A 72,089-nucleotide genomic window follows, 5' to 3' on the forward strand; every position below is an offset into this window, starting at 1 on the left:
TTATAAAAGGGTAGGTCACGAAGAAATCTTAAATATCAAATGATATTGCAAAAACAATACACTCAGCTCTAAAAATTCCAATTAAAGATATGCAACCACTACAGGGACAATCACTTGCAGTATTCCAAGAAGAAATGTGACATGTTAGATATATATTGATTGATGAAATAAGCTTTCTAGGATCAAGGTTGTTTATGCAAATAGATGCTCGATTATGAGAAGCATTTCCAGAGAAAAAGAATTGTCCTTTTGGTGGTAGATCCATCATCCTTGTGGGTGACCTTGGCCAACTACCTCCTGTCAGAGATAAGCCTTTGTATGCAGGTAATATAGCAGGGAAAGTCTTGTGGAACAAATTCAACATTGTTGTCACTCTTGACACAATCTTTTGCCAACAAGGGAATAATGAGAAACAATCTTGTTTTCGTAGAGTCCTCAATAACATAAGAAACGTAGAACCTGTTCTTGAAGATTGGGAGTTTCTTATGTCACGGGTTGATATGAGGTTGCATCCTGGAGAAAAAGATTTATTTAATGCAGCAGTTCACATGTTTCCAACAAATAATTTCGTCTCCTTCCATAATAGGCAGATGCTAAAATCATTAAATTCTCTAATTGCACGATGTGTTGCTAAGCATTCAAGGTGTTCAAAAATCAGTGGTGTTGATGATGATCAATTGGACCGTGAAGTTTTGTTGTGTCGTGGTCAGCATGTTATGTTGACATGTAATTTATGGGTTGAAGCTGGCTTGGTGAATGGTGCACTTGGTTTTGTTAAGGATATATTCTATCCGCCTACCTCTAAGCCACCTCAACTTCCAATGTTCACAACTGTTGTTTTTGATAAGTATGTTGGTGTTCCATTTGATGCAAGCAATCCAAACATTGTCCCTAACCCCAAAAATAAGAGGAAATCGAAAACAAATTCCTTTAAAGATGGCATGGGCTCCTACAATCCACAAGTCACAGGGATTGACTTTAGAATGAGCATAAGTTGATATCGGGAATAAAGAGCAGCAAGGCCTTACCTTCACAGCCATATCAAGAGTGAAATCAATAGATGGTTTACGCATTGCACTGCCTTAATCTTTCCCACATTATGCCAAGATGAAATATAGCGCATATGTTACAATTAGGAAGAAGGAAGAGGAGCGATTGAAGTCCATATCACTATGAAATACAACTAATAACATTTTGACCTTCTTTATAGTATGTTTTTTGAATTGCTTTTATTATTCTCTTGATTTACTTTTAATATAATAATCATTTTCATATATTTATTAGATTAATACATTCATAATATTCATAGTAATATTTGAGAAAGTTGTTTACATCATTTTTCATGTTGTTCATTTTACTTATTTATTTTTTTAAATGCCTATTTCTGTTTTCTTTGCAACAGACCATTCAAACATAAACAACCAGTTATATGAACCAATCATTCCAAATCATTTCTATAACTGGTTCGTATTGATATTAATATTGTGGATTCATATTACATCATGAAATGAAAAAATGGAGGTCTTGAATATTGGCCATGGTTTTATTCTTTTTCTACAGTTTTTTCTATTGCATTTTGAAATGAGGCTTGTATTTGTAGGAATTTTTATATTGTTTGGTTCATGTAACACTATAACATTAATTTTTTTGACATAAATAAAAATGGGGTGTTATGTTTTATGTATATATATATATATATATATGCTTATTTATTTGTGCATGTCTTTATTGATTTTTCTTTTGTTTTTGTGTCTTTCAAATGCAGATATGGACAATAATGATGTCATATATTATTCCAAAACAATACAGGATATTGCTGGAGCTATAAACTTTCTTTCCTACATTCGTAACAAGTTTGATAGAAAACATGGGTTCCACCCTACATTTCTTGATGATCATATTCATGAGCTAGATCAAACAAAAACACACATAAAATACTTGAAACATGTGCACCAGAGGGAGTCTGGGAGGAGAACAAGAAGGAATTCGCTGGAAAGTGTTAAGTATGATGGTCATTATCTTGTTGATTTGAATTAGTGTTCCTTTTGTCATCGGTCTGGTTGTGTTTTGAAGAGGCCACTCCATAGATGACTTTTGAAACATTGTTTGAACTTCAATTTTGTAGTGGAATTATTTGATGTAAAGAAAACAAAAAATATATGTTAAGACTCAATGTTCGTTATGTGGTTGCAGTGTTGGTTAAATTGATTATTTTAAACACTAATGTTGTTTTTATGTACAAAATTGTATATCTTTGGTCTTAAAATGTCCTATTATGTTGTTCTTCCTTAAATCCAATGTGTGTAATTTATATGTGTTTTTTTCATTTATGTTGCTTTGCTCCAATTGCAGTATTACTATTTTATATCTTTCTCTTGCATTTCTGATTGTTGTGGTCTTTTGTGTGGATCCCTTCACTTTATTCACGTCTTTCATAAATGAAAATATTGTTTACAATTATAATATTATTGTTTGGATTTCATGTTCTAGTTGTTTATATCAATATTCTTGAGATTTATAATATTAATACATTCATGTATTGATATCAATGTATTTATGGCTTAAATTCTATTTATTGTTTATAATGTAGTGATGTAAATGTGTTATTATTAATATAATGATGATTTATCATGTTTTAATGCTTTATGACTTGCAATGTGGTTCTTATATTGGTTTTGGTTTATGTTTTTTATTATTCTTTTGTGTTATAGCATTATTTATGTTTATATATTGATGCCATGGATTTAGGGCTTAGGTTCAATTTACTATTTTCTTGGGCTTATAATATTAAATGATTAGGTTTATTTGTTCTTTAAGTTTGTAATATTAATAATTCCTTCGATTTATCATTTATTCCCTTTGTTTTATTAATCGCCAATATTAAGGTTTAAATAATAGTCCTACGGTTTAATATTAATCCTTACATTTACAATGTTTATTCCTTCAATTTATTAATGTGCTACTCTCATAATATTAACAATCCCTAGGGTTTATTGATCCATTAGGTTTATAATATTCATAGTCACGTGGGTTGATCAATACGTTGGGTTTAAAAAATTAATTCCTATTAATCCCTTGCCATTTTTGATCCCTTTGGTTTCTAATATCTTTCCCTTGGGTTTATTAATTCCCAATGGTTTATAATATCAAATTATTGTGTTTCTTCGTTCTTCAACATTTTAATATTAATAATTCCTTGGGTTCATGATCCCTTGAGGTTTTGCTGTTAATCCCTTAGGTTTATTATATCAATCCCTTGGGTTCATTATTCCATTGGGTTTATATTATTAGTCCCTTTTGTTTAATAATATTGCCTTAGGTTCATAATCCCTTGGGGTTTTAGTATTAATCCCTTGGGTTTATAATATCAATCCCTTGGGTTTATTATTCCCAAGTCAAACATGGTTTATTATAATGTAAACCATGGTCCAACATGGAATTGTGATAGGAATTGTCTCAATATGTAAATCAATGATGGTCGATCATGTTTATTTTAATGCTTAAAATATTGGTCTTAGGGTTTATATATGTTGGGTTTATAATGTTAGTTCCTTGGATTTAATATTATTCCCTTGGGTTCATAATCCCTTGGGGTCTTAGTATTAATCCCTTCATTTTATTATTCCTTTGGGTTTCTCATATTAATCCCTAGGGTTAATTATTCCCTTAGGTTTATAATATCGATCATGGTAAACCATTGTCAGTCATAGCCAACCATGTTTGAATGTCACAATGTGACAAGGATTGTCTCACCATGAAAATAAATAACAATCCCTTGGGTTTATTATATCAATCCCTTCGGTTTATTATTCCCTTAGGTTTATATTATTAGTCCCTTTTGTTTATTAATATTCCCTTTAGTTCATTATCCCTTGGGGTTTTAGTATTAATTCCTTGGGTTTATAATATCAATCGTTTCGGTTCATTATTCCTCAGTCAAACATGGTTTATTATGATGTCGACCATTGTCCAACATGAAATTGTGATAAGGATTGTCTCAATATGAAAATCAATGATGGTCCATCATGTTTATTTCAATGTTTATAATATTTGTCTTAGGGTTTACAATATTAGTCCCTTGGGTTTAATATTATTCCCTCGGGTCCATAATCCCTTGGCATTTTAGTATTAATCCCTTGGGTTTATTATTCATTTGGGTTTATAATATCAATCCCTTTCTCTTATTATTACCTCATGTTTATAATATCATTCATGTTCAACCATGGTTGAATGTCATATTGTCACAAGGATTGTCTCACAATGAATAAATCATGTTTATTTTAGTCTTTGTAATATTTATATTTGGGTTTACAAATGTTGGGTTTATAATATTAGTCCCTTGGGCTTAATATTATTCTCTTAGGTTCATAATCCCTTGGAGTTTTAGTATTAATCCCCTGGCCTTAATATTATTCCCTTGGTTTCATAATACCTTGGGGTTTTAGTATTAATCCCTTGGGTTTATTATTCATTTGGGTTTATAATGTAAATAAGTTGGGTTTACTATTTCCTTAAGTTTATAATATCAATCATGGTCAACCATTGTCAATCATAGCCAACCATGGTCAACCATGTTCGAATGTTTCATTCTGACAAGGATTGTCTCACCATCAAAATAAACCATGTTTATTTTAGTGTTTGTAGTATTTGTATTTGGGTTTATCAATATTGGGTTTATAATATTAGTCCCTTGGGCTTAATATTATTCCCTTGGGTTCATAATCCCTTGGGATTTTAGTATTAGTGTAAATAAGTTGGGTTTACTTTTCCCTTAGGTTTATAATATGAAAATCAATGATGGTTGATCATGTTTATTTTAATGTTTATAATATTTTTCTTAGGGTTTATAATATTAGTCCCTTGGATTTAATATTATTCCCTTGGTTTCATAATCCCTTGGGATCTTAGTATTAATCCCTTTGTTTTATTATTCCTTTGGGTTTCTCATATTAATCGCTTGGGTTTATTATTCTTTTGGGTTTATTATATCAATCCCTTTGGTTTATTATTCCATTGGTTTTATATTATTAGTCCCTTTTGTTTAATAGTATTTCGTTTGGTTCATAATCCCTTGGGGTTTAGTATTAATCCCTTGGGTTTATAATATCAATCGCTTGGGTTTATTATTCCTGAGTCAAACATGGTTTGTTATGATGTCAACCATGGTCCAACATGGAATTGTGATGAGGATTGTCTGAATATGAAAATCGATGATGGTCCATCATGTTTATTTCAATGTTTATAATATTTTTGTTAGGGTTTATAATATTACTCCCTTGGGTTTATTATTATCCCCTTGGGTTCATAATCCCTTGATGTTTTAGTACTAATCCCTTCGTTGTGTTATTCTTTTGGGTTTCTCATATTAATCCTTTGGGTTTATTATTCCATTAGGTTTATAATATCGATCATGGTAAACCATTGTCGATCATAACCAACCATGGTCAACCATGCTTGAATGTCACATTGTCACAAGGATTGTCTCACCATGAAAATAAATGATGTTTATTTTAGTGTTTGTAATATTTATATTTGGGTTTACGAATGTTGGGTTTATAATATTAGTCCCTTGGGTTTAATATTATTCCCTTGGGTTCATAATCCCTTGGGGTTTTCGTATTAATCCCTTGGGTTTATTATTCATTTGGATTTATAATATCAATCCCTTGGGTTTATTATTACCTGATGTTTATAATATCAATCATGGTCAACCATGGTTGAATGTCACATTGTCAAAAGGATTGTCTCACCATTATTAAATCATGTTTATTTTAGTCTTTGTAATATTTATATTTGGGTTTACAAATGTTGGGTTTATAATATTAGTCCCTTGGGCTTAATATTATTCCCTTGGGTTCATAATCCCTTGGGGCTTTAGTATTAATCCCTTGGGTTTATAATGTAAATAAGTTGGGTTTTCTATTCCCTTAGGTTTATAATATCAATCATGGTCAAACATTGTCAATCATAGCCAACCATGGTCAATCATGTTTGAATGTTGCATTGTGACAACGATTGTATCACCATCAAAATAAGCCATGTTTATTTTAATGTTTGTAGTATTTATATTTGGGTTTGTTAATATTGGGTTTATAATATTAGTCCCATGGGTTTAATATTATTCCCTTCGGTTCATAATCCCTTGGGGTTTTAATATTAATCCCTTAGTTTTATTATTCCTTTGGGTTTATAATGTCAATCCCTTGGGTTTATTATTCCCTTAGGTTTATAACATCAATCATGGCCAACCATGGTTGAATCTCGCATTGTGACAAGGATTGTCTCACCATCAAAATAAATCATGTTTATTTTAGTGTTTGTAGTATTTATATTTGGTTTTACCAAATTTGGGTTTATAATATTAGTCCCATGGTTGAATGTCACATTTTGACAAAGATTGTCTCACCATGAAAATAAACCATGTTTATTTTAGTGTTTGTAATATTTATATTTGGGTTCACCATATTAGTCCCATGGTTGAATGTCCCATTTTGACAAATATTGTCTCACCATGAAAATAAATCATGTTTATTTTGGTTTTTGTAATATTTACATTTGGGTTTATGATTTTTGGGTCTATAATATTAGGCCCTTGGGTTTAATATTATTCCATTGGGTTCATAATTCCTTGATGTTTTAGTATTAATCCTTTCGGTTTATTGTTCATTTGGGTTTTAATATCAATCCCTTGGGTTTATTATTCCAACAAGGTTTATAATATCAAACATGGTCAACTGTGGTTGAATTTCACATTGTGACAAGGATTGTCTCACCATGAAAATAAATCATGTTTATTTTAGACATTGTAATATTTATATTTATTTTAATGAATGTTGGGTTTATAATATTAGTCCCTTGGGTTTAATATTATTCCCTTGGGTTCATAATCATTGGGTTTTAGTATTAATCCCTTGGGTTTATTATTCATTTGGGTTTATAATATCAATCACTTGGGTTTATTATTCTGTTTGGTTTATAATATCAATCATTGTAAACCTTTGTCAATCATAACCAAACATGGTCAACCATGGTTGAATGTCGCATTGTGACAAGAATTGTCTCACCATCAAAATAAACCATGTTTATTTTAGTGTTTGTAGTATTTATATTTGTGTTTACCAATGTTGGCTTTATAATGTTAGTCTCATGCTTGAATGTCACATTTTGACAAAGATTGTCTCACCATGAAAATAAAACAGTTTATTTTAGTGTTTGTAATATTTATATTTGGGTTTACGAATATTGGATTTATAATATTAGTCCTTTGGGCTTAATATTGTTACCTTGGGGTCATAATTCCTTTGGGTTTTAGTACTACTCCCTTCGGTTTATTATTCATTTGGGTTTAAAATATCAAAATTTGGGTTATTTTGTTCCCTTAGGTTTATAATATAAATCATAGCCAAACATGGTGAACCATTTGTTGAATTGAGGCTTTCATTTAATAACCAAATAAAATTTATAAATAAAATGAAATAGAATAAGATTCAAATATTGTTGAATTGAGGCTTTCATTTAATAACCAAATAAAATTTATAAATAAAATGAAATAGAATAAGATTCAAATATATAATATATTATATGGCAACAATTACAAAAAATTCCAACAATCACATTTGTGATATTCTATCACTTCCTAATCAATATAATGAAAATGCAATCTAAGTTCTTCCTCTAAACTCTTGTAATATTTGAGTCCCTTCCTACATTAATACAACTTCTTTAGATAGATGATAAACATTTGAGTAGTAATCCTGAGGGGGATCGGGATGGAGGCTCTGACGGCGTTTCGCAAAGGACTGGGTTAAGCCGCAGACCGCAGCACAGGACCACAGTTTAGGTATCGGATCGGGAGCTGGACAAGCGAATAGCTGACAGATCGACTGCGGCTTGCGACAGGGAAGAAGACACTAACCGTCATGGAGGGTCAACAGGTAACGGGCCTCGTGGATTTCACCGAGGATCCGTTCGAGGGACAGACAGTTTTCCAAAACCCTAGCCTAGCTACGCCGGGTTTCGCTCCACCGTTTTCTGAGGGGTCACGCGCACAGGATGTTTTCCCGGTGGTTTCTCTGCCGGAACCCGCAATCTCAGCTATCGGCTTGGAGGCACCGCCCCTCTCCCCAGGTACTGCCCTCCTTCTCACCTCGCTCTCGCCCGATGCTCTGAATTTCGACCCTATCTCCTCCCCGCTTCCGGGCACTCCAGAGGTACAAGCGAATCAAACGGGGATCGCGCCAAACCCTAGCCCGGATACAGGGGTAAAATCTTCTGGTTTCTTCGGCACCCCCACGGTAAATGTAAATCCCCCGAAACCCTCAACACAGACTAGGGTTTCAGATCCGCTGGCTGAACATCCATCGGCCCCTAGATCGAAGAAACGGAAAACAAAGTGTGTAAGAGCAACCTCGAAGGACATCACTGTAGAGTTCGGCAACCCTGCGGATTTTGAAGAAACCATGGTTATAGCACGTACAGTGCTGGTTGGACATGTGCGGGGGCGCACTTACACGACGGAAAGGCTGAAGCGATGGGTTAAGGAAATATGGGGAGGCATGTTCACACAGATGCCAGCAGTCCGGGTTCTCCCACGAGGGTGGTTCTCCCTTCGCTTCGCTCATGAGGAACACACGGACACCGTACTCGAAAAATTTTGGCACATAGAAACAGCACCAGTCCTATTGAAGCGATGGAGTCCGCTCTTCGATCCCGAGCGAGAACAAATTGCAGCGGGGCCACTATGGGTCCGATTGCCAGGATTACCTATGCAATTCTGGAGAGACGAAGCATTTATCAGAATCGGTAATGCTTTAGGTACATATTTGGACCATGACCGATCCTATATTGACTCGGGGAAGCAAACGGTGGCTCGAATTCTGGTGCACCTGGACACTAGAGAAGGTTTGGAAGAGAAAATCACCCTGAAATCGGGAAAGCACAGGCGTTCACAGATTCTAGACTATGAAGGAGTCCCCTTCCGCTGCAATCGGTGCCATCAAGTGGGTCACCTCTACAGGGACTGCCCACTGGTCAATAGTCCTGTCAGCTCTCCAAAGATCTCGCCCATTGCATCCAGAGGGAACTCTCCACTCACTCCACAAGCGGTCCAGAAGCAAGCTGAACAAAAGGGCGACACGGGAAACACTGAGCAGATCAAGAAGGACGTGCCCTCCCCTCCCATGACTCGGGCGCGGGCAGCAGCAGCAGCCGCACAGGCATCGGGTACTTATCATATCTCTTCCCCTATCTCTAATGAGCAATCAATTGAATTTTTAAATTCAGTGACATGTTCCATGGTGCATTGCATTATCCCTCCACCTCCCTTAGTATCCTCCACTGCCCCCCCCACTTTGACTCGATCTCCATCGCCCCCATCCGAATCATCCCCCAGGAAACCTCCTCCCCATTCATATTCCCTTCGCCCTCGGACTTCTCATGCGGATCATTCTGATCCTCTGATCGGGCTGGGTATTGTTTCCCCGGGGATGGGAACAATCTCCACAAGGGGTAGGAAATCTGATCTTAACAAAGCTATCAAACGCGCCGGTGTTGAAGTCGCATCAGGGCGACAGTCCACCATTGACGGGGTCCTTAGAGCATCAAAACCCCCAAAGCAGGGACCCTCATGAAGTGTCTCTCTTTCAACTGCAGGGGTCTGGCTAGTCCCCCCAAAAAACTAGCCATCAAGCGACTTTTTGAGGTCGAAAACCCTGATATTATCCTCCTTCAAGAAACCCTAGGACCTGCTGAGACCATCTCCCTCACTCTCAGCCACATCTCGTCTCGATGGAACTACATTGCCCTGGATGCCAATGGTAGATCAGGGGGTTTGGCAATTGGCTTCAACCCAAAAACCATCAGACTGGACTCTTCCTGGGGTGGTCCTGGGTTTATGGGGATTGATATCTTCTCAGCTGAACTAGGGATTAATCTGCGCATTGTCAATACATATGGGCCATGCCATCAGAGGGAAATATTTTGGAGACAGCTCCTCAGCAGCAGACTGATGTCCCTGGACCGCATCATCTTGGGAGGTGACCTAAATTTTTCATTGGGTTTCCGAGAATCATGGGGCTCTATGGCGCAGATAGATTCCATTACTGACTTCATGAGAAGCCTCTTGGAGCAATATGACTATATTGACATCCCTATGCAAAAGCCCCTACCTACGTGGAGAAATAGAAGGGTAGGTCGAGCGGCACTCGCTCGCAGACTTGATCGATTTCTGCTAAAAGGACCTTTGATCCACAATCTCCACCGGTACAAACAATGGGTAGGGTCCGGAGGCATTTCAGATCACTCCCCAATCTTAATGGAGATCATGGGCCCCCTCCCAAAGCCGAAAGCTCCATTCAAATTCAATCATCACTGGCTCAAGGATCAAAGCTTCACTAATCTTGTATCAGATTTCTGGAAATCCCATCCTATTGACCGGGAATCATCGATGGCAAGGGGGTTTGTCAAAAATTTGACAGAACTCAAGCACATGGTGATAGAATGGGCTAAAGCAAAGAAGATAAGGGAGGATGAACATCTCACCAGAGTGGAAGAAGAGCTCAAAGCCCTCCAGGATGACAGAAATCTGGCATTTGGATCTATGGAGGACAAGACACGCCTGATTGAATTAGAGAACCAAAAGCAGAACATTCTAAAGCTCAGGGAGGAATCTCTTAGACTTCGGAGCAGGGCTGTCTGGCTCAAAGCAGGGGATGAGAACTCTAGATTTTTTCACAATTTTGCAAAAGGAAGGAGACTGGCAAACACCATATGGAATCTTCCCCTGCCTGATGGAGGAGTGGCGGACACCTTTAACAAGCTCTCTCAGCTAGGCACATCTCATTTCAGAAATATTTATAAAAGTCCTGCTGGCACAAATCTGGCTGAAATCATCAGGGTGGCCTCGCATTTTCCCAGATTTGTGAATGAGGAGGACATAGATCCGCTCACTGACCCGGTCACTATGGAAGAACTGGAGAGCACCATCAAGTGGTTTCAGAAGGAAAAGAGCCCTGGACCAGATGGATGGACTATTGAGTTTTACTCAGCCTTTTTTGAAATACTTGGCGAAGATATCCTGAGGGTGGTTGAGGAGAGTAGAATGTCGGGACAAATCTACCATGCTATAAACTCCACCTTCATTGCCCTCATCCCCAAATCAGACTCCCCCTCATCCTTCGATGACTTCCGACCTATTTCTTTGTGCAATGTCCTCTACAAAATCATCTCGAAAATCATCGCCAACCGGATCCGGCCCATTCTGTCCAAGCATATTGCTCCCCAACAGTTTGCTTTCCTGGAAGACAGACAAATCCATGAAGCCATTGGATCTGCCCAGGAAGCAATCCACTCCATCTGGACCAAGAGACTTAAATGCATTCTCCTCAAGATTGACCTCTCAAAGGCTTTTGATCGAGTAAGCTGGCTCTTTATCAAAATGATCCTCATCCATCTGGGGTTTCCCCTCCACTTCATCAACTGGATTATGGCTTGCATCACATCCCCTACTTTTAGCATCCTTATCAATGGCGCTGCTTCCCACTTCTTCCACTCCGAAAGAGGTCTTCGCCAGGGCTGTCCTCTGTCACCCCTACTTTTCCTCCTGGTGATGGAAGCCCTGAGTCGATTAATTATCTCAGCAAAAAGGGATGGATCCATCAGGGGCCTAAAAATCTCAGATGAGTGTTTTCTTACTCATCTTCTGTTCGTCGATGATGTGCTTATCATGCTAGATGGCAGCATACAGGATACCTCCACCTTCAACAGAATTCTAAAGCTCTTCGCTCAAGCAACAGGGATGGAGGTAAACCGGACAAAATCTTCTATCACTCTGGTTGGCACTTCAGTAAATGAATCATATGCTGCAAGCCAAGCTTTCCCTTTCTCCACCCATCCTCTGGACAGGGGGCTAAAATACCTGGGATACTGGCTTAAACCTACCTCTCAAAAGATCGCGGACTGGGTGTGGCTGGTAGCAAAAGTGGAGAAAAGGATCTCTTGCTGGAGCTTTAGATATCTATCCAGGGCCGGTAGATTAACCTTGATCAAATCCGTGCTGGAAGCAACACCGGTTTTTTGGATGGCGCTCGCTTGGATACCCCGAAACATTTTATCCAAGCTTCAGAGACTTTGTAACAGATATCTATGGGCTGGCAACAAAGAAAAGCGCACTTTCGCTTGGGTTAGATGGAATTCGATTGCCCTCCCCAAGAAATGGGGTGGTTGGGGTTTAAAGGATCTTCCCACTTTCGCCTGTGCTCTGGCAGCCAAGATGGGCTGGGCCCTGATGACAACACACAGCTTATGGACCTCCATTGTTTACCACAAATACATTTGGCCCCTAAATGTGTTGGACTGGCTCAGACTGCCAACTTGGAACAAAGTTGGAATATCATCCATCTGGAAGGTCGTGCTTCATGCTCTGCCGCTCATCAGGAACAACATTGTTTGGAGAATAAAAAGCGGGGACAGAGCACGAGTTGGTCTTGACCCTTGGAATGGTAGTGGTGGGAGACACTTGCTGCCGCTAGCCCTGGTCGATTTCCTTTCTGCACATGGCATCAAGGTGATTGCTCAGATTGCGGATCAGGACCACTCAGACATATTTCACCAGGCTTGGAAGACTGCCTTCCATCTTAACCTTCCAGAGAGATGGCACACGACCTGGCAAGATTATTGTGCTGCCTTGATGGAATCCCATATCAGAATAACTGAGGGCCCAGATGAACTGATATGGTATCAGGCTGATAGTGGATTGTACACTCCAAAGGAGGGATACACACAACTTATCATTCAGAAAAAACCCGAGGTTCTTGACAGTTGGTGGCGGAAAATTTGGAAGCTCGCAGCCTCTCCCCGGTCAAAGCTATTTTCCTGGTGTGTCCTGCGAAACAAGGTGCCCACGGGTGACTATCTAATGCGACGAGCATTTCATGGTCCGACGAGATGTGCACTCTGTAAATCGGACACGGAATCCACTGCTCATCTATTTCTGCACTGCACTTCTGTACAACAAATTTGGACCAACATAAAGCCTTTCATTCCTTTCAATGGGGACTGGGGAGGTCCCGACCCAATCAGTGCTTGGATTGATTGGGATAAGAGGCACAAAGGAACGAAGGCAGCAAACCTCCCTATTATTGTAAACTGGATTGTATGGAAAGTCAGGAACAGCCTGATCTTTGATGATAAGGTCCCTCGATGGCCGCTCATTGAAGCGGGCATTATCACAGCATACAAGGAGCTACCTGACCCGCCCCCCTCAAAAGCCCGTCGACCAAACCCTCCACCAAACATTGATCTAAGCACTCCATGGGCATATTTCGATGGAGCTGCAAATGCTCAAAGCTGTGGGGGTGGTTTCATTCTGCACCTAAACTCAAATCACTCCTACCATATCAAAGCGGGCTTGGGCGCTGGAACAAATAATTATGCTGAGCTAATCACTTTGCGTCACCTCCTGCATTTTGCTCTTAGTCATCATTGCACTAGCATCAACATATATGGGGACTCACAGATCATTACAAATTGGTTCAATGAGATTTCTACATGTCACATGCACACACTCAGAGTTATAATGGATGAAGTTCGGCAGCTCAAAGAGGCTTTTACTCATATCACTGTTGCACACATTTACAGGGAACATAATATGGAGGCTGACAAATTGTCCAAGGAGGCCGCGCTGATGGATCGTGGCTTATGGGAGATCACTGAAATTTTGGATCAGCAAGAACGAAAATTCTACCATCGGCCCTATATAGACCCGGGATATCCTACAGCGGGTCTACCCCATACATAACATATCAAAATGGCAGCAGCTTTACAGATCACTGGTTTTGCATAGTCTCTTTTTTGAACAAACTGAAGGTTGCTGAAAGGCAACAAATCTTTTTTTACAGACAAAACAGGATTGCACAAGTGTTTATATCAGACAAATGATCAATGTAATTTTTTGTAAAAATGTACAGATCCACAGCGATCATGGCATATGCGAAAAAGCATCTACATATGTAATCTTTTCATATTAATGAAAACTTTACGGATTTTTCCAGGGGAAAAAAATATATATATATATATATAATATATTATAATATATAAATTATTGAATTATTTATTAAGAAGAAAATTAGTTACTATGATTATGATATTATATTACTAAGAGTTATTACCCTTTGACTTATTAACCCATAATTAACATTATTATATTATTATATAATATAGTTGTTTTTATATAGCAGTTAATGGTCACACCTAACCGTTTGGATGATCTACTCTCTCTATTTAATATGCAGCCATGATCTGACTCTTCAACTTGTCTTGACGATGAACCACACTGGTTGGTTCGAACCTCATCAACAAAGGTTTTCTACATGCAATTTATGCCGAAACTCTTCTTAAAAATGGTGAACCATATTTGAATGTCTCATTGTGACAAGGATTGTCTCACCATCAAAATAAACTATGTTTATTTTAGTGTTTGTAGTATTGATATTTTCCTTTACTCGATGTGAAGTTTATAATATTAGTCCCATGGGTTTAATATTATTCCCTTGGGTTCATAATCCCTTGGGTTTATTATTCATTTGGGTTTATAATATCAATCCCTTGGGTTTATTATTCCATTTGGTTGATAATATAAATCATGGTAAACCATTGTCAATCATAGCCAAACATCGTCAACCATGGTTGAATGTCGCATTGTGACAAGAATTGTCTCACCGTCAAAATAAACCATGTTTATTTTAGTATTTGTAGTATTTATATTTGGGTTTACCAATGTTGGTTTTATAATATTAGTCCCTTGGTTGAATGTTGCATTTTGACAAAGATTGACTCACCATGAAAATAAACCATGTTTATTTTGGTGTTTGTAGTGTTTATATTTGGGTTTAACAATTTTGGGTTTATAATATTAGTCCCATGGGTTTAATATTATTCCCTTGGGTTCATAATCCCTTGGGGTTTTCGTATTAATCACTTAGTTTTATTATTCCTTGGGGTTTATAATATCAATGCATTGTGTTTATTATTCCCTTAGGTTTATAATATCGATCATAGTCAACCATTCTCAATCATAGACAATCACTACCAACCATGGTTAAATGTCACATTGTGACAAGGATTCTCTCACCATGAAAATAAACCATGTTTATTTTAGTCTTTGTAATATCTATAGTAGGGTTTACCAATGTTGGGTTTATAATGTTAGTCCCTTGGGTTTAACATTATTTCTTTTGGTTCATAATCCCTTGGGGTTTTAGTATTAATCCTTTGGGTTTATTATTAAATTGGGTTTATAATATCAATCATGGTCATCTTTATGTTTCTCTTGTGTTTGTAATATCAATTCCTTGTGCTTTTTGATCCCTTAGGTTTTTAATATTTATCCGTTGGGTTCACTAATTCCTTAGGCTTATAATATTAAAGAGTTGGGTTTATTAGCTCCTTGGGTTTATAATATTAGTCCTTTTTGTTTAGTATTATTCCTACTAGTTCATTATCCCTTGGGATTTAAGTATTATACCCTTAAGTAATAATAAACAAAAGGGACTAATATTATAATATTATAAACCCAATGTATACAAACCCATAGATAAATATTAAAAATACTAAAGCCTAAGAATAATAATAATAATAATAATAATAATAATATGAATTTATATTATTATAATAATATTCATATAATAATCATAAATATACAAATATATAAGAATATAGTTGCTATTGTATAGTTATTAATGATCATAAATAATTAGTTTTTATTGTTATTATTATAATAATCTATTATAATAACATTGTTTATATTATTATTATAATAATAACTATATGTGTATATTACTATAATATAATAATAATAATAATAATATAATATTATTATAATATTATAATCAGATATTATTATTATAATAATAATAATACAATATAATTGTTGTTTTTTTTATAATTTTATATTATTATATTATTTTAATAACATAATGATAATCTAATATTATTATGAGCTATTCTTATTATTAATTATTATAAATTAGGAGTTTATATTATTATTATAATATTAATATAATAATATATATAAATAATCTGGTTGTTAATATTTATATAGTTGATTGAATTTAAGCTTCTGTGATCTATAATAGAGTTTTTAGAAATATTTTCGAAAAAATCACATTAGAAAATTTTTTATACAAACCCTAAGATAAATATTAAAAATACTAAAGCCTAATAATAATAATAATAATAATAATAATAAGAGTTTATTTTATTATAATAATATAAATATAATAATGATAAATATATAAATAGATAAGAATATAGTTGCTATTATTTATATAGTTATTAATTATCATAAATAATAAATAATTGGTCTTTGTTGTTATTATAATAATATATATTATAATAATATTGATCACATTATTATTATTATTATTATAATTATTATATTAATATAATATTATAATATTATAATGAGATATTATTATTATTATTTAATATATATTAGGACGTTATATTATTATTATAATATTAATATAATATTTATGTAATAATATATATAAAATTTGGTTGTTAATATTTATATAGTTATTAATAATACTAAATCTGGTTGATAATATTTATATAGTTATTAATAATCCTAAATACCGATAATAATTATTAATGTGATTGATATAAGCTTATGCGCGTATATCAATCACATTGGAAAATGTGGTTGTATATATGTTTGATATATGCTTATCCATGTTTATCAATCATATTAGTAAATGTAGTTGTGCTAGTATATTTATGTTATTGAAGAAAATGGAAACAATAAAATGTTATAAAAATCATTAATAGAAATTTGTGAAAATTCAAAATAGCTTGCAAAAATTAAATATTTTAATAGTAATTCAAAATACTAAATTTACTTATTAATTTAAACAACAACACATAACCGTCTAAATTATCATTATAAAAAGCAAAACTTCCTATGAAAAATCTTTAGCCTCATCGGAAAGAAAATTGGAAAACAAAGAAATGTTGTAAAAGGTAGGTCATGAAGAAATCTTAAATATGAAATGATATTGCAGTAGTATAAATTGTAAATAACATAATATGCAGTAAGAAAATTGGCAAACAAGAAATATTATAAAAGGGTAGGTCATGAGGAGATCTTAAATATCAAATGATATTGCAGTAGTATAAATTGGAAATAACATAATATGCAGTAAGAACGGGAAGCCGGCAATTTTCTGGAACTGACCATTTAAAACTTCTATGTAACGTTGACTTACAAGAAAGAAATCAGCATAACAACAATACATTTACGCATGTCCTACCGTCATGTTTTCTTCCTGTACTCTTCTGCAATTTGTTCCAAGGATTGAACAAACTCATCTATGTGAGTCTCTTGGCATCTAGTATTGGCTACTAAAACTTCACGGAAATTTGCTGCTTTTGATCTCAATAACTTTCCCTCCTCTCCCTTCATTACCATTGTAATTGTTAAACATACGTTGTCTGCCAGAAAAGACCCATCATCTCCCGTCTCTATCCAATCCCCGCTGCAATATTTGTTACCGAGACCAAATAATATTGCAAGGAATGCATGGTGTTGATGTCAGTTGTTCTAAATTTAGCTAGGGAATTTGTTACCCAGTCCCTTTTTATGCCATTTCCATGGTTGTTTTATCATTTTTTCATCTGTTCTTATGGACTCAAACAACCTACTAAGCTGTCAAAATCCTCCTTTCTGCCTTCAACCACCATTTACTCATACAATGGGCTTCATGCAAGTCTTCTTTCCTCATTGGTATCCACCTATCTCTTCCCCAAAGTTCCATTATCTTACTTCCGCACTTAACAAAGCTTCTAAGGACCAAAAACATAGAACGAAAAAAAGAAGAAAGTGAAAAATTCACAAGAATTCATGACAATAATACAAAACCATAAACAAGATAGCATGGCCATGCACAAATCAACGGTTAAATAATGAACCAAGCATGAAATCAACTGTGAAACACAAAATACATAAAATTCCATAATCACGAGAAATCAATCCCCGTAAGATCTAATATTTTTCAATGTTTCATGAGTGAAGGCTTAATTGGAGCCCTCTACTGATTTCATTACCGAAAATGATCATAGTGATTAAATTCAACCTTTTGACAATTCATTTACAATTTAATTAAATTTCTTCAAATAGCCAAAATGGATATGCCGCCCACATCTAAACAGGCATCACGACAAATAATTCTTTGTGACCAGCTTATCTCGTTTCCATGATCAAATAGGTTCTAGGGGCATTCTCGGCCACGTGCCTAATTGTCTCGGCTTCCTCGATGTTGTACAACTTTCAGACATTGTTCTTACATTGTGGGAAATCATTTCGTAAGTGTTTCACCACACAGGTCCAACACCTGTAAGGTCATCTTCCGTAGCCTCTAGCCTCCTCTCCTTCAGCCTCAGTAGTTCGGCCTTCATTTTTGTGTTGAAATTCTATTAAATCTTGCCTTTAATGGTGGTGATACTTTTTTCCTTTTCCCCGGGCTGCATCTCCAAATTTCCTACTTTTTTCCTTTTCCCCGGGCTGCATCTCCAAATTTCCTTGCTTTCTTGCTCTAAATTTCATGCTTCCCTTTGACTTTAGAATCATCCTTAAGCTCTGGCCTATTCCTAGATTCCTCGTAGCAGTGCATTAGCTTTTTTCCTACGTCCTCTACGTTCGGTGGCTCATCAAATTCAATTGTCTATGAAATATTGTGTCAGCCCACTCGTAAGTATTTGAACTTTTTGTTTTTCCTCCTTGAGGTAAGGTACATACTGAAGAAGCTCCATGAATTTATCAACAAACTCTTCATCAAACATCTGAGCCATTTTGAGCTCAAGGAAATTCTTGGCCTTGTTGTCAAAATACCTTTCATATAGGTATTTTTCCTTGAAGTATTCTTCAAGTTCTTTTCATAACAACTCCTCTTCTCTTGTGCCTCGTACATTCTTTAATTCCTCCCTTTATATATCAACGTTTTCTTTCAAGCTGAAGGTAGTCACCCTTGCTTTCATATTCTCATAGTAGTTATGAACTATGAAGAAATTTTTCATCCCTAGTAGCCATGCTTCAACATCTTCGGCTTGCGTTACCTCACCGTCAAATTTAGGAGGCTTAACTTTCTTAAATTCCTCTTTTACATATTCTCTTTCCCTCCTCATCTCATGGTGATAATGATGGCAATGATGTGGTGGCCTTCTATGAGTGTCTCTAACTTGTTTCTCATGGGTACCTGCCTTCTTTTCTAGAGTATTCAACCGAGTACTTGCTTTCATAGTGTCTTCTCTTGACAACATGCACCTCCTTCTAGATCTGCTCTCATCTACTCCATTTGTTATTTCTTCTTGTTTCTTGGGATCTTGTTTGTCACTCTGACTAGCTCCCAACTCATGTTGTTTTTGTCATTGCAAGTCCGAAAGTCTCTATAATATGACAACATGCACTTCTACTTATATTTCATATGCCTTGGAAAGCCTTTCTTATGCCTCCAAAAGCCTCATATTATCAACCTTACAGCTCATTATTTCATCTCTCAAGCTTCTCAACATATCCATCTAATAAGGAAAGCATGCCTCTCCTCTCTACTCAACTAATATATCTGATTCATATACATGTTTTGAATTCTGAGTGCTATATTGTACCCTTCTTGCCCTCATTTCCTTTTGGCCTTTAGTTTCTTCTTACATCTTAAAAATGAAAACAGATAACTAATAAACTAATCAAATAAATATAAATAATAGAAAAATATAAATAATAATATATTACATGTCATGTTAGCACATTAATATTAATGAAATCAAGTCGAATTATTAGTGCAGTAATATAATAGAATCAGATCAAGAATTCATACTATGATACATGCATACATTACAGTGTAAGCATGCCGAATGGTACCTACAATCAATCCACAAAACAAATAGGTTCTAACACCTATCATCTACTCTAAGGCCTTATTTATTCGCCAAAAGTCTAGTGTTCAACCTTTTCTCTAATACAACTTTGTAACATACCCCCTACTATCCTTAGCCCTCACTAAGGATGTATAAGGAGGCAGTTCTTATGGTGACCCAACCTCCAAATTTTAGTCATGGAAATGAGGTAACAAAATTTTGATATTCTTCAAACTTATCAAAACCTAGAATAAACAATTCCATTGCCTTTTCCTAGTCGAGACCTTTCCAACGATAGAATATTGGTCTTAATTCGATATACGGATCAAGAGACATGACCATTTAATATTAGGCCACTTAACAACCCTTGCCTCGTCATAAGCGGTTCCCTCATGGCACCCTCGTGGTACATCACATGGCACCCACATGGTCACCATTATATCATGGATGATTCCATGTCGAAGGTAGTCCTCTCTTGGTCATGGGGTCACATAGCTAGTTTTGATGGCAAACCAAAAAGGTGTGGTACCTTCTTGAGCATAACGTCTAACACTATTGAATCATCCTAGTCGACTTATTTCAACAACTGACCCTATCCAGTCGTCCTGGTAGAATTCACTTAATGACTGACCCTACCAACTCATACTAGTCAAATTCACTTGACGATCAACCCTACCGACTCATCCTGGTCGACTTCACTTGTATGTTGACCCTACAAACTCATCCTAGTCCACTTATCTCAATAAATAACCTTTCCAACTCATCATGGTCGATGCTTCTTATCTACAAGACTGGGAGAATAACCCAAACCATCAATCATACCTCGACTAACCAGTTGAATGACCCAAACCAATTGAATTACCTTAGCTAATAAGACTAGTTGAATGACCCAAAAGAGTTGAATTTCGCCAACTAGCAATAGTAGTTGAATGACCCAAACAATTGACATACCTTGACCTACTAGTTGGACGACCCAAACTAGTCAACTTACGTTGACTATCAAGATCAGTCAAATGACTAAAACCATGTGGCATACCTCAATTAACAAGACCTATCAAATGAATCAAACGAATTGAATTACCTTGACGATCAAGACAAGTCAACTTACCTAGAATAACAATATTAGTCAAATGAATAGAATTAGTCAACTTAACTCGACTATCAAGTCTAGTCAAATGACCTAAACTAGTCAACATACCTTTACTATCAAGACCAGTTGAATGACTCTAAAACCAATCGACATACCTTGACTACACAATGCATGATAACTAATTCATTTCAATATATAAAATCGATTAAATCAACATACAAGGTTTATCTGTCCATTCTCATGCATTTTAAACCATTATTCATGTTCAAGATGATTTAGAAGCATTGTCCCATCCCTTAAAAAGAATTCAGGGAACCATCAGCACATATTTATACAAAGAATCATACCCATTTTGGTTTTATGGGCAATCTGGTAGCAAAGTAAAAGACACACATTAATCAATTCAAGGATTCCTATGCAAACAAAAATATATCATCTCTTATAGTAATAACCATTCCTCAACAATTGCACAACCTTTAACATCATTCATTCATATGGGATTCAACATTCCTCATAAATAACATGGGCAATTAACCAACAAATTTGTCACATTCATGACAATCAAAAGTATAGGGGTTTAAGTAAACACTTATCTCATGAAATAAGTTAGGCAACTAAGGTTTGGACTCTAACTCTCCACCCAACCATAGACAAGCTACAACCAAGTCTTTCTTGCAACTATCACACACGAGACAGATTCCAAAGCTTGAGTAGGAGTTCTCAAAGAGGTAAAAGCAATGCTTCCAATTGAAACAAGCCCTCCCCAAGTAACCCACCTTGCCCACTACTTAATCAGTTAATCAAATGCACAGGGGCACACTTATGTAACAACACTGGATTAAAAGTTCTTGTAATAAAAGTTAATAAAGAAAAAATAATACCATGGTCAAGGGATACTTATTCCATGTGGAATGTTGGAAAACATATCTTAGTGGGAATCACTTTATATGTTTATGCCTAAGGGGAAATTGGTAAAGGAAATGGCAAAGGATTTGAAAAGGAAAAAAAAAACATTTGTTCTAGATTTTATTTATGAAAATAAAGGAAATTAGAAGAAAAGGGAGGTTAAAGGTCACAGGTTTCATGTGAGGAGGGAAATGAAGGAAAATAATGGAAATTTGATGAAATTAGAGGCATGGATAATAAAAAGACATCAAAGCATCATTTGGTAGCCTTTTGTCAATTCAATTTTGGAATTTGTTTTCAGAGAGGAGAAGGAAAGAAACAAAGCAAAGGAAGGAAAAGGAAAGAAAAATAAGGACAAAGAAAGTCAAGGAAGGATAAGGAAAGCAAAGGAAAGAAATGAGAAATCAAGGAAAATATAGATCAAGTAGCTTCAACAAGAATATTTGCAGGTAATAGGTGGCATGTATGATTTCCTAGCTAGTTTTGACATGCATGGTATGTGCACATTAGTATTTGGTTCTCTTGCTGTCACTGACATGGGTTTTGTCGGGGTTGACAATGGATTTTAAACTAGCCTTTTCATTTCCAGATAGTCATCATGTGATGGGGCTTTTCTTTGTTTGAGCTTTGGATTGTCGCAAGATTTTGGATCTAGGGGAGGTAGTCTCAAGAAAAATCCCAAAGGCATAGGAATCCCTTGAACGGTAATGGAAGGATACACAGTAAAGCTTGAGGGTGGAGACGAGAAAATTGCTCAAGGTATTGGAGTAGGAATTTTGAGGCATCCAAGCTTGGTTTGGTTTTGTGATCTCGGCATCGGTTTAGGTGAGGTCATGTTATGGTGAGGGTGGAGGTGGTTTAATCTTTGTCTTCCCTTGGTTGTTTATGGTTTAGTTTATCCCATGAGATTCCACATTCATGCTTGGAATATGGTATGAGGGTGATTGGATGAAAGAAAGATTTGGTTCACCCAATATGTCATCGGATGGTACATTGAAGTCCCGAACCTGGTTGGCTTTTGCCTATGTTTAGTAAGAGATAAGTTTCCCTTGCTTTTGATGAGTAAATATACTTTTTATTATGTGGCTTTAATGGTTGTTCTCTCATTGTTATTTATCTGGTCAGTTATATTCTCATTATATGCATGGTTATTTGATAGTTATTAGTCATCGATATTTTCATGTTTTTACTTGTAATTGAATGAATAATGATTGAAAGACCTAATTAATGTTATGACAGCTAATGTGAGAAGGTAGTGAGCCTTCTTGTTAAACCTCAGATATGTTTTCAGTTGCTTATGTTCATACTTGCATTCATGACCTATAGGTTGCAGGTTTAACAAGTGTTTGACGAAATGTCAGTCCTGGTTGGGGAAGGTCAGGTCAAGTAGGGTTTCAGCTTTGGTTTACAAGCATTGTTTCTATGTCTTCTATGTGTTCTCAAAAGTTTCATGGAGTTCTGGAAAGAAACTGGGTCCTAGCCCTGGAGAATAGCCTTAAATCTCGCAGTCATTGGCATAGAACTAGCAGAAAAAGGTTATATTCGCTCTCAAAGAGGCTCATGAGAGAGACTGGAGGCTCTCATTTGCTTGGAGGGATTATCAAGGGAGAAACTAGGGCTCTAACTTAGTTTAAAGGAGGGTCATCTCGAGGGGCTGGACACCTGGAGGGGTTGGGTTGTTCTTGAAGGTCTTGTAGGACTCGAGGGAAGTCAGTAAGGTTTCAAGTTGTCGACTCCATTTACTTAAGGTCATACACGAGGTTGACTCTTATCATAGTGACCCTTAGCTCATGTTTACCTAGGCAAGCTGACGAAAGTGAGTAAATGTGGGAGGAGGCAGTTACAACTTAGCTCAATCATTGTCAATAGTCTTTCCCCACTATCATATAACTAGGCCTTTACTCGGCTAGTTTGAATGCAGGAGTCTTTTGTAAACACATAGAAATCACATCTCTATTCCAGGAGGATAGTTTTATCATAACATGGGAAGGTTCAACAACTCGACAAACTATTGTTAAGTCAGTAGGTTATTCATTCCACAAGCTTCTTAGTGGTTTCTTTAGTCCAGAAGAAAATCCACTCTTAGTGACACGGGGGGAGGTTGTATGTAACTATGGGAAGGTTCTTCAGCTCAAAAAACTACTGATAAGTCAGTAGGTTCTTTAGTCCACAATTTCTCAATCGTTTCCTAGAGAAAACAACACTTAGTGTTTTCCTTAGACCTTAAGAAAAATACAGGAGGAGAGCTCAATATGGGAAGGTTTCTCAGCTAGATAAACTACCATGGAAGTGTAGAGATCAATTTTTTTTTGCAGTTTTTCAGAGAATGAAAGCACTAGTTCTCTTGTCCAAGGGCCATACCTATTGTTTACTCAACGCCCAAGTACCTAAGTGCCTCTGTCTCCTAGCCAATAGCTTCATCAATCCACAAACTTTCTAGTGGGTTTTGAAGTCCCAAGGAAAACCACTCTTGGTTGTTTCATTAGTCCTTGGAAAGCCATTGCTCTCTATACTCCACTGGCAAACCCCGTTTAGATTCTTGAGCTGGTTTATTTTCTCCTCTGAATTCTCTCTCTCTCTGTCAAATTTATTTTCCCCTATTTCCTTCTTGGTTCCCCCTTACTAAATCTTTCCCTTCATAAATGAATGACTTTCACTAGGAGCCTCTTCTCCTCCACTTCCTTCTATTGGAACCCACGAACTATCTACTTCACCTTCTGGTTTATGGAGTCCAATCCATGGACAACACAACCACCCTGTCTATCCACACTCCTTCCCCAACATCATCCTTCTACCTACATGTGAAAAACTTTCTTGGCCTATGTGGTTGTGCCACATCTTCCCCATGACCTCTCTCTTTTTTCTTTTTAATTGTAAAATAACTACTTACTCTTCACTTATGTGCTCTAGGCTTAACTACTCAACAATGTTGCCATCCCCATCTAATTGTATTTGATATCTTTCTTGTGTCTCTCATCGAGGAGGCATGACCCTTGTCCTCTTTTCCAACTCCCCATTAATAGCATAATCCAACCCATTAAAATGCATACCTTCTAGATTGCTTACCTATCATAGAAATGTAAAATAAATTCCAAGAAATTACCCTCCTTAACTCTGGAATTTGTTTCAAAATACATTAACCCATTTTAATTTATAGCTACATAATTACAAGGAATTATTTACAATGTTTACAATGGAAAGTTAAACCACAGGGGATGTCACACTCACAGTCTATATAGGAGTTGAATTGATGATTTGTAGGGCTAATATGTCCCCAACTTATAGAATTTCAAATAGTTTTTCTAGTAAAAAAATACCATTAGCAACTTTGCAGTCTTTATTGGTTCTAAGTCCTTTAGGCTTGCACACACAATACCAACACTCGTCGGCAATGTCAAATCCTTTTGAGAACCTATTAGTGTTACATCCACTCCACCCATTCATCCATATGGAAGTCAATGACACAAATAGAAGGGACACCACCCACTAGAAAAAAAGTAAGACGCATGCAATCATCTGCAACCACCCATTCCAAATTTTCATTAGAAGCAAGTGAAGTTATTATTAATAAAAATAAAGTCATTTTGGGTATTATTATTGGTATGAGTGTAATTGATTGTAAATTCTAGAAAATTAGTGGACATGAACGAAGTCAAATAGTTGACTTCACTCTTGACCATGTTGCTTGTGGAATCTATCATCGAGATAAGGATGGTCTGATTATAACTAGATTCTCTTGTCTTTTAAATTTATGAAATATTCCAAAATATGCAAGAAAGATAAAGAGGACCTGATTGTAGCCAGTTTTTTAACCCTCAACTAACTTTTCTTCTTTGTAGGCAATGGATTTAGTAACTAGCATTGTAAAATTCCAAATAAATACTTTGAAGCAATGCAATCAAATCAATACCATTGGTCATACCCACCAACAACCTTCCTTATATTTGCCAAATTGTTTGTGACCCCAGTTGTAGTCTCATTGTGAAGACAACAAATAGCCTTTACTTTGTGTTCCTTATCTTCTTCAAGCTTTTCCTTTAGTAACCCAAGATTCACCCCTATCCTCCATTCGAACTATATAAAACCAGCATTAAAATTGAGGTGCTTCATTCAACCAACCATAGAAGACTAATTTGGACCATCTCAAAGAGAGATGATTGAATCTCATGGTGATAGTGTGTTTGTAAGAGCACTTTCCCAAGCACCAATACTTGGATACTTCCAGCAACATATGTTAGATTATTGATACACCATGCATGTGGACTGAGCTACCACTAACATGCAAATCAAACTTATGCAATATAGATTACCACATTGGTTTAAATTGAAAGTACCAAGTAATACCCCACATGAATTATTTCATAAATTACTAGTTAGTTTGACTAATTATAACCATATGAGGGATCCCACTTAAGTGAAAAGTCATGAAGCTAAAGAAAAACACACAAGTTTATTAAAAACAAAGCACAATTTGTGAAAGTGGGTTTAAATTTTCAATTTAACGAGCCAAGAGAATCCTATATAGCAGTAAAATGTACAGATAAATCTACCCACCAGAACACATGTAGTGAAGCTAAAGACAAATACACAACTTTATTAAAAATAAATCACAATATGTGACAGTGGGTTAAATTTTCAATTTAATGAGCTGAGAAAATCCAATATAGTAGTAAAATGTGCTGACAAATCTACGCACCAAAAATCTTGTAGTGGTAGTAAACAAATGTATAAACAACAAGCCAAAAGTATACCAAAACTCTTGTAGTGGTAGTAAACAAATGTATAAACGACAAGCCCAAAGTATGGGTTCTATCGCAAGGAACTTTGTTTCTCCCTATGCTCTCATAAATTAAGAGATTCAAATTTTTTGTGGTGTATAATAGGTAATTATGAGCTAGCACCAAAAACATCTTTTTCTCTACTCACAAGCCTCTAGCAAGGGAAATTTCAAATGGCATGCTAACATTGAGAAATAGCCAAGATAGAACGAGACCCTTAAGGATATTATGTTTTTTTTAACTATTATTATTATTTGATATAACCCCTTACAACAATATCTCATCTAATGATCCATTACAATATCTTCCACATACCAAATTGTAGAGTGCTTATTTAAATAAATAAAAAAATTAAACGTACACAACAAATAAAACTATATGTAAAAAGAAAACACACACATATATTCTTTCTAATGAAATAATCCAAGTGAGCATTCTTACTACCACTTATCAAACAAAGCTAACTACAGTGTTTGTAACACATCTACCTACTTTCTAAGAACCTAGAACTTTATGAATAACAATGTAAAGAATCCGTTAATAATTATATTTCATATGATATGTACCATATCTCTACTTATTACAAACCTTTGTCTCTCTAAAAATCTTAGTGAATACATTAGTAGATTCTCAGGTGTTATCATACATGAAATCAATTTCTTTTGATTGAATATTTTCTCTTAGAAAATGATATTGAGTTTTTTTTTGCATGATAAGTTATATTATTTGCTAATTTACCTGAACTTTGATTGTTGCATTTGATAGTTGTAGGTAACTCTTAAGTATTTCTCCATTTTATCTAAACCAAAGCAACCATATAATAATCCATGATAAACATCAAAACACTTCTTTCATTCTACATCTCATGTTGTTAAAATTTGAAAAAACATAATAAAATAATTAAATTATTTATTTATATATATATATATATATAAAGAGAGAGAGAGAGAGAGAGAGAGATTCACTTCTACTTTACCATGGAAATTTTTAATATGTAAAGAGGTTTTTACATAAATCAATCTCATGGTTATAATACTTGTTCATATGACATTTTTTTGTCATTAATCAATTTAATTAATAAAAGTAACAATTTTGGGGATAAATTTCAACTTTTAATTGAAAAATAGTAAGAATATCTTAGAATATTTTGTTGAGACTAAATCTCTATCATCCACTAAATAATTATTGATAAATCAGAATTCTAAAACTCATATTATAAAATAAATTCCAAATTAGAATTCTAAAATTCATATTTTAAAATAAATTCCAAATTAGAATTCTAAAATTCACATTTTAAAATAAATTCCAAATTAAAATGGTAGAATTCATATTTTAAAATAAATTCCAAATTAAAATTCTAAAACTCATATTTTAAAATAAATATATCTATCATCATAATTACTTAATATGAAATAATATAAAATACTTCTTAATCGATTTCAACATACAATTAAATCCTTTAATAAATATATATCCAAAAAATAAAATAACTTATCAAGTGAACATTTAAATATTTAATATATTCCATATCATCGTATACTACATAACATGAAGCAATACAAAATACTACATAACCATTTCCAACATATAATTAAATCCTTTAATAAATGTATATCCAAAAAATGAAGTAACTTGTCAAATTAACATTTAAATATTTAGTATATTCCTTATCATAGTGTACTAAATAAAGCGAAGCAATACAAAATACCTCATAATCAACTTCAACATACAATTAAATCTTTTAATAAATGTAAATCCAAAAAATAAAAAAATGTATATAGCCAATTAATTAAATAATTTCTCGAATTTTCAATACCCAAATCAATAATTATTTTAAAGCCAAACGCTTACCTGCCTGGTTTCTATGTGACCACAAGATATATATGAAATGTACCAGATGTGACCAATATTAGTATATAAAATGAAAACATCATGACTTGGAAAAAGGAGATATGTATTATTGAATACTTTATGTGTTGGGAAAGAGGGGTTGGCAAGTTTAGACGACCGTCAGGTCGCCACCTATCTACCAATTTTTGTCTTTATTATCCGATTTTATTCTACGACATCTGAATTGGGCTGGCCAGTTTCTTTGTTTCAGACTACCGATGCGATGAAGATGAAAACGGATAAGACTATTGCAAAAAGATCCTAAACAACAAAATTTTATAAGCCGGAGTTGGGCATGGGATTTGTTTTCATGTAAATTTCTTATATTACAAATTTGGAGACCCCTCCAGAAATTTGAACACGGAAGCAATATATATTGTGTGTGAAAGCAATTCTTCGCCGCCTTCGTCCCAGCTTTGCCCTCGGTTTCTTGGCCGCCTTCGTCCCAGCTTTGCCCTCGGTTTCTGCGTTTCACGTGAAGCTCGTTTTGCGTTCGTTTTAATTTGTGGGATATGCCAAATCCATTGATGCTGAGTATTACAAGCCATTGAGGCGGTGCAGTACTGCACATGGGAGACAACATGCGGCAATCGGATCAACGCAACGATCAGCACCACCACATTATTCATCTGCCTCATTTGAAAATTCCCCATTCGCTGCACTTTTCTCCTCGTCATCACCACGACGGTCATGGCACCTCAAAGGAGAAGGCGCACGATTCTCACAAGGACGTTCCCAGGGGCTGCGTTGCCGTTTACGTGGGCAGCGAAGGAGAACAACGGCAACGATTTGTAATACCGGCCGTGCATGTAAACCATCCTCTCTTCCAGAAACTCCTCAAGGAAGCCGAAGAGGAATATGGGTTTGAGCAGAAGGGCACCATAACAATTCCTTGTCATGTCTCCGATTTCCAGTGCGTGGAGGATGTTATTAACGAAGAGCACCACCAGTCTCACAGTAGCAGCAGCTTCTGCTTGCGGTAACAATGTTGACGTTCGGCTCGGCGTTCAGACCATTCTTGTAAGCGCCTTGCAGGAATTTCCTGGAATCAAGCCCGTTTCAGGAGCCCGGTTCTGGTCTAAACTTTTTTTTAGTTGCTTGTATTTTTAGTTACTTGTCATAAACGCAACCTAAATAATTAATTAATTTGGCATAAAAATATTTGCGTGCACTAGTGGTTAGATGCCTATTATACATATCTATCAATATCGGCACAGCTGCACTTTGCTATTATTTTAATAGAAGCGTGTTGTATAAGAAAACATCTTCTGATGTTTCGGGTCGAAAAGTGTACAGATTTTTATATGTGAGTTATCCTTCGAACTGTGTGAAATATTAATAATAACTAAGTCAGAGGGAAACTAATTTACTTTATTGTATTGGCATTTGAAATATTTTCTTTAGCCATCATGTTACTACGTTTGAGCTACTAGTTACACGCCACTGAGTGTGAATGGTGGGTGTACTTGTGTTCCTCGCAAACCTAACAAAGTAATCACTCAAAAATGACATCATTAGCTTTGAACCATACATGTTACTATTATTTCAGGATTTCGTTGTAAACAAGTTACAATATTGGGATTGAGTTGAACCTTTTTTATTCTATCTCATATAATTTTCTCCATTTAGGTAATAAATCAAGATTTGGTCAAAATATTTTGACTTTTAATTAAAAATATTTTTAATTTTAATTAATTTTTAAATTTTTAGAAATTATTTCTAAAAGCTATTAAAGATTTAGTAAAAGTTTTTGAATTCTTAAAAATTGAATTTCTCAATTTTTATGAGTGGATTATTAATTTTTATGAGTGGATTATTAATTTTATTTGGTTTAAAATCAAATTTTGAAATAAAAATTGTTTTAAAAAAAAATTTAATGGCAAAATGTCTTCATAAATTAATTATTATTTTTTTTTTCATTTTTTTTTTTTCCATATTTAATATTTTATTTTCCAAAACAACAGTTGCCATTATGTTTAGCTTTTAATAACCATAGAAATTAGCGGATTTGAAAATTTCAACAACACTGTTGATTTTTTCCTTGCTTATTTTCTTCATATTTTTTATTTGCCATTTCTTATTATTGAATTTACTTGGTCCAATCATTTTCCTCAATAACCTTTACATATATTATATATTTTCCCCATGCAATATAAAAAAAAATCAACACTACAATATCTTTACAATTTTAATCATAAGGTAAAAATATAAAATATAAAAATAAATTTTAGGAATCTTTTGCACTACTTAAACCTTTGTATGACTAAATTTTTTATTTTAATATATTAGACATTATAATTTTCTATATTAGATATCTTATTACATAGAAATTCTACTATAGATTATAGATTATTTATAGATGGTTGAATTAAGATGAGTATAGATATAATGTTGAATAAAGAGTTTGCTACAATAATTAGCTTTTAAAAACATTATTTATTTTAGGATGAATATAGATTTAATGTTTAATAAATAGTTTGTTACAATAATTAGCTTTAAAAATTATATATATTTTATCTATATTGTATATATATTATTTAATATAAAGATACTAGACATTGTAATTTCTTTTCATTATTTGGCCTCACAAGTTAAAGATAGAATAAAATGTGTAGAAACTCATTTCAATAAAACATTTTGTAACAAATGAAGATGTTGTGGCTAATGTTTCATCCAAAATTATGTATGGGCCTATCTCTATTTTGCTCCAAGGTTATCTAGCCCATTAATTACTTTAGTCATATTAAAATATGTTTTATTATCTAGGTTTATGAATTTGTTCAAACATTCAATAATTGTTATTTCATAAATATTACACTAGTTTAATTTCATGTTTTTGAACGGATGATGTTATTGTGGAATATTTTTTTTTTAAAATATAATTATAACTATATTATTTTTATAGATATTTTTAATAATTTTCATAAAGTGAGATTATGATGTTACATTATGTATTTATTTAATATTTAAGAGAATTGCATAAATGATCTTTTATCAAATTTAATATATTATTTTAAAGAATTTGAATCCAAATGGAAAAGATAAATATATTATACACAATTACTTAAACCAAATTAAATTAACTAAAAATATTTTCAGTGAGATAACTTGTATCTAAATAATTTTCATAAACTTGGTAACTTATAAGGATAATCAAAATGTATTAATAATATGGTTTAGATAACTTTTATCTCAATAAATTTCATAAACTTTGTAGCTTAAGATAATCATGTGTAGTAATATGTAGTAATAATGGGATTGAACTAATTATTAATTCATATTTAATAATTTTTTTATTTTTAAAAAAATTATATTTTCTCTCTGTTTAAAGGAGCGTCCATATAATAATATAACAATATTTAGATGCATGTATCATTACAACAATATTCTTTATTATCCTAACAATAAATAAACTTACGTCATTAAAGTAACAACCAAGATCAATAAAATAATACAACAATATTCATATGCATGTATAACAATATTTCTCATTATAATAAAAATAAATTAACTGAAGTCAATAAAATAACAACCAAGATAATTAAAATAATACAACAATATTCATATACACATATCATTACAATAATATGTGTGGTCATCCTAAATTACTGACAATAAATTCAATTTAGATCAATAAAATAATAACCATTTACCCGACGACAAAATATAATTCTAATAAACAATTAATTTTTAATTATCTTTAATAAAATTTAATATTTAAATTTCGCTTTTGATATCTCATCAATCTTAAGTCAAAATATGTTAAAGGAAAAGCTCGACTCAGAATTAATGCACTATAGACTATAAATAGATCATGGCAATTATAAGATGAAAAACATAAATATGTGGATTCGGATGATTTAGAGCATTTATAAAATGATTTTAAATATTTTATAATAAAATAAATAAGAAATAAAAATAGTTTTAAAATTAATAATATTATTTGGGATAATTTTATAAAAATGTGAAAATTGATTTTTTTTTTTTAATTTTAATAATTGATTTTTTTATATGAATAAAATATATATTTTTAATTTGGTAAAATATTATAAAAATAAAATAGTCAATTTCAAAAAAATGATATTTAATAAGGAATCCTATTTGAATGGTTTATGAGTCACAATTTTTGTTAAGGTTTTGCAAATGAGGTAGCAAGCTAAGTGGGCTTGATTGTTGGGAAAACTCTATAATTAAGAGTGCTTGAGCCAGAGGCGATTTCGGATGGGTGACCTCCGAGGAAGTCGTGATGATTCATTTCACTAGTTCCAATCCCACTTCTTCACCCTATGAGGATCACGAGATGCAATTAGTGCTAAGTAAACTATTAAAAAATCATAAGAAATAATATCTAGTAATATATATCATTATTTTTTCAAAATTATTTATGATATTTTTATAAGTTTATTTTATTTTATTAAATATAAATATATAAGAATTAATTTAGTTTAAAAAAATAATAAATAATTAATTTAATTGTTACTATCAGTGTTTCAAAAATGTAAAATTACATTTTAAAAACCAAATTATTGATTTTTTAAAATGTGAATTTCAATTTTAAAATTATAAATTTGAAATAATTTCAAATCAAGAAATATTATCTTTTATTCTTAAATTAGGATCTTTCATTCCAAAAGTGTATTTCTCATCCCAAAGTGTGAATTTTGAAATGAAAAACCCTTTTAATTTCAATTTCAAAGGTGTAAATTTTGATTCCAAAATGCAGTAATATCTCATTTCCTTAACTTGTTTATATTTTATTTTTATTTTTATTTTTTATTATGTATATAATATCTAAATTTAAGACTAATGTACAATTATTAGCATATTATTTTTATATATATACATAATATTAATATGATACCGATTAAAATATATATATAAATATTGAGGATATGAAATTTAAAACAAGCTATAAGAATTATTGTATTCTAAAGTTGTATGATTTATGGTAAAGATGTTGTACTGTAAACATTTTAACTTGGAGAGATGTTGTAACGTAAACATTTTAACTTGGAAAAAAAAAGACAAAACTACAATTATTATTTTTATAAATTATTACACAAAAGAGGGATCAAATCTCTTTAGATGAAAACTTCTTTTAGAGTGAAAAAAGATCCCTCACACTTGTTTTAATACAACATCACTCAAATAAAGTTTTATTAATCATATCACTCTCACTCTCAACATCATTCTGAAAGAGTATTAAGATACCCAAGGATCAGATTGCAAAGCTAAACAATCCTTCTACCAAGAGATCACAAGATGAAGAATGAAGAGAAATCACATTTCATTACTTGGGAAAATGTGTTGTACATGAACTTAGTTTATAGGAAGAATAGAGACTTCTAGCGATAGCTAGAAGATAAGACTAATGACTGAGCAGATAAGGATAAGACTTACAATGCAGATGATAAGATTGCTATGTAAGCTTATGAGTTTCAAGACTTTTTTATTGGAACTATAACGCCCCCTAGAAGCAAAATGTAAGGAGGGATATAAAGAGAAAAGAACACAAAGAATGGGTCTCAAAAACTAGGCCTTTTTAGGTATCCATGTACAACTATTCATAAGAGAGTCAAAGAAATAAAAGAAAATAAAAGAAAAGAGAATGACAAAGAGATGAAGGAAGGAGGACTCAGGATGCCCCCTAAGGACAACTTCCTTCACTTCAAGCAAATGTTATAACTGAAGAAACCTTGGTGATGCCAAGGTCTTTGTAAAAATATATGTTATATGTTCTTCAGTAGGTACATATTCCAGGTTGAGAACAACATCTTGAATAAGTTGGTAAAGTGCATATGGATCTCAATGTGTTTGGTCTATTGATGCTCCATCATATTTCTATAAATTTGTATTTCACTTTGATTATCACACCATAAAAGAGTACATTGATCATGTTGAATGGCAATCTCAAGAAATAATTGTTGCAACCAAATAATTTCTTGAATTGCGAGAATTGTAGCTTCAAACCTAGCTTTCGTTACAGATAATGCAATTGATAATTGTTTCTTACAAGGCCAAGAAATAGGATCATATCCAAGACAAAAAAAAAAATCCAAAGGTGGATTTTTTATCATCCATTGATCTAGCCCAATTAGAATCAATGAAACCTACAAGATTAGGAGAACCAACAGTGTAATCAATGTAAAAATTGGAATTTCCTTGAATATATATGAGAATATTCTTCACTACTTTCCAGTCACTCTAATGAGGATCCTGAGAATATATAGAAACTAGCCCAAGTGCATAGGCAACGTCAGGTTGAGTGTGTGTCAAATAGAGTAGACTACCAATGCGTTAGTGATACAATGTAGGATCCACCTGGGGAGTGGTGCAACTGGAAGTAAGAGTAACATCAGAATGAAAAGTAGTAGGTGCAGGCTTACAATTATCCATGCCAAAACACTGAAGTAAATAAAGAGCATAATTTTGTTGGAATATGGTGATTCCTTTTGAGGATTGGTGAACCTGCAAGCCAAGAAATTATTGTAGCAAACTAAGATTCATCATAGAAAATTGTCCCATGAGTGCTTCCTTAATATTCTGAATCATAGATGAAGAATTTCCTACGAGGATTAGATCATCCACATATAGAACTAGAATCAATAAATCAAAGCCTTATCTCTTAGTGTAGACTATTAGATATGAGTGACAATGATTGAATCTTGAAGAAAGCAGAAATTGTCCATCTTCTCATACCAAGCTCTAGGAGCTCATTTGAGAACATACAAGGATCGCCTAAGCATACAGACAACTGAACAATCTTATACTAAACCAAGGGGTTACTCTATGTAAATCTCTTCATGTAGATCACCATGCAAAAGGGAACTCTTTACATCCATCTGGTATATTCATCAGCCTTATGAGGCTACAAGAGAAAGAAAAAGATCAATAGAATCCATCTTGGTGATAAGGTAGAAAGTCTCAGAATAGTAAATTCCTTCAACCTGTGAAAATCCCTTAGCCACAAGACATTATTTATGTTTTTCTATAGATCCACTTATTGCATATTTGGTTCTATAGAACGACTTGCAACAGACAAACTTACGTCCCTTTAAAAGAGGAACAAGATCCCAAGTATGATTCTTCATAAATGAAGAATACTATTCTATCATGGTAGCTTCCACTCAGGCTTTCCAACAACATTAGAAAATTGTTGTGGATCTTCTAAAATGTCATTCCTCAAAAGAGAGATTCCTCCACATTATTGTTGATTTGAGGCTAGATAATTGAAATCAGTTGTGTCATAGCCAGACATATCAAGATGCTTTCTCTTGTGAAGGCTCCTCCTCAAGGAATTATCTAGTACGAGTTGCTCATGTACAGGTTTTGTTGTTACTGATGGTAGATTTTCCTCTGGCAAAGGAAATTTAGTAGAAATTTCTTCTTCTGCTAGATATACAAAAACATCATAATGATTAGAACCATAATCAATAATTGAAGATGAGGTAGAAGAGGAAGAGGATGATCCTAGATTTCTATTTCCATCAAAGTCAACATCTCTTTGGAATCAAATTCCTTATAGGTAGGATAAAAGAGTCAATAAACTTTGATGTCCTCACAGTAACCAACAAATATCAATTTTTGACTTTTCTTTTCCATGGCTTTGTGTTTTTCATTTGGAATTAATGCTTGAGCAATATTGTTGAACACCCTAAAAGAAGGGACATGAGGCTTCTCATGTGTCTAGGCTTCCATTAGAGTCATATTTTGAACTACCTTATTAGGCATATTGTTCTAGATGTAATTAACACAATTAACTGCTTCAACCTAGAAGGTAGGTGCGATGTTCTTGGACTGAATCATGCAATTAGCCATACAATTACGTGTTCTATTATTCCTTTCAACTACACCATTTTCTTTAGGGGTGTAAGGAACATAATGTTGATGAAGAATGCCATGTTCTCTACAAAAATTTTGAAATTCCTTGTTGACATATTCCCCCCATTATCTGTGCATAGCTTTTTAAGGAAGTAAGAAGATTGTTCCTAAAAAAGAGCCTTAAATGTCTTGAAGGTTGCAAAGACTTCACTCTTTTACTTGAGAAAATACACCCAAGAGTACCATGAAAAATGATCAATAAAAGTTAATGCATATTTAGCCCCTGGAAAAGGAGGAGTTGAAAATGGCATTAAATCATTGTGCACCAACTCAAGATTTTACTTTTCCCTTGAGGCTTTCAATTTAGGAAAGGGATCTTGTTGTTGTTTTCCAAGAGCACAACTTGAACACACTCCATCAGTACAAGAAACCTTTGGAAGACTTGGAATTGAATTTTTAGTGTACATCTATTACAAATATCTATAATTTAGATGGCCAAATCTTTCATTCCAAAGCTTACTCAATGAATGGACATGAGCTATAAAAGAAGAAGCAAAGGAAGGCTAAAAGCGGGCAAAATTACATAATCAAGAGGAAAGATAAAAAATTCCAATGGCAACAAAAATTGCAGGATCATGTAGATCTCTAATAACTACTTGATTTGGAGAAAAATCCATTGTTTTCTCATCACCAGAATGACAGATCTGATAAATGGACAATAAACTTGTAGAAATTTCAGTAACTAGGATCACATTTTTAATGCACCCATTGGTCATCTGTACATTGGCTGATCCCAAAACTTCTAGTTGTGTAGAGTCACCAACTGCAATTTGTGAAATGTTTTTATAAGATGTTTTTATGGCTTGGGTTGTTGAGATAGTTGAGATATTTTTCTTCTTCACAGATTCTTCTAGGACAACAAACTTTTTAGAACATCTTGTTTCAATAGGCCCCTCTTTTCTACAAAAAAATCCTTGTAGGCGCCTTACAGGAATTTCCTGGAATCAAACCCGTCTTCAGGAGCCCGGTTCTGGTCTAAACTTTTTTTTAGTTGCTTGTATTTTTAGTTACTTGTCATAAACGCAACCTAAATAATTAATTAATTTAATTGCTTGGCATAAAAAAAATTTGCGTGCACTAGGCCTAGTAGTTAGGTGCGTATTATACATATATATTTGAATATCGGCAGACCTGCACTTTGCTTTTATTTTAACAGAAGCGTGTTGGATAAGAAAGCAGACCTGCACTTTGCTTTTATTTTAACAGAAGCGTGTTGGATAAGAAAACATCTACTGATGTTTCGGGTCGAAGCGTACAGTTTTTTATGTGTGAGTTATCCTTTGAACTGTGTGAAATATTAATAATAACTGAGTCACAGGGAAACTAATTTACTTTATTGTATTGGCATTTGAAATCTTTTCTTTAGCCATGCTATTACGTTTGAACTGCTAGTTACACGCCACTGAGTGTGAATGGCGGGTATACTTGTGTTCCTCGCAACCATAACAGAGTAATCACTCACAAATGAGATCAATAGCTTTGAACCATACATGGTACTATTATTTGAGGATTTCGTTGTCAACAAGTTACAATAGTGGGATTGAGTTTAACTTTTTTTATTCTATCTTGCATAATTTTCTCCTAGATTTATGTAATAAATTAAGATTTGGTCAAAATATTTTGATTTTTAATTAATTTTAAGATTTGGTCAAAATATTTTGATTTTTAATTAATTTGTAATTTTTGAGGAAAGGTTTCTGATTAGTGGATTATTAATTTAATTTGGTTTAGAATTAAAAATAAAAAAAATAATAGTGAAATGTTTTCATAAGTTAATTATTAATTTTTTTTTTCAAATTTATGATTTTTCCATAATTAATATTTTATTTTCGGAAAAAACAGTTGCCATTATATTTTCGGCTTTTAATAACTATGGAGTGGATTTGAAAATACAACAACACTGTTGATTTTTTTCATGCTTATTTTCTTCATATTTTTCCTTTGCCAATTTTTATTCTTGAATGGACTTAGTTCAATCATTTTCCTCAATAACCCTTACATATATTATATATTTTCACCATTCAATTTTAAATCACAATGCAATAAAAAAAAGAAAAAAGAGATCAACATTATAATATTTGTCCAATTTTAATCATAATGTAACACTCCAAAAATTGCATTTAAAATTTACTAAGAACTACTAAGTAACTCTTCAATAGATGTTTAATTTAAATTTTAATTATTCTAATGTTGACATCAAATGATTGAGGCTGGAAGGCCAAGAAACATTTACTATGGTTATTCTTAGGGCATCCCCCCATCTAAAATGCCATGCCCCTCAAGATGAGTATATAAGGTCTTGGGCTTCCCTCATCTTAGGTGAGAGGGGCTAATACATACATCGACTTACCTGGTCAATGAATCTAGCTTGGTAGGGTTACTATGTCTATCTTGGTAGGTTTGGTAGGTTTGGTTTGGTGGGCTATCTTGACATCTCGAACTACCACCTTGACATCTCGGACTACCTTGACATAGAGAATATAACATCAGAATATGGTGGTTGGGGCTTCGTCGCACCCCCCATTCATACAGCCCAAGCTCCCCATCCAAGAGCCGAACCAAGTTGGTCCGACACGCGCTCTCCTCTTCTGCCCGGTCTGAATATGTGAAGTTACTTATTCCTGAAATAACGGTGACTTCCCTTGTATTATCGACCCCTTCCCAGTTGTTTAGCCGAGGAGGAACGAAGCAAACCCTGAATTATTGGTAACATTACTTTAACAGAATACAAGTGTTTTGTTTTAGTTAAAATAAATGGTTATCAAGAAATAGTTAACCCTCTACCTAAACAGGAAAATTATAGAGAGGGGAGAAGGGCAGAAAATCCCATCCTAGAGCTGGGTGGAACAAACCAGTTGGAGGGTTGCTCAATACAATCGAATAGAGAGTACTGAAATGGAGGCTGGATAGTAGTCCCGAGGCCCATAGTACTGACTGTAACTGGATATAATCTAGCATTGAAAGTAGAAAGTGATCGGGGGGCGTTTGGACGTGATTGCCAGACTCGTCGCTGGGTGGAGAGACTTTATGAAAAGTACTATTATTGTTATTAATGTTTGTAGGGAACATGTAAGTAAGCCGAAAAACCTCTAAGATTCAGTTTTGTCTGTGTATTTACTTTAGATTTGCAAAACTATAAATGTGTAATATGAAATGTGTTTAAAAATGGTAGATTGCAAAGGTTATCATTAATTTACAAGGTAGACAAATCAATAAAATAGAGGGTTCACTTCTGTGTAAACCTTGAACTATATAATAGATATTAGAGTTCATATAATGGAGTTACTCATGTGCAAACCCGAAATAATAGAAAATACCTTAAATATATTCCAAATGATTGAATAATAAAATAGAGAAATTTTCAAATATGTCGGATATGCTAAGATCTCTCTAACAGATTTAGGAATAAATATAAATGTTATTAGAGCATCCGTCAAAAAGGTTGAATACTTGATAACCAATATACTACCTGATTCATATAATGAATCATTCAATATAAATGCTATGACAACCAAAATCCTCGGTGTAATCTTTTCATATGATAAACTACGGAATGGTTGGACATAAATACAGGGGACTGTAATAAATTATTCAGCCGAGACCTCATATCTGAATATATATATATATATATATAGAGAGAGAGAGAGAGAGAGAGAGAGAGAGAGAGAGAGCATGAATGATGTCGTAGTAGTATTAAGACAAAATAGTTACATCGTAATATCCATTGTATCAACAACCAAACACATAACTTAATAGATTCAATGTAATCTAAAAAATGTATCAAAACCTATCTGAGAGGCCTCAGAGAGGCATAGACGACTCTTGTGAGAATGAAGAAGGATCCTTTCGGCTCTCTTATAAACGAATTACAGGTCTTCGAAACTAGTCACTATTTTAAAGCATTTAAAGATTATAACAGAAAAAGGGTCCTCAACAGCCAGAGCTTGACATTGGAACAACTCAAAAACGTAGAATGAACAATTTATGCGTGCTTAGCTTAACCTAAACAATTAAGCGAAGAACCCTCAACGAAACCCTGTAATGACAACACAAAACGACTATATATGGTCTCAGCGCCAACTTGTAACATAGCCGAGAGGCTGTAAGCCTTTACGAATTTTATAGTCGCAAACCCAGACTCTGATTCATCCGTAAGACTGCTTACTTGCAAGAATACATCATAGATTAATGAATGTAATGCAATCAGTAACCCTTCCACAATAGTAGCGTTTTTCATTTGAAAATTGCGGTTTCTCACCCGCGGTTGAAGCAGACTCGTGCCGAGGCTACAACCCTCCAAAACGATGAAAGGTTTTAGTTCCCAAATTCTAACAAAATCAACGAAAGAATAAATACTCCAACAGTAGCACTGTAATGAACAAATTTTACTAAAAGCATTGTGACAGTGACAAAGAAGTTACCTTCATCCGACGTTCTAGAGTGCTGGTTGCCTACTGCCATCTGTGCAACTTCTGAATCTACACCTAGAAGCAACGTCAAACATTAGGATTATGACGAAGTTAAAAACCCTCAAATTGATGGTAAAACACCATGGTCGAATGAATACACTTCTGAACTTTAGAATTGATGTTTAATTGCTTTGGAAGCTGCCATCTCCACCTACACATTCAAACCAGAACCCTCCAGGAGTAGCAATGAACACTGGGAGAAACCCCGACGATAGCAGAGCAATGCAAAAGACTCAACAGTAGTAACAATGAACCACCAGAGGCGCAGAGACGGGAGTTTGGTTATAGAAACAGGTGTTAACCCTTCTCCACCATTGGATCGAAAATAAAGGATCAACGACGCCAGGATGAGCCATATGGTGGGACAGTATAGCAGTACCACTCCTCGGGCAAGTTGTTCGTCGCGTGTTATCACATGTGAATGCCAGATAGGTGAGCCGTGCCCTGGAGGGTTACGTCCATTAAAGTCAAAGTATCTCCGCTCAAATCCTTTCACCTGAGCATTAAAGTGTGATTTGCAATCATATACAAACAACTCATTATCCTCTTAATTATTATTAAACACTTTATATTTGCTTGTTCCAAAGTCACAAAGGGGTTAATAATTATGATCTTGAGAATGTAAGGGGTATCAAATATTTTTTATTTTTTTTTACTTTAATTCGACATAATATACAAGTTTATAAGAAATTGTTATTTAGTTGTTACAAATGGTATCAGAGCTCAAGTTCGGACATTGAGATTCTTTGGGAACAGATATGCACAGGAAATAATTTTGTTTCAGTTTTTCTTATTATATGACTAAATAAACTTATGTGTGAAACAATTATTAACTAAAAGATCACAACAACAAAGGAGATAAGGCAGAATGCAAGGGATCCCTCGACCAATTGGTTCACCAGGTACTACATACGTAAATGCTAAGCTTGACATATGGATACAACTGGGTGAAGAATCACGACAGGTTAATGCAACATTATTAGAAACTGTTCAATAGTTTCATATTGAAATGATGAATTTAAGATCAGATAATGAAAGACTTCGCGAAGAACAAGAAAATATATTATGAAGTTTGTCCAATAGACAGAATTAGCGACATCCAGATCCCAATGTTGAGGACTAGGAGAAGACACCAGCAACGAAACATGGAGAGTAAAACGTTGAATCTGCTGAGAAACATAGGGAATATGAAGAAGAGCACTCAGACAATGTATCCGACCAGTGAAGAACTAAAAGACAGAAAACTAAATTGTAAGGTGAATTAAAAAATATTAAGCCATCACTTTTTGAAGGGGAATCGGAAGAGGTAGTAGAATCTTGGCTCATTGACATAGGTAAATATTTCCAGATTTATGAGTACACAAACAAATTAAAAGCAAGATCAATAGTTTATCAGTTAAGGGGAAAGGCCACCTTATGGTGGGAAGAAATCAAAACTGTAAGGAAAATCAATGAGGAGGAAATTACCTGGCAAGAATTCCAAATGCATTTCAAGGATAAGTATTTAGCGGAGCATTATTACGATGAGAAAGCAAAGGAATTCCATGAGGTGAGGTTGGAAACCTTAACCATGGATGAGTACGTAACACACTTTACCTCCCTGCTGCGTTATGTGCCTTATATGCAAGAAGAAAAGGCCAAAATTCAGTGCTTTATCAGGAGTTTGCCTAATTTTATGGAGGAGAAATTAGAGTTTGATTACCCTAATACAATGGATGACACTGTGCGGAAAGCCCGCATCTGTTATCAACAAATGAAACAAAGAATGAAGGATCCAAGGGGAATTTAAACAAGAAAGGTAGAAGTCTACCTCCAAACAATAATTCAAGATTTGTAGGTAGCACAAACGTACAACAAAAATCTCTCAGCAGATTTTCAGCCAGGAATCACCCCAAGATGGCTTATCCGGAAAACAAACATTCAGAAGGAGCTGCTAAATCTGTAAACAACCCACAAACCAAACTACCACTATAGTGTCGGGGATGCGGAGAAGCAAATTATTACAAAAACTGTCCACATAAAGCAAGAACAAAACAATTATCAAACATGCAAGAAGCATCCACGGTGGGAGACGTGGCAAGGAGCATGCCCAGAATTAATGCTGCCCTGGATGATTATCAGAGAGAATTTCAGCCCACCATGATTAAATGTGAAGGTATGAGTTCTAAGCAACCTGTCTCTGTTTTATTTGACCTAGGTGCTAGCTTAAGCTACGTCAGTCCTAAGGTGGTAGATAAATGTCATTTTCTAAGCAGTAAATTTTCAAAACCGTGGTTAGTTCAACTAGCCGCAGGAACAAAAAGGAAGGTAACCACAAGGACAAAACGTTGCCCCACAATGATTTCGGGACAACCTATTTACGTAGATCTTAATATACTTCCTTTGGGTTCTTATGACATACTAATCGAGATGGACTGGTTATAAAAGTGTTGGTCCTTGGTGGACTGCAAAGAGAAAACTATTAGTTTTATTGTTGAAACGGGCAAAAAGGGAGGAACTCCAAGGCATTAAAACTAATACCAAGTTGTGTCCCATTACGGCTAGTCATATAGGAAAATATATTAGAAAAGGTTGCCAAATATATGTTGTTCAAGTGGAATTCACAAACACTAAAAACAAGATGACCTCTCTGGAAAATATTCATGTTATTCAAGAATTCGTTGATGTGTTTTCGGAATCTATTTCGGGTTTACCACCAAAGCGTGACATTGACTTCACCATTGAATTAATTTCCGGTGCAACCCCTATATCCAGAGCCCCTTATCGCATGAGCATACCTGAATTAACAGAACTCAAAATGCAATTGCAGGAGCTTTTAGATAAAAAGTATATCCGGCCCAGTGTGTCTCCTTGGGGAGCCCCTGTTTTATTCGTACGAGAAAAGGATGGAACCCTGAGGTTATGCATCGATTATCGACAATTAAACAAGCTAACCATCAAGAACAAGTATCCATTACCACGTATTGATGATCTTTTTGACCAGGTACAGGGAGCCAAAGTATTTTCGAAAATTGATTTAAGGTCTGGTTATCATTAGACAAGGATAAAGGAGGAAGATATTTACAAGACAACATTCCACACTTGCTATGGTCACTACGAGTTCGTGGTATTGCCATTCGGATTTTCCAATGCCCCATTCACCTTCATGAGTTTAATTAATGGTATTTTCCAACCCTACCTTGATGAATTTGTGCTGATTTTCATAGATGATATCTTAATATATTCTAAAAATCAGGAGGAGCATAAAGAACATATGAAAATAGTATTGCAAACATTAAGGGAAAATCAGTTATACGCCAAATTCAACAAATGTGACTTTTGCAAAGATCAAATCCAGTACTTGGGTCACATTATATCAGTAGATGGCATTGTAGTGGATCTGGAAAAGATCAAAACAATTATGGAATGGACAACACCAAAGAATGTCGCTGATATCCAATCATTCTTGGGATTAGCCGGGTATTACCGTAGATTTATTGAGGGATTTTCAAAAATCGCCTTTCTAATGACCTCCTTACAGAAAAAGGGGTGCGCTTTCCACTGGACAATGGAGTGTCATCAGAGTCAAAAACTAAAATATTTGCTCACCACCACACCAATGTTAAAAGTGGTTGATCCGGAAAAGTCTTTCGTGGTTTGCACAGATGCAAGCAAGGAGGGCGTTGGTGGGGTACTGACACAAGAGGGAAAGGTGATTGCTTACGAATGTTGAAAGTTGAAGGAATACGAACAATGATATTCAGCCTATGATCTTGAGTTGACAGTATTGGTGCATGCACTTAAAATGTGGCGACATTACCTACGCGGGAAGAAATTTTTGTTGCTAATTGATCATAGCAGTCTTACCAATTTTTTTAACCAGTCTAGCTTGAACGCTCGACAGGCTAGATGGATAGCCTTTCTAAGTGAATTCGATTTTGAAATGAGAAAATTAAAAGGGAAGGAAAATCGTGTGGCTGACGCGCTAAGTAGAAAGTTACATTGTATCTATGTGGTACAGATGAGCCATGTAGGTTCAAATATCCCTGAAATCATAAAAGAAGTAGCTAACAGAGACCTGGAGTATTCCTTACTTTGGAAACAAACAAAAGAAGCTTTGCTGAAAAATGAAAAATCGGAATTTGAAATAAATTCCGATAATCTCCTTACATTTAAGAGCAGAATCTATGTCCCTAACCAAAGTTCGGTTATACTTTTTGTGTTGGATGAGTTTCACAGGAAGCCTTGTGCTGGCCATCCTGGTTATCAGAAAATGCTTTCAGCCATCAAGAAAGGATACTTTTGGCCCAGATTGAGGAAGGATATTACAGAATATTTGTCCAAATGTTTAGAGTGTTAGTTGGTAAAGGTAGAGCACTAGTATCCCACCGAATTGTTGCAACCATTGCTCATTCCGGAATGGAAATGGGAGACTATATCCCTAGATTTCATTACCGACTTACCTCGTACAAGAAAGCAACATGATTCAATTATGGTGGTAGTTGATAAATTGAGTAAAACAACTCACTTCATATCGGTGAAGTCCACATACAAAACCATAGAAATTGCAGACATATTTATGAAGGAAATTTTTCGCTTATATGGGATACCCAAGTAGTGATTTCAAATAGGGACGTGAAATTCACTTCCACCTTCTGGGAAACTCTCTTTTTGGGTTTAGGTACTCAGGTCCAATTTATTACCTCTTACCATCTCTAAACGGATGGATAGACTGAAAGGGTAAAACTGGTGTTGGAAGACATGCTACGCATGTTTGTGATTCAGCAACCACACAAGTGGGAGGATTACCTCCATTTAGTAGAGTTTGCATATAATAATGGACACCATGAATTTCAGCCATGCACCCCTTCGAGATGTTGTATGGGAGAAAGTGTAGAGTGCCTATAGACTAGAATAATCTAGTTAATAAGTTCGCACTAGGTCCTGACATGCTAGCAGAAATGGAGACAGTGAAGAAGATTCGACAAAATTTGAGGGCGGCCCGTGACAAGAAGAAAATGTATGAAAATGAAAAGAGGACCTATAGGGAATTTCAACCAGGAAATCATGTTTATTTAAGAGTGAAGCCCCGGAAAAGTTCATTATAATGGCAAAGTTATGCAAAATTAGCACCCTGATAATGTGGCCCTTTTCAAGTTTTGGAAAGAATTGGACCGGTGGCCTATAATCTTGTGCTACAAAGCCACATTCATATCCAAAATGTATTTCACATATCGTTACTAAAAAAGTAGGTGTATAAGCCTCAACACATTATTGACTGGGAAAATATTCAGGTAAACAGTTAAGTAGGTAAGACCGGATATATTGTTTGTTTAAAAAAGTGGAATATAACTGAGAATTATTTTGTGGTGCAGGTCGAACCTGAAGGAGAGTTCTTGGCAGAACCTCTTTGTATTCTTGATCAGGGAAAAACTAACTTGCGGAAGCGAGCCATTACCCAGGTTAAAGTGCAATGGAAGCACTTTGGTCCAGAAGAGGTCACATCGGATGATGAGGAATTTATGAGAAAGGCTTATCCAACATTGTTTTCTGAAGAAAGAGAGAACACCAGGGACGACATTCCTCATATGGGGGGGGAGATGTAACACCCCAAAAATTGCATTTAAAATTGACTGAGAACTACTAAGTAACTCTTGAATAGATGTTTAATTTAAATTTTAATTATTCTAATGTTGACATCAAATGATTGAGGCTGGAAGGCCAAGAAATATTTACTATGGTTATCTGATGATTACCTGATTGGTAACATTACTTTAACACGAATAAAACTATTTTGTTTTAGTTAGAATAAATGGTTATCAAGAAACAGTTAACCCTCTACCTAAACAGGAAGAATATAGAGAAGGGAGGAGGGCAGAAAATCCCATCCTAGACCTGGGTGGAACAAACTAGTTGGAGGGTTTCTCAATACAGTCGAACAGAGAGTACTGAAATGGAGGTTGGACAGTAGTCCCAAGGCCCATAGTACTGACTGTAACTAGATATAATAAAACATTGAAGGTAGAAAGTTCTCGGGGGAAGTCTGGACGTGATTGCCAGACTTGTGGCTGGGAGGAGAGACTTTCTGAAAAGCACTATTATTATTATTAATGTTTGTAGGGAACAGGTAAGTAAGTCAAGAAACCTCTAAGATTCAGTATTGTCTGTGTATTTTCTCTAGATTTGCAGAACTATAAATATGTAATATGGAATGTGTTTAAAAATGGTAGATTGTAAAGGTTATCATTAATTTACAAGCTAGACAAATCAATAAAACAGAGGGTTCACTTCTGTGTAAACCTTGAACTATATAATAGACATCAGAGTTAATATAATGGAGTTACTTGCGTGAAAACACGAAACAATAGACAATACCTAAAATATATTCCAAATGATTGAATAGTAAAATAGAGAAATTTTCAAATATGTCGAATATGCTAAGATCTCTCTAACAGATTTATGAATAAATATAAATGTTATTAGAGCATTCATCAAAAAGGTCGAATACCTGATAACCAATATACTACCTCTGTCATATAAATAATCATTCAATATAAATGATATGATAGCCAAAACCCTCGGCGTAATTGTTTCTTATAATAAACTATGGAATGGTTGGACATAAATACTGGGGACTATAATAAATTATTCGGTCGAGACCTCATATCTGAATATATATATATATATATATATATATATATATATATATATATATATATATATATATATATATATATATATATATAGATAGTAAGCATGAATGATGTCGCAGTAGTATTAAGACAAAATAGTTACATCGTAATACCCATTTATCAATAACCAAACACATAACTTAACAAATTTAGAGTAATCTAAGAAATGTATCAAAACCTATCCGAGATTCCTAGAGAGGCATAGCCGACTCTTGCAAGAATGAAGAAGGGTCCTTTCGGCTCTCTTATAAACCAATTACAGGTCTTCGAAATGAGTCACCATTTTAAAACATTTAAAGATTACAACCAAAAATAAATAAATAAGTCCTCGACAACTAGAGCTTGACATTGCAACAACTCAAAAACACAGAATGAACAATTTATGCGTGCTTAGCTTAACCTAAACCATTAAGAGAAGAACCCTCAACGAAACCCCATAATGATAGGACAAAACGACTATCTAAGGTCTCAGCACCAACTTGTAACACAACTGAGAGGTTGTAAGCCTTTACGAATTTTATAGCCGTAAACCCCGACTCTAATTCATCCATAAGACTGCTTACCTACAAGAATACATCATAGATTAGTGAATGTAATACAATCAATAACCCTTCCACAATAATATCGTTTTGCATTTGAAAACTGGGGTTTCTCACCTGGGGTTGAAGTAGACTCATGTTGAGGCTACAACTTTCCAAAACGATGAAGGGTTTTAGTGCCCAGATTCTAACAAAATTAAGGAAAGAATAAATACTCTAGTAGTAGGACTGTAATGACCAAAATTTATTAAAAGCACTGTGACATTGACAAAGAAGTTACCTTCATCCAATGTTCCAGAGTGTTGGCTGCCTACCTCCATCTCCGCAACTTCTAAATCTACACCTGGAAGCGGGGTCGGACATTGGGATTAAGACAAAGTTAAAAACCCTCGAATCAATGGTAAAATAGAAAGGCCAAATGAATAAACTTCTGAACTTTAGAATTGAGGTTTACCTACTTCGGAAGGTGCCATTTTCACCTCCACATTTAAACCAGAACCCTCTAGGCATAGCAATGAACACTGGGAGAAACCCCGATGACATTAGAGAAGCGCGGAAGACTCAACAATAGTAACAATGAACCACCAAAGGCGTGGAGGCAGGAGTTTGGTTAGAGAAACATGCGTTAAACCTTCTCCACTGTCAGATCGACAATAGAGGATCAATGGCACCAGGATGATCCATATGGCGGGACAGTACAACAGTACCACTCGTCGGGCAGGATGTTCACTACGTGTTATCACATGCGAATTCCAGATAGGCTAGCCGTGCCCTGGAGGATTACATCCATTAAAGTCAAAGTATCTCCTTTCAAATCCTTTCACCTAAGCATTAAAGTGTGATTTGCAATCATATACAAACAACTCATTATCCTCTTAATTATCATTAAACACTTTATATATGTGTGTTCCAAAGTCACAAAGGGGTTAATAATTATGATCTTGACAATGTAAGGGGTATCAAATAAATTTTCTATTTTATTTTAATTCGATGTAATATACAAGTTGATAAGAAATTGTTATTTAGTTGTTACACATTGCTTAAAAATAAAAAATAAAAAAATAATTTTTAGGAATCTTTGCACTGCTTAAGCCTTTGTATAACTAACTCTTTTATTTTCATATATTAGACATTATAATTTTTTATATTAGATATTGTATTACATAGAAATTCTATTTATACATGGTTGAATTAGGATGAGTATAGATTTAATGTTGAATAAATAGTTTGTTACAATAATTAGCTTAAAAAAAAATTATTTATTTTATTGATATTGTATATATACATTATTTAATATAAAGATACTAAACATTGTAATTTCTCCTTATTATTTGAGCCCACAAGTTCAAGATAAAATAAAATGTGCAGAAACACATTTCAATAAAAAAAAATTGTAACAAATGATGATGTTGGGCTAATGTTTCATCCAAAATTATGTATGCCCCTATCTCTATTTTTCTCCAAAATTATCTAGTCCATTAATTACTTTAGTCATATTAAAATGTGTTTTATTATTAGATTTATGAATTTGTTAAAACATTCAATAATTGTTATTCGGTAAATATTACACTTGTTTAATTTCATGTCTTTCAACATAATATTGGATATTGTTGTGGAGTATTTTTTAATTTTCTTTTAAATATAATTGTAATTATATTTTTTTATAGATATTTTTAATTATTTTCATAAAGTGAGATTATGATGTTATATTATGTATTCATTTAATATTTAAAAGAATTGGATAAATAACCTTTTATAAAATTTAATATATTATTTTAAAGAATTTGAATTGAAAAAGATAGATATAATATACGCAACTACTTAAGCCAAAATAAATTAACTAAAAATATTTTTAGTGAGATAACTTGTATGTCAATAAATTTCATAAACTTGGTAGCTTACAAGGATAAGCTTATGTATTAATGATCCGGTTTAGATAACTTTTATCTCAATAAATTTCATAAACTTCGTAGTTTATAAAGATAATTATATGCATTAATGATGTGGTTGAATTAACTATTAATTTATATTTTATGATTATTTTCTCATTTGTTCATTTTTAAGGAAATCATTTTTTCTTTTTGTTTAAAGAAGGGTCAATAATACAATAATATTCATATGCATGTATCATTACAACAATATTTCTCATCATCTTATGTTATTGACAATAAATTAATCAATGTCAATAAAATAACAACCAATGTCAATAAAATAATACAACAATATTCATATGTACATATCATTACAATCATATTTCCAGTAATTCTATAACAATAAATTAAACTTAGGTCAATAAACTAACAACCATTTACCCAACCACGAAATATAATTTTAATAAACAATTAATTTTTAATTATCTTTAATAAAATTTAATATTTAAATTTCACTTTTAATATCTCATAAATCTTCATTCAAAATATGTTAAAGGAAAGGCTCGACTCAGAATTAATGGACTATAAATAGATGATGGCAATTATAAGATGAAAAACATAAATATGTGGATTGAAGATGCTTCAAAATAGGGAGAAGGAAAGGCCTAATTGAGAATCGATGGATTATAAGTAAATGATGTCGATCATACGATGAAAAATATAAATATTTGGATTGTGGATGATTTGGAGTATTTATAAAATGATTTAAAATATTTTAATATTATTTAGGATAATTTTATAAAAATGTAAAAATTGATTTTTTTTAATTTTGATGATTAATATTTTTTTATATGAATGGAACACATATTTTTAATTTGGTAAAATATTATAAAAATAAAGTAGTGAATTTCAAAAAAATAATATTTAATACAATGTATTGTGAAAATATCTCAATACTTAAATTCAAAAAAGAGTGAAGGGAATTCTATTTGGATGGTCCATGAGGCACAATTCTTGCTAAAGTTTTGCAAATGGGGTAGCAAGTTAAGTGGGCTTGATTGTGGGGAAAACTCTACACTTAAGTGTGCTTGAGCCAGAGGTGATTTGGGATGGGTGATATCACACCCCTACCTTGGCGGTACTCTTCCAACCACACGATCGGGGGTACAACACCACCGACCACTTTCTTTTTAACGATACTTGCGATCATGGACTATGCCTACTTTCTATACTTAGATTATTTTTCGACTTTCCAAGTATACTTTCTTTTAACACAGCGGAAACATTCATAACATCATACATTCATTCGTTACCATTATCATTTAACATAAATACATGGTAAACAAACTGGGAGGGGCAACTCCCTAAAACATGAGTCTGCTCGATGATAATAATAATCTTTTCTAATTTTTTTATAAGTTCAGTCTTTGCAGGGAAACCCCAAGTTTCCTTCCTGTAATCTCTATTGTAACCGTGCAACTTTGTCGTTCGGCCTATGCCCGTCATTCGGCTGTCTTCATGTGGCGCTACCTAACTCCACATTTGCTCGTTCAACCGTCACACTGTTTTACCGTCACACCATGCTGAGTTCACCAACTCGTCATGAATATTGTTCAGTTCGTGGGGCACTCTTGCCTGACTCACCAAACTGTCAGGTCGACCGACTCGTCGGTCCCTCGTTTCGTTTCACCTCGGGCGCTCTTACGCAAGCTTGCCCAAGTCTGTGTCAACGTGCTTGAGTGCCCAGCTCGTCATGCCCACACTTTAGCATTTGTTCACTCGGCGCCTCACCGCCCAGCTCATCCGCCAAACCCATGTCGCTCACACTCGACTATCGTAACTCGCCCTCGCCCCATAGCACTTTATCTCGGGCGTCTCTACCCAACTCTCCGTTCAACTGATCGAGTCACCCGAAATGCACTGTTCACCATTCACCCGCCTGGCACCTTCACCCAACTCGCCTCACCATGTGAGCTACTGAATGCGTGCTCCTTGTGGTTCCATTTACTCCTGCCCAGTGTTCCACTTGACGCATGACCATTCGACGACCCGACTCTGTTCAGCTCAGCACTCTGTTCACCCGAACCTGTAGCTACCCGTGTCCCCTCGCCCTACGGCCCGTGCTTCCTATGACCACCGTTTCTTTGTTTTTTCCTGTGACTAGGTGCTTCGGCCTGGGGTAGCACCTGCACTTCGCCCAACTCCCATAAGCCAAGTTACTTCACCCAATAGCTCACATAAGACTTCGAGCTCTTCCTTGTTGTTTTTCAAATGAACCACCGTCACATTTTTATATGGCCACTACCAAGGTGGGGCTTCGGCCTATGGCCGAGCCGACCAACCATTTGGTGGTTCACCATTCCAACATGTCGGCTCGAGGGTAGGGTGCTCGCACATGGGACTGCCCACCAATATATAACCACAACTCGCCGCACTTAACCATTTTTGCCAAAATGTCTTCGTGCGCTCGCTTGTTTTAGCCAGCTCATCACCCTTGCCCGGGCACGCCCAACTCATCAGTTCGCTCGACCGACTCATCTTCCCACCCGTCATGCGCCCGTCGCTGACACCTCCAAATCTTGGTTAAATGCGCCCGGAGGGTGTGCCCGTTTCGCCCAAATGCGCCAATTCCTTGGGGGCATTACATCCTCCCCCACCTAAGGTCATTGTCGTCCTCGGAAATCCAGTCATATGACATCGCAAATGTCGCTAGCTCCAACATAAAAAATGCTCATGCTGTCTGCCTCTACTCTGCCATCACATAAACCATAAGGGCTTATGTCTCCATGAATCAGAAAGTCTCCTCAATCCATGATCATCAACCACATCCATAGCAATCCCCACATGCTTCCCCACCATGGAAGGTTGGCCCCTCCAACTCGAGCTACATGTTCACTGCAACATATCATGTTGACTCCCTCATGTATCGTCATCATGTGAACTACTGCCATGATACTCCAACACAATGCTAACACATCTCTATACACTAATTTCCGTCATGACTCAAACTAGTCGGGTAGCTAATCCAACTGTCATGCTCAAACCATGAGAATGCACATCCACATGCCATCATTAGTCATTTTTCAGACTTCTGTCACAACATCAACTCGATTAAGAATCCATATCCATTTAAGTAAGCCATGCCCAGGTCGATGAAGTAAACTCCATATCGTCTGCAACATGTTCTCCATGATGTTTGGTATCAATGTGCTGCATGAAATCAGCCACATCTATCCCAAAATCATCATCCATGTGCTGCCCATGATCATAGACCAATCAGATCCCATGTGTAAAAAGTGGTTAAGTCTCAGCTTAACCCATGCCAAGTGTTGCCACCAAGGCTTCATCATTGTTGCAACTCTGCCACTCCAAAGTGTCTTATATTGATCCTCCACATCAAATCACTCTCTCAAGCACCATACATGTACTCAAAAGTATGCACCCCATACTTCATCAAAATCCCTGACCTCAGCTCCTCAATGCGTCAGATCCTCTAAGTCCACCATAATATGAATTCCTCAAAAGTCACAACCTCATGTCATCATGAGCTCCATGAGTCATCTCCAACCAACATCCTAGCAAGCATACATGTCTTGGCCCAAAGGTCTCTGCAAGATGCCTCAGCTCTCCATGTAGTAGGAATACTCCATAGTCTGCTCACAACTCCACCCAAGTCCATGGCCTTGTTGTACTCAAGTGCACAACATCCCATCGGCTCATAAGTAACATATCTCCATGTCACATCAGCAAATCCACCTACATAACATCCCTACCTTGACACTCCTCATTGGATGCCCATAAGTGACACCTCTACAAGTGCTCCTCCATAATGTCCCCGCATAAGACTGCCATGCTCCATGTCTCCAACTTGATCTCCATGACTCAGTTACCCATGTTGTCCAACTAAGTAGACCCATCACAACAATCGGCCATCCTCATCCAAGTCTGCAATCTGGTCTAGTGAACTCTGTCACCCAAACCATATCATCGTCACATGAGTCTCTCCCATTATGGCTCCCCCACAAAAGGTTCCACCAAGACTTCTTCTTGGTCTCGGCCATGAGAAGTCCACCCAAGTATCATCAAACTCAAGTGTGTGCCCTTCTCCAATCTGTCCATGAGTCATGCTGGGCACTTAGCCAATTTCTCCATATGGCTAAAACATGACCCATTCCTCCACAATGATCGTCACATTCCTCCCTTGTCATGGACATTTGCACCTTCTGCCATAAGGTCACAAATGGCCCCAACAAGCTCTGCAACAGTCAATGTTCCTTGCCTTTCCATACAAGGTCTCATCGTAGACATCCATGGTAAGATCCTCCATCGCATCGACAAAATGATTTTTCCCTTCCTTGCATATGGTCCATCCTCTAAAAGCTCAAATGAAACATAAGTATAAGTAGTACTCACTTCATCATGAGCTCCTCCATGTGAGTATCCCCATCCACCAATGTTTGCAAATTGCACGATCCTGGTTCAACTTAAACAATTTTAAGTTCATCCTCCATCATTGTCATATCTGCAACATCCTAAAACATCACGGATTCCTCTTCTTTGTCATCGCAATCTGCAACTGCAACCTGCTCCATTAGCCAACCAAGTCGAAGAAGTTTGTCTTCAACATTTCTTTCCAAGACTTCAAGTTCACCTCGAATCCCTGGGTTCTCCTCTTTCATCAGCTTCAACCTATATAAGGTCAGCAAGAGCTTCCCTTGGCATTATTCCAAACCTGCCATGTCTTGTCGTTTAGTTTGGCCCAAACACGAAGCTTCACCTCTGCTAAACCTTTCATGAAGTGTAGCACTTCAATCTACAAATCTGAATCACCAAAGCCCATGGATTACGAAGCTCTGATACCACCTGTCACGAAGTGCAATGGGATCAGCTTCTCTTGCAAATTCGATTCTCTAAATCAACGCTAATAGCACCTGTCATGCCCCTACCCTGGTGATACTCTTCCAACCACATGATCGGGGGTGCGGCACCACCGAACACTCTCTTTTTAAAAATACTTGCAATCGTGGACTACGCCTACTTTCTATACTTAGATTATTTTTCAAATTTCCAAGTATACTTTTTTTAAAACAGCGGAAACATTCATAACATCATACATTCATTCGTTACCATTATCATTTAACGTAAATACACAGTAAATAAACTGGGAGGGGCAACTCCCTAAAACATGAGTCTACTCGATGATAATAATAATCTTTTATAGTATTTTTACAGGTTCATTCTTTGCATGGAAACTCCAAGTTTCCTTCCTGCAATCCCTGTTGTAACCCTGTAACTCTGTCATTCAGCTTGTGCCCGTCGTTCGGCTCCCTTCGTGCGGCGCTACCTAACTCCACATTCGCCTGTTCGACCGTCGCACTATTTTACCATCACACTGTGCCGAGTTTACCAACTCATCGTGCACGTCGTTCAGTTTGTGGGGCACTCCTGCCCAACTCACCGAACCCTCGGGCCAACTGACTCACCGGTCCCCCTTTTTGTTTCACCTCGGGCGCTCCTATGCGAGCTCGCCCAAGTCTGTCAATGTGCCTGAGTGCCTAGCTCGTCGCGCCCACCGTTCACACGCGCCCACACTTAGCTTTTGTTCACTCAGCGCCTCATCGCCTAGCTCATCCGCCAAACCCGTGTCGCTTGCACCCGGCTATCGCAACTTGCCCTCGCCCCATAGCACTTTACCCTAGGCGCCTCTACCCGACTCGCCATTCAACCGGCCGAGTCACCTGAAACACACCATTCACCGTTCACCCAACTGGCGCCTTCGCCCAACTCGCCTCACCATGTGAGTTAACGAACGCGCGCCTGCCTGCGATTGCGTTTACTCCTGCCCGCATTCCACCCGATACACAACCGTTTCACGAGCCGACTTCGTTCAGCTCGACCCTCTGTTCACCAGAACCTGCAGCTGCCTGTGTCCCCTCGCCCTGCCGCCCGTGTTGCCTGCGACCACCGTTTCTTTGTTTTTTCTTGCAGCTAGGTGCTTCGGCTTGGGGTGCCTCCTACACTTCTCCCAAATCCCATAAGCCAAGTTACTTTGCTTAACAGCTCACATAAGACTTTGAGCTCGTCCTTGTTGTTTTTCAAATGAACCATTGTTGCATGTTTATATGGCTTCTACCAAGGTGGGGCTTCGGCCTATCGCTAAGCTAACCAACCTTTTGGTGGTTCGCCATTCCAACACATCGGCCGGGGGGTAGGGCGTCCGCACATGGGACCGCCCACCCATATATAACCGCGGCTCGCCACACTTAACCATTTTTGTGAAAATGTCTTCGTGGGCTCGCTCGTTTTAGCCAGCTCGTTGCCCTTGCCCGGGCGCACCCAACTCGTCGGTTCGCCCGACTCGTCCGCCCGCCCGTCGTGCGCCCATCGTCGATACCTCCAAATCTCGGTTAAATGCACCTGGAAGGTGCACCCGTTTGGCACGAACGTGCCAATGCCTTGGGGGTGTTACAGGTGACCTCCCGGGAAGTCCTGGTTACCGGGGGCAAGCCATTCATTTCACTAGTTTCAATCACACTTCCAATCCCACTTCTTCACCCCTGTGAACATCACCAGATCCAATAAGTACTAAGTAGACTATTTAAAAATCATGAGAAATAATATCTAATAATATATATCATTATTTTTTCAAAATTATTTATGATATTTTTATAAATTTATTTTATTTTATTTTATTAAATATAATTTTGTAAGACCCAATTTATATTAAAAATATAATAAATAAAAAGTTTAATTGTTAATATTAGTGTTTCAAAAATTAGAATTACATTTTTTGTTTTTCATTTCACTAGTTTCAATCACACTTCCAATCCCACTTCTTTACCCCTATGAACATCACCAAATGTAATGAGTACTAAGTAAACTATTAAAAAATCATGAGAAATAATATCTAATAATATATATCATTATTTTTTCAAAATTATTTATGATATTTTTATATATTTATTTTATTTTATTAAATATAATTTTATAAGACCCAATTTAAATTAAAATTAAAAATTAATAAATAAAAATTTTAATTGTTAATATCAATCTTTCAAAAATGTAGAATTACATTTTAAAAACAAAATTATTGATTTTTAAAAGTGCGAATTTCAATTTTAAAATTATAAATTTAGAATAATTTCAAATCCAAAAATGTTATCTTTTATTCCTAAATTACGATCTTTCATTCCAAAAGTGTATTTCAATTTAATTGTTAATATCAGTCTTTCAAAAATGTAAAATTACATTTTAAAAACCAAATTATTGATTTTTAAAAGTGAGAATTTCAATTTTAAAATTATAAATTTAAAATAATTTCAAATCCAAAAAATATTATCTTTTATTCCTAAATTGCGATCTTCATCTCAAAGTGTGAATTTTGAAATGAAAAACCCTGTTAATTTCAATTTAAAATGTGTGAATTTTGATTCCAAAATGCACTAATATCTCATTTCCTTAACGTGTTTATATTTTTATTTTTATTTTTTAATTTTTTTTATTAGGTATATAATATCTAAATTTGCTAACGTAAAATTATCAACATATTATTTTCATATATGTATAATACCAATGTGATATCTATTTAAAAATATATAAATATTGAGGATGTGAAATTTAAAACAAGTTATAAGAATTATTGTATTTTAGTATTGTACCATTTATGGTAGAGATGTTGTAATGTAATGTTAACATTTTAACTTGGAAAAAATAAATAAAAATACAATTATTATTTTTATAAATTATTACACAGAAGAGGGATCAAATATCTTTAGATGTAAACCTCTTTTAGAGTGAATAGAGATTTGATCCCTCACTTGTTTTAATACAACATCACTCAAATATTTTTTTATTGATCATATCAATCTCACTCTCAACATCATTCTAAAAGAGTATTAAAATACCCAAGGATAAAATTACAAAGCTAAACAATCCTTCTACCAAGAGATCACAAGATGAAGAATGAAGTGAAATCACACTTCATTACTTGGGAAAATGTGTTGTACATGAACTTAGTTTATAGGAACAATGGAGACTTCTAACAATAGCTAGAAGATAAGACTAATGACTCATCACATAAGGATAAGACTTACAATGCAAATGATAAGATTGCTATGTAAGCTTATGAGTTTCAAGACACTTTTATTGGAACTATAACACCCCCAAGAAGTGAAATGTAGGGAGGTAAATAAAGAGAAAAGAACACAAAGAATGGGTCTCGAAAACTAACGTACAACTATTCATAAGAGAGTGAAAGAAATAAAAGAAAATAAAAGAAAAGAGAATGACGAAGAGATGAAGGAAGGAGGACTCGGGATGCCCCCCTAAGGACAACTTCCTTCACTCTAAGCACATGCTACAACTGAAGAAACCTTGGTGATGCCAAGGTCTTTGTAAAAATATCTGTTATATGTTCTTCAGTAGGTACATATTGCAGGCTGAGAATGCCATCTTGAATAAGTTGGTAAAGTGCATATGGATCTCAATGTGTTTAGTCCATTGATGCTCCATGCTATTTCTATAAATTTGTATTTCACTTTGATTATCACACCATAAAAGAGTACGTTGATCATGTTGAACGGAAATTTCAAGAAATAAGTGTTGCAACCAAATAATTTCTTGAATTGCGAGAACTGCAGCTTGAAACCTAGCTTTTGTTACATATAATGCAATTGATAATTGTTTCTTACAAGGCCAAGCAATAGGATCATATCTAAGACAAAAAAATTCCAAAGGTCGATTTTTTTATCATCCATTGATCCAGCCCAATAAGAATCAGTGAAACCTACAAGCTTAAGAGAACCAATAGTGTAATCAATGATAAAATTGGAAGTTCCTTGAATATATATGATAATATTCTTCACTACTTTCCAGTGACTCTAATGAGGATCTTGAGCACATATAGAAACTAGCTCAAGTACATAGGCAACTTCAGGTTGAGTGTGTGTAAAATAGAGTAGACTATCAACGCGTTAGTGATACATTGTAGGATCCACTTGGGGAGTGGTGCGACTGGAAGTAAGAGTAAAACCAAGATCAAAAGTATAATTAGCCATGCCAAAACACTAAAGTAAATCAGAGCATATTTTTGTTGGAAGATGGTGATTCCTTTTAAAGATTGGTGAACTTGCAAGCCAAGAAAGTAGTGTAGAAAACTAAGATTTGTCATAGAAAATTGTCCCATGAATGCTTCCTTAATATTCTGAATCATAGATGAAGAATTTCCTATGAGGATTATATCATCCACATATAGAACTAGAATCACTAAATCAAAGCCCTATCTCTTAGTGTAGACTATGAGATATGAGTGACAACGATTGAATCTTGAAGAAATCATAAAATTTTCCATATTCTCATACCAAGCTCTAGGAGCTTATTTGACACCATACAAGGATCGCCTAAGCATATATACAAGTGAATGATCTTATACTAAACCAAGGGGTTGCTCAATGTAAATCTCTTCATGTAGATCACCATGCAAAAAGGAACTCTTTTCATTCAACTGGTATATTGATAAGCCTTACGAGGCTACAAGAGAAAGAAAAGGATGAATAGAATCCATCTTGGTGATAAGGTAGAAAGTCTTAGAATAGTCAATTCCTTCAACCTGTGAAAATCCCTTAGCCACAAGACGTTATCTATGTTTTTCTATAAATCCACCTATTGCATGTTTGGTTCTATAGAATGACTTGCAACAGAAAAACTTAAGTCCCTTTGGAAGAGGAACAAGATCCCAAGTATGATTCTTCATAAATGAAGCATACTCTTCTATCATTGTAGCTTCCCACTTAGGCTTTCCAACAACATTAGAAAATTTTTATGGATCTTCTAAAGTGTTATTACTCAAAAGAGAGATTCCTCCACACTATTGTTGATTTGAGGCTAGATAATTGAAATCAGTTGCATCATAGCAAAATATATCAAGATGCTTTCTCTTGTGAAGGCTCCTCCTCAAGGAATTATCTAGTACAAGTTGATCTTGTACATGTTTTTTTGTTACTGGTGGTAGATTTTCTTCTGGCTAAGGAAATTTAGTAGAATTTTCTTCTTCTGCCAGATCTACAAAAACATCTTAATGATTACAACCATAATCAATAATTGAAGATGAGGTAGAAGGGGAAGAGGATGATCCTGGATTTCTCTTTTCATCAAAGTCAACATCTCTTTGGAAAACAATTCCTTATAGGTAGGATAAAAGAGTCAATAAGCTTTCATGTCCTCATAATAACCAAAAAATATCAATTGTCGACTTTTCTTTTCCATGGCTTTGTGTTTTTCATCTGGAATTAATGCTCGAGTAGGACTATCATACACCCTAAAAGAAGAGACATGAGGCTTCTCATGTGTCCAGGCTTCCATTAGAGTCATGTTTTGAACTGCCTTATTAGGCATATTGTTCTAGATGTAATTAGCATAATTAACTGCTTCAACCTAGAAGGTAGGTGCCAGGTTCTTGGACTGAATCATGCAATTAGCCATACACTTACATGTTCTATTATTCATTTCAACTATACCATTTTGCTAAGGGGTGTAAGGAACATAATTTTGATGAAGAATGCCATGTTCTCTGCAAAAAAATTGAAATTCCTTGTTGACATATTCCCCCCATTATCTGTGCATAGCTTTTTAAGGAAGTAAGAAGATTGTTTCTCAAAAAGAGCCTTAAATGTCTTGAAGGTTGCAAATAATTCGCTCTTTTAATTGAGAAAATACACCCAAGAGTACCGTGAAAAATCATCAATAAAAGTTAATGCATATTTAGCCCATGAAAAGGAAGGAGTTGAAAATGTCATTAAATCATTGTGCACCAACACAAGATTTTATTTTTCCCTTAAGGCTTTCAATTTAGGAAAGGGATCTTGGTGTTGTTTTCCAAGAGCACACCCTGCAAACACTCCATCTGTACAAGAAACCTTTGGAAGACCTGGAACTAAATTTTTAGTGTACATCTATTGCAAATATATATAATTTAGATGACCAAATCTTTCATTCCAAAGCTTACTCAATGAATCGACATGAGCTATAAAAGAAGAAGCAAAGGAAGGCTAAAAGTGGGAAAAATTATATAATCAAGAGGAATGATAAACTTTTCCAATAGCACCAAAAATTGCAGGATCATGTAGATCTATAATAACTACTTGATTCGGAGAAAAATCCATTGTTTTCTCATCACCAAAATGATAGATCTGATAAATGGACAATCAATTTGCAGAAATTTCAGGAACTAGGAGCACATTGTTAATGCACCCATTGGTCATCACATTGGCTGATCCCAAAACTTCAAGTTGCATAGAGTCACCAATTGCAATTTGTGAAATGTTTCTATTAGATATAAAAGGAAGCAAATATTGACAAGGAGTCATAAGATGTGATGCTACCGCATAAAGTATCAAATTATTTGTACATTTACATATGACTTGGGTTGATAAAACATGTCCTTCACTAATTGAGATGTTTTTCTTCTTCGTGGATTCTTCTAAGACATCAAACTTTTTACAACATCTTGTTTCAATATGCCCCTGTTTTCTACAAAAAATACAAGTTTCATCTATTATGGTCTTCTTCTTTTCATGTTTTTTCTTTTTGTTTGAGGAAGATCCTTCATTCTTAGAAACTAGAGGAGAAGACTTAGTTTTATGCTTAGGCTTGGAGGGAGACTCATGGGCTTTTGCATAATTTTTCTTTTGTTGATATCAGGATTTATGTCAACCTTCAGAGTTATAAGCCACCAAAGCCTATTTTGAAGACTTAGAGAGAACATCTAGTTGCTTAGCTTAGATTTTTATCTTATGAGATGATCACAAAATATCTCAAAGTTGGGCATTTGAAATTTGTCACGAAGGCCATCCCTTTCTACATAGAAGGTAGATGAAAAACTTTGAAAAGGTCCCATTAGTTTTGACAAGATCAAGAAAATACATTCACCATCCTTTTTCTCCTTGCCACATGCTTTTAATTAAGATAACAATGACTTGATTTGAGCAAGATACGCTTCAATAGAGGGATCCTCATCAGGTACTAGGGCTAGTAATTTAGTTTCCAATTCTAAAGCATGGAACTCATTGACACCTCCAAATACAAAGGCTATTTTATCCCAAATTTCTTTGGAAGTGTTACATTCTTCAAGATGAAATAATATGTTTTCTGAAACATGCAATCCAATCAACCCCATTGTTTCATCTAGTTTATTCTTGTAGGAAAATATTTCAACTTCTTTTGTAAAATTTGGTTGGTTTTCACTTAACTTTTTCCATATTCATTGTATGGAGTAACTGTTTTATCCTTAAATTAGTCATAATTTCAAAAACCCATTTTTACAACAACTACAATAGAATTCCCAAAAATAATTTGCCCCTTTTTTAATTAAAAAATTTCCCAAATATCTATTTAGCCCAGTAAAAATTGCCAATAATTTCTGCTCAATTCTCTTCCCTTTTTAACTCAATAAAAAACCAATAATTTTTAGGCATTTTTAACCAAGAAAATTTTCCAACAATTTTTTCCCTTTTATGAAAAACAACAACAACAACAACTTTTTATAATTTTTATGTTTTTTTACTATGCCTTTGTACTTTTTTGAAACCAAAAAATCACTTTTTATGATACCTTTTATTCCTTTTTTAATCTTCTTTTCTCCTTCAAAAAAAATTATGTGGGAAAATTATAATGGAAAACTTTGTCAAATTTATGTGGCTCCTTGAGAACTTACAGTAGACTATTAAATTAGGCCTCGAACATGGAAACATCCACACTCTTCCCACGCAACTTCAACTCACTGGTATGTTCAACCTATGTGCATGTGTGTTGTAAATATTTCACGAATTTAATTTCCGTTTTCGCAGACAGGAGAGGTAGAGAGTTATAACTTTCGCGAAGCTATTTTCATGAAACTAGGTTTGTAAACCGCGAGGCCGATTTTGTGGAGCTACCTTCGCGCACCACGAGACTATTTTCCAGGGTTGAATATTGCACAACCGCACAACAATTTCAAAGACTTATGAATAATATTTGCTCACGAAAAAATAAGGAAGTAGGTTTTGGATCAATACAATAAACTTAGTATTGAATTCTAAAACATGAAATACATTTACATGAGACTGCCGCTCATTCATCAAGTAAAATAAAAATTACAGCGATTTAAACTTACGCGCAACACTACACAGTGAAACACAGTAACTGGTGTTTTACGCGCCCACCAAAAATTGATCCACAATTTTCTCCATAGAGACTTGCGCTCTTTTCTTACTTCTTACTCTCCAAGCTCTCTCCTTAGTCTAACTCTTCTACCCTGTCTAACCTGTTACAAAATGAATTTTTCATTCATATATAACTCAACATACAATTTTACATTTAATTCATGATAGAGCGAAATTAATTTTGACGTTGTTGTTGAGTGTGATCAGATTCGCGTAGGTGTTCCTGTAGCGTGGGCAAGGTTGTTGAATTAATGCTTCCCATATTTGCATATCTAAGTACATAAGTTCTTTGAATTCCTTTTCTGAGTTTCTGTATGGTTCGTGTCTGGCTTCGGTCCTTCTATCTTCACACAAAGACGCAACCTGCAAAAATGTGTTCAAGCAGAGATGCGACCTGCAAGAAAGTACCTCTGACAGATATGGCTGCTGTCCGACTGTTTATTGCGGTGGTTGGGATTATTATTTCCAACAATGCGTTGTGATAACCCTTGCCTTTTCCTACTCCGGAGAATTACAACGCCTTCCACCACACGTATGATAGTAGATTTGTTAAATGAAGGGCATCCCTCAGATGTAAACAATTTCCTGAGCTTCCGCTACATAAAGGAAAATGTAAGTTGAAGACAATAGCCTTAAAATTTTAGCAGTACTATGAACATGTAGACCTATGCATACAAAGCCACATCAATATCACGTCGATTTGGAAAACGTGGGGCTGGAGAAGAAGTCCAACATAAACCGCCACTTAGCCCTTAAAAGTGAGAGTACAAGGAGCCCTATGTTATTCATGGCAGAGGTGCACAATTATGAGAGATTAGAAAGGGAAGCATACCCACTTATCCATTGCCTTGGAAAACAACAAACCCCAAATATATTTACATCAAAAACTAGATCCTAAAGAACTTTAAAATAGATCTAAAAGAAAAGATGAAAGGGGCTTCATAGTAAGCCTATGGTGACATGAAAGAGTATTAAAACACTCATGGAAAAGATTGCAAAGCTAAACAATTCTTCTACCAAGAAATCACAAGATGAAGAATGAAGTGAGATCAAATTTCATTACTAAGAAAATGTGTTGCACATGAACTTAATTTATAGGAGCAGTAAAGGATTCTAGTGATAACTAAATGACTTAGCATGACTTAGCAGATAATGAAATGACAACACAATTCATAAGATCTCCATAAGCTTATGAGTTTAAAGGATCTTTTATTGGAACTCTAATACATTCTCCATATTTTTACTAGTTGTGTCTTTAATTGTTAATTGTTAAAAAGTCCTTCTCAATTATTTTTATTTTTTATCCTACACATATTTCCCTCGATGATCATGCCCATATGGTGTTATTAACATCAACAAAAATATTTTTTTTGAACCAAAATCCATTATTGTCTTTTAATTAAACAATTTTTATGTAATTCTTTGTTAATGCATGATGGTCCAATTGGCTTCCATCATGGAAACTCTACTTTGTAACAATCAATAGTAGCATATGGATCTTGGTAATGACTTCCATTTTCCATACCCAATCATATTACACAATCTTTTATGGTGATTTTATTATGATCAATTTTTTCCATCTATAACATCATCCTTTGGAGAGAATCTTATTGGAAACCACGACAATACTAGGGGGGGGGGGGGGTGGATCAATATTGTAGCAATATACCAATTCTAAATTTGTTTTTACTTTGTGCAAGAAAAATAAGGTAGTGAAGAGAACTTTCAACAATAAATATGATAAACAGCTACTTCAGTAATCAATGGAATATTCAAGGAACAAATAACTTTACAAATTGCTTATCCATTTTATTCATAGGGAAAGCTACAGCTTGCAAATGCAATGTTTTGGGTACAACCAGTAGGAAGATACGACTTCCTAATTTATCAGCTACAACTAAATGGAGCTACAACCCCAACTATTCTCCAGCACCTACTGAAAGGAGCACCAACCCATGATCAAAAAGCTACAACTTTCTTTGACACTCATTGTTCCATCTTTCATCCATTTTCACACAAGAAACATGAATGTCATCTCTACTTTCAAAAATAAGTCAATATCTCAAACACCAACACCTTCAACAATATTTTGATCACTGAAAACACCATACCAACACCACTCTGCACCAAAATCTCTGTCTCAAAAACTCATGTACTTTATGTTTGATTGGGCCTACTTATATAGAATTTTTGCTTGATATTTTTTCCTTCTTTCTGTTTTCTTTGATTGCGGAATGATTCTTTAGTTCTTCCTTTGACATGTTTATTTCAGTCCTCTACACCTGTTCACCAAGTTCTCAGACCTTAGCCAACCTTTTCTTCTAGTTAAACTGAGTTTATTTATATATTTTAGCTAATCTGGAGTTTTTACAGGTTTTAGAAGTGCTTCGCTATCTTTATCCATTCTTTAATTTTGGCCTAAATGACAAACACTGCAGTTAAACTAAAATTTACGTTACTACTCCTTTTAACCCCTTTTATCTCAGACCTTTACCTTTTATGCCACCATAACACGGAGTCTATGCGACCACCAGCTTAGGCCCTCAACGCTAAGCCTGTTCAGGTCTTTTCAGAAGCCCATTTCCTTTGTTAACGGATCTACACTGTTGGTCACATTTCTATGTGAAGCGACCATGCCCAACACTAAGGTATAAGGTCCCAACATTTTTATTAATTTGAATTCTAAGAAAATTATGGGATTTCGGGATCGAGGGATGGCCCCACATTACTTTGCCACGCCCTTGGTCATGTTTCTATGTGAAACAATCCAAAGGAGTTGGCGCTTAGCTACTCCCGGAGCCTCCTCAACTCTATTCTATATAGCCTGGGTTCAGTTCTATGTAAAATGATCCAAGGGTTGGGTCTCAGAGCTCCCCGACTTGACTACTTTTATTATTTGTTGTTCCCCAAGTTCTAACATGTGGCATAGATCCTGGTGCGAATGCTTAGTTTTTAGCCCTCAACATCCCGACACATTCATTTATATGCACCACAATAACCCATTAGGGTCATGCCTCTAGGTTGATGTGTCCTGTGGGGACCACTCGAAGCTCTCTCTATTGGTTGTTTCTCTGCCTCTATGGCAAGGTGCCTTTTGTCGTAGCTTTCACTTGTGCACCCTTATCAAACTTTCAGGCTCCATCCGTCGGGATGAGTTGACCGGTAGGTCTTCCCATCCCACTTCCTATTGGTCGCTAATATCCACCATTAGTACCTACATGTCTTGGTGCCTATTTCCTGGTGACACCTCTTCCACATCATTTAAATGTCTTGGGATTTATCAACTGGATGACATCACAATGATGTTACGCTAACATCACTAGGGACACCTAGCACCTCTGGAGTGGTGAGACATGTCACTTAGAAATAGGTTGTTTAGGTGCCCAAAAATGTTGAATCTACCTGTGACGTGTCCTCCCCTTATTGGTTGATGTTGACGTCACTATCCTCCACTATTTACGCCAATCAAAAGTTGACACATGTCCTCCTATAGGAGAGTGAAAAGGTCCTCCCGACCTTTGTTTTACGATGATTTTCTTTGTGATTTCATTTTTTGACTTACTGGCCATTTTCTTTATTTTTCACTGAGTCAATGCTCCATTTCTCTCTCTTCTTTGTTATCCTGTGAGGATAAACCTCCGGGCTCGCCCTCTGTGGGATGATTTGGAAGAGTGGGCCTCCTCCTGCTCCCTTTAAATTTGTCTGTTACCTCTAAAGTTGTCATGTCTCGGTACTTACCTCCCAATTCTTAGTCGTGTGCTTCTCTAAACAAACCTCCAAGTTATTACTGTCGGGTAGGCTCCAACCACTCGATCACTATTGGACAACGCATAGCTATCATGTCTCGACTCTTTCCTCCCAGTCATTTAGACTTGGGTACCAAAACTATTTCTTCAGGGTGTCTCTGTTGGGTGGGGTTCGTCTGTGGTCTAACCCACTGCTGCCACATCTGTTGGGAGCTCTCACTTAGAGGCTCCCCCAGTCTTGGCGCCAAATTTGGAATTTATGCCAACTTTAGTTGTGCGTTAAAGACTCCAACCGCTTTTAACTCTGCTATGAAATCCTCAGGGTCACCAAACTTTGAATGGATCTATATTTTAATCTAGTAGGCCTTTTCAGGACTTCCATATACCATTGGAAAGCTCTTTCAGATCTTTATCCATATGGGTGACTTACACATGCATATGAGATGTTATGGTGCTCCAAACTTGGCTCTAAATCCACTACACTGATTCTGATCTTTTTCCCCTCTTGTGTGCCTGGAACCTGCACCTTGAGGTATTTCTTTGACACTTGTGCCTCTTGTTGCCACCTGTTGACATCAATGGAAACATATTTCAACATCCCCCCTTTGGCATTGATGGCAATACCAAAATCAAAACAAACCACATTTTTCTCTTTCAAGTCTTTTAAGTCTTGCTCCCCCTGAGATGGAACTCCTCTTGTCCTTCAAATGTTGTGGTACTACTAGTGGTGTTGTTTCTATGATTGGTTGTGCTAGATATGGTTTGATTACCATCTTTCACACCCTTTTTGTTTTATCACTAGATCACTCCCCCTTTGACATCAATGTAGAAATACACCATCATGATCCCCTTGTCACTATGCTTCTCCTATCTACAATTGTTCTCTGTCATGTTAATCCTTGTGGACCTGGAAGCTTCACTAGTATATGTCGAAAATGTACCAGCCGCCTTGCTTCCTCTTGGAGGAGTAGATAGTGAAGGGGGGAAAAATGAATGACTCCCAATATTTTCCTTAAGTACTTGAACAATTCTCTAGGCAGTGGCTTTGTAAAGATATCAACAACTTGTTCTTTTGTGGGAACATACTCGAGCTTCACAATATGAGCTGCAACCTTCTCCCTCAAGAAATTATACTTGATGGGGATATGCTTAGTCTTAGAGTGAAAGATTGGATTCTTTGGCATGTTTATTACACTTACATTTCCACAATTAATGGGGGTTGGTTGATCATAAAACACTTTTAAATCTTGTATATTTTGCTTCATCCACAAAATTTGAGTACAATAAGAAGTTGCTGCAATATATTATGTCAATTGTAGATAAGGAAATAGATGCTTTCTTCTTGCTAAACCATGAGACTAGAGAGTCTCCAAGAAAGAAAGCACCACCACTTGTTCTCTTTCTATCATCCACATCACCTGCCCAATCAACATTAGCAAAAATAGTAAATGAAAAATATTTACCTTTTGGGTACCACAATCCATAGTCCATTGTTTCTTTGAGATATCCGAGAACTTGTTTGGTTGTAAGGAGATGAATTTTTCTAGGGGTTGCTTAAAATCTTCCAACTATTGCAACAACTTGCATGATGGCTGGCCTTAAAGCTATCAAATACAAAAGGATTCCAATGATGGATCTATATAAGGTTTGGTCCACTGCCACTGCTGGACATTCATCTATCTTACTAAGCTTGCAACTTGTCACCATTGGAGTGCTCACTAAAGATCATTCTTCCATGCCAAATTTATTTAGCAATTCCTTGATATATTTGCCTTGAGAAATAAAAATTCCTTTAGGGGTCTGCACTATCTGCAATCCGAGGAAATATGATAGCTTCCAAGCATGGACATCTCAAATTTCGCCTTCATATTAGCTACAAATTCAATATACAACAAATCTGAATTACTTCCAAAGATGATATCATCAACATATGCCATCACCACAATGATTTTTCCATCCTTTTCTTTGACATATAGATTATTTATTTATTTATTTATTTTAGTTGCCCCTCTTTTAAATCAACACTTGAGGAGGTAGTTGTGTAGCTTTGAATATCAATCCCTAGGGGATTGCTTGAGGCCATACAATGCCTTCTTAAGTTTACAAACATAGTTTTGTTTCTATGTCAACTAAAAACCTTCTAGTTGATCTATATAAAATTCTTCTTGTAGTTGTCCATTGAGGAAAGAATATTTGACATCCATTTGATAAATTTAAAATTTTTAAAACAAGAAAATGCCAAAACATTCGGATTTCTTCTAATATGGAAACAAGAGAAAATGTTTCATCATAGTATAATCCCTCTATTTGAGCTAGCCTTCGAACACTAGCTTGGCCTTGTTTCATATCAATTCTCCATTATTATTCAACTTATTCCATTATAATTCTTGTTTGCAAGTCTTGGAACAAGTTCCCAAGTCTAATTTTTCTCTATCTAGTCCAATCATTTGACATTCATGGCCTTTAACCAATGTTGATCTTGACTGGCTTGAACAATATTCTTTGGGTTCCTCCATGGATAGCAGTGCAACATGTTCTTGTAAGATGGAATTTTGCAACCTCCCTCTTGTCTACACTCGATAATTTAATTCACCAACAATATCATCAACTAGATGATGTTTTTGTATACACTTGGGGGGATATCTAGCTTGAGGACTAGAGGGATCTTCCTCACTTTATTCTATAGTTGCCTCATCATTCTCATCACCAATGCTTACTAGTTCATCAACATTGGCTTTGTCGAGTAGTTTCACTTCTTGATCATCATTCTCATCTAACTTTACATGAATGCAGGTAATGATTCTCTTCATGACTTTATTGTAACATTTGTAGCCATATTTGTTATGTGAATAACCTAGAAAAATACTTTCATCTTCTCTGGCATCGAATTTCCCAAGTTTCTCATCATTTCTTTTGATTTAGCATTTGATGCCAAAAAATTTGAAGTGTTTGACTATTGATGGTATGACACACTAAATCTCATAAGGAGTTTTATCACTATTCGATGTAAAATGAGCCTTGTTGAGAATAAACACTATTGTATGAATTGACTCTGCCCAAAACTTATGTTGAACATTCCTTTATGTCATCATTACTTTGGTTGACTGCTACACTGACCTGTTTGCTCTCTTTGCAACAACATTTCAATGGGGAGTCTCTTCTATGGTGAACTTTCTGTTGATGCCATTTGTCTTATAGAATTCATCAAATTCCATTGAAGTGAGCTCACCTCCATTCTGTGACCTGATGCTTTTGATTTTGCAATTTGTTTTGTTCTCAACCATGGCTTTGAACTCTTTGAACTTCTCAAAAGCTTCAGATTTTTCCCTAAGGAAGGAAACCCATATCATTCTGCTGAAATCATCGATTATTAGCATGAAGTATAGCTTACCTATGGGTGACTGCGTTCTAGATGGTCCACACAAATCCATGTGTACCAGTTGCAATGGTTTTGTTGAAGAGTTTTCCTTTGCCTTGAAAGGAACTCGAGCTTACTTTCCTAGCTAACAAGATTTACAAATAATGTTCTCTGGTTTTGAAAGCCTAGGTAGGTCTTTGACTGTGTTTTTCTTGTTAAGCTTGACAATCTAGTCAAAGTTGAGATGTCTAAGCCTTTTGTGCCATAGCTCGCTCTCATCTGCCTTTAATAAGCAATATATTTTGGTCTTTTCTTTTAACACATAGACACTATTTTTTGTTCTTACAACCTCAACAACTAATTCTCATGTACCTGTGGACTTGATTTAATAATTTTTAGCTTTGAAAATCACATCATAGCCTTGATCACACATCTAATACACACTCAACATATTATGTTTCCACCCATCAACATATAAAACACCCTTAGCTTTGTCTTTGTCATTTGAGAGACTGACCACTCCTTTTGCAATTATTTTTCCTAGAGTATTGTTACCAAAGGTCACATTACCTTTGTCAACAGGCTTCCAAGTGAGAAACTTTCTTCTATCTCTTGTCATGTGCCTAGAATAGCCATTTTCCACATACCAATGGCTCCCACCATTGTGAGCATACAAGGCAATGTCACATTGCTATTTTTTCTCTTTCTCTTTCTAGACTTTGGGCTTATGGTCAATTTGCTCAATAACTAACTCTATGTTCTTTTCTTTAAGCTTGCAATTTAATGATATAAGCCCAAAATTTTGGACCTAAAACCATTAACTTGATAATTCATGGGAGGAAAGGAATTATTATACCCGGGTCTACTTCTTCTCTGTTGAAATATTCTCTTGGATCTGATTTGTTTGTATGATAGATTAACTATAAAGTTTGCAGATTTGTGGACATAATTGGTGCATGTAAAATAGTGACATGAGAATATATCCTTGTTCCTTGATGATTGCCTTTTGCATTGAGAAGAATTTTGGGCAGTTTGAACAACATGGAAAACGTGCTCATTTTGTTGTTGTTGTTGACTTTTCTCGGATTTCTTATTGTCTTCTAGCTACTATGTGCACCCTCCTTTTGCTAGGGAAACAAAGTTGATTTAATTTTTACTTTACAATTCAGCTGCTACGCTAGATTCAACATCAAAACCAAGACCAACTCAATCTTTGGAGATGGGTTGAGCCTCCAAAATTTCATTTAAATTTTATATCCCTTTGTTCAATTTCTGATTGAAGCTAAGATGTGTTTTAGCCTTTTCAAGCTCATTACTTAATAAAACAATTTTACCTTCCATCTTTTGACATATTTGAGCCTTTTCAATCTACTGTTGGTTTAAGGTGTCTTGGATTTTCTTACCTTATTCTAACTACAAAAGTAATTGCTCAACAACCTCAACCTTTTCCTTTATCAAAGATTATTTCTGGGTTTTGTTTTTCTCTCTCTGCCTCTCTATCTCCTCAAGTGCACTTACTAATTATCCTTCAAGATCAACTTCTCCTTCATCATCATCAGAGTTAATAACCTCAAATTTCATATTTTTAATGGCCATCAACATGAATTCATTAAGCCTCTCATCATCTTTGTCCTCATCTGAAGATTAGTTCGACTCACTTTTAGAAGAGCTCTCATCTTAAGCATAGAAACCTTTCTTCTTAGCCTTATTTTTGTCCTTTTGAGCCTTCTTAAATTTTTCTTTAGGATCATAATAATTTTTATTCTTTTTAGGACACTTTTATGCATAA

General features: G+C 35.2%; 2 pseudogenes; one reads left to right on the plus strand and one right to left on the minus strand.

Annotated features, from left to right (window-relative positions):
- Positions 1-25,125: 25,125 nt before the first annotated feature.
- LOC149220858 (serine--glyoxylate aminotransferase pseudogene) lies at positions 25,126-29,117 on the minus strand (annotated as a pseudogene).
- On the plus strand, positions 28,639-29,874 carry LOC149220859 (auxin-responsive protein SAUR32 pseudogene; annotated as a pseudogene).
- The last annotated feature ends 42,215 nt before the right edge of the window (positions 29,875-72,089 follow it).

Source organism: Pinus tabuliformis, chromosome Q (assembly GCF_031772625.1).
Source record: "Pinus tabuliformis cultivar Carrire ecotype Pingquan chromosome Q, CPIR1, whole genome shotgun sequence".
In the NCBI taxonomy this organism is placed as follows: domain Eukaryota; kingdom Viridiplantae; phylum Streptophyta; class Pinopsida; order Pinales; family Pinaceae; genus Pinus; species Pinus tabuliformis.